Source organism: Peromyscus maniculatus, chromosome 11, assembly GCF_049852395.1.
Source record: "Peromyscus maniculatus bairdii isolate BWxNUB_F1_BW_parent chromosome 11, HU_Pman_BW_mat_3.1, whole genome shotgun sequence".
Taxonomy (NCBI): Eukaryota; Metazoa; Chordata; class Mammalia; order Rodentia; family Cricetidae; genus Peromyscus; species Peromyscus maniculatus.
The window spans coordinates 47,989,253-48,061,341 of NC_134862.1; the positions used below are offsets into that span (position 1 = coordinate 47,989,253).

Sequence of the window (72,089 nt, forward strand, 5' to 3'; positions counted from 1 at the left end):
CACACTTTTGCACTTCCTTTTTTTATGACAGGAAGCACTCTGTACCACTAACCTCAGTAGCCACACCCATGTGTCTCTGAGCTTCTGCTGGGCTCTGTATAGTTTTGCCTGTGTCCATTGGTGTCTTGTAGTGGGCATCAATATGTGTTGAGATACTGGGAAGAATGTTGGAAGTCAAGGAGCATTCCCTGTTGAGTAATTTCAGTGTCCATCTGCTTCTCTTTTCCATTTCAACTTTGTTTACAATAAAACACCTAGGAGAGAGACATTCATTCCCAGTTCTATTCTGGAGATATGGCTTGGTAAAACAGTAACAGGTGATTCCTTAACAAAACTTCAATATGTTTCTCCAAGTAATTGACCAATGTCACTCGTTATTCAGGTGTCGTATGGCAAAATGTTCCTGGGGAGATGCTATACACACACACATACAGACACAAATGTCTGTTCACCCCAGATAAGGAGTCTACAAACAGACTCAAGTATGAATACTACCAAAGTCCAACTTGGTGAATCAAGGAGTCTTACTGGAAGCAGAGTTCACAAAAGCTGGAAAATTGGAGTACACTACACAGCCTGCAGGCAGGTCAACAGGTTGGAGAGTGTCCTTTCCCACTGACTCATTTGTTTAAACCTCTTCCAGGCTGCTCTGCTAATTTCTGCCTCTTTTAGGCAACAATTTTGGCTGGTTTCATAGTCTTCTTTGCACCTTGGCTTTTCTGAGAGTGACTCTCAGCAGCTTGGCTTGTTCCATCTGGGAACAAAGGGCTTAGTGAATCTGATCAATTTCAGGAATTTCCTGAAGTTATTTTGAGTTGTTTACCTTCCTGCCTTAAGGTGCTTCCCTGCAGGATGGAATGTTTGTTCCAAATTTGGAGGAAACAGTTATAGAACATGAGGCAACTAGAAGTTTACCTTTTAAAGACCACCTTCACAAATCCATAAATTTTACACTCCTTCACAATTCTACTCTATATACACACAGTAGCACACAAAATTAGCAAATTTAGAAATAGTTACTAAATCCAAAGGATTACAATGTACACATCACTCAATCTCTTATGACCCACTTTTGATCCTCTTCACCTGTGCTTTCTAGATTTTGGGTTAGTTCTATTAGGAAAAAGTTATTCTACCAAGTCTCAGGGCATTTTTTCCTGTGGTTGTGTGCTGGTCCCTAGAAAGGGAAAATTGATTTCTTTGAGGTATAGATTCTAATTTGAGGTCCAGTTTGGATAGGATACACTTTAACTGGAGGGGACAGAATCTCTAATCCCAGCTCTGTTTATGCTGTGCTAAACTACCAACTCTGAATTACAAGGCTCCTTACATTCTTGCGTCTGAAAAATGCAGCTCACAGAAGTTTAAAAAGTATACAATGTATAGAAAACTAAGAGAGGATAAGATAGAAGGTACTTGTTAAGAAGTGTCAACATGAGCAATAGAAATTACTTTGGGTAAAAAAAAAAAAAAATGAAGTCAAATCCCTCCAGTGTGTGTGTGTGTGTGTGTGTGTGTGTGTGTGTGTGTGTGTGTGTGCGTGCGTTGTATTCTCATGTGTATGTGCAAGCATGTACACCATACGCACACATGGCAGAAGCCAGAAGATGTTCAACACCCCCTCTGTCACTCTCTACCTCATTCCTTTGATAGCCAAGATAGAGCTCACCATCTTGTTTAGACTGGCTGGTCAGCAGTGCACAACAATCCTCCTGCCTCTGTTCTCCACAGCACTGGGGTTTTAGGCATGCATATAGCCATTCCAGGCTCCTACACGGTTGCTGAGGCATCTGAACTCAGCACTGTAGCCTCTGAGCCATCTCCTCAACCCCTCCCCCTCCAGTAACACTTTTTTAAAAAGTACAATCTTTGAAAAATTAACACTGTTTTCCACTGAAAATGAGTTGTTGTGAAGGGTTTAAGGACTCCGAGTGGACACAGTTCCCAGGACAGTGGCTGGTAAGAACCAGGGAGAAGCTTCCTTCCCCTACGCCTTCCATGTGTGCATCTTCCACTTATTTCAGGTTATCCAAAGCATATCAGCAAACTATGTTCAAACAAGTCCCAAAGCAACCATTACTGAGGGAGAAATATGGTTCTGTCTTCTGAGAGTTCAGATAAGGGCTATCTTGGAATAATCACACTTTTTAGAATAACTTAAGACCATTATTTTATAATGGTGCTTTCTATAAATAAGTCCAACTGTGTTACATGGGTATCTTTTAGTAATGGGAAAGTGGGTTTCTCCAGAAGGCCATTCTGAGTAGCAGTGGGCTTTAGATTATTGTTATTCTAGATGCTGATATCTGGCCCTGTCTTTGTTGGGTGGGTGCTCTGTTGTTTGGTTTCCATTGGCTTCTCAAATTGTTAGGAAACTATGGTGGCTGTGTGTTGCCTGGTAGGGGATGCTTCTGTGATCCTGCCAGATGTGGGCCCTGGGGGTTCTGGGTAGAATGTGTTTCTAGGTTTTGGGAGCTGATGCTTAAGAATGGGCATGGGCTTGAATGGGGGACACTAAGGGAGTCCATGGGAGGAAGGAGAGCAGGGTGTTCTAACAGAATCTGTGTGGTTTCCTGGGAACTGAGTCAGAGAGGGAAGAGAATCCACAGCAGGTGATGTGATCCACCAAGCCTGAGGTGTGATTTGGAGGAGAGGGAAAGTGAAGATCACCTACCTGTTTCCACAGATGGAATGGCGGACAGGTTCCCAGGGAATGACTGTGGTAGTTAGAGACTGAGACTATTATATTCTTTTGGGGGGGAGGTAATGATTTTATAGATACATAATATATATTTTATACATAAGAAACTCCAACTTATATAGATTAAAATTATTTCCAATATGATTTTTTATTGATTATTTGGGAATTTCAGATAATACATCCCAATCACTATCACACTACTTCCCAGTCCTCCCTGGTCCACCCCCATGCTTGTGAGAGCCCCCCCCCACAAAAACAAGAAAACAAAAAGAAAATATATATACCAAGTTCAATTTGTATTGCCCATATACTTACTGGTGCATAGTCAAATTCCCAGTAGCCAGGCCCTTAGAGAAAATGGAGTCCTTCCCCAACCCCGCCCTTGCCAGAAGCCATCAGCTGTGAAGAGCTACACTTTGGCATTCCTGTCCCAATTTTTAAGAGTTCTCTTCAATGGCTTTCTGTCTAAATGGTTTCTTTTGGGGGTTAGGGGATGGGGAGAGGTTGTCACAGAAACTTTCTATGTCTCTCATTCACAACTGTGAGTCTGCCGTCATCAATACCACTGGAAAAGAAGCTTCCTTGCCCTTTATAATCAGCAGCAGCATGGATCACGGACTTCCACATGGTTTCTGGAGACAGCACAGACCACAGATTTCCACGTGGCCTCAGGCAGTAGCCTAGACCATGGACCTTAACAGTCTCTGGAATACTTGCTGAATGAATGAAAATAGTGCCTACACTGGAATCCATTTAGCTTAGTGGTTTTTTGAAAATTTATTACACTGAGTTTTAAAACTTGTTGTCACCCTATAGTATAGTATAGATACCACACCACCAATTTTACAGATAAGAAAAGTCATAAAAGTCATGCAACCTTCCTAAGCAAGAAACAGAATGATTTGATTCTGAAATCCCATAGCCCTGCACAATTGCCAGCTCCTGTTCCCAGTCTTAGAACTGGGGACTAGATTTGAAGGAAGTATTTGATCATGACCCTGGAAATAGCGAAATCCAACTGTGTTATGTTTATTCAGGCATTCATGCACCAAATTTATTATGCCTTTATTGTATAGATCAAGGACATTATCAGGTACTGGGATAATACAGGTAAAGAAGGCAGAAAAACATTCCTTAAAGAGTTAATGTCCCCAGATAAATTGACGATACAATACACAAGCCAGAGCATTATTTTAGAGACCTATGCATAAAACTGTGGACACATATGGAAAGACCTACAAATGATACAGATGAAGATGGTGTGAGGATGGAAGTATGGTGGTGGTTTCTCAGGCCAAGGTTAAAATGAGATCATGAGATAACAAGTTTATGTGATACTCATCACTTCAGTGTCATCTGTTATTACAATTTTCGTGAATTATCACTCAGTCCTCTTCCAGGTTAAAAACTGTGTGGTTCTGTTTCAGGTTAAAGTTTTGTTCTGAAGTCCCCTGTTCTGAACTATCAAATTCTCCAATCCTGTGATTGTCTTCATATTCATTGAGTCCGCCTAAAATTGTGAAGCGGGTCATTATAAGCCTTTCTAGTAAGCCTTGGAATAATGACAGCTGCCCCATTAAGAAGAAACCTTCCCACAAGTCTGCTCCTATCCATGCCCAACAATATGTGGATGGGTTTTCATTTCTACAAGTAATTCTTGAATCACACACAAATTTCTTTTTAAAATTATTTATTTACATATGTACATTTGTCTGTACAGGTGGCATGTATACCTCTCTCTGTCTCCCTCTTTCTGTCCTTCTCTGTCTCTGTTGTCTCTGTGGGGAGCAGGGCAGAGGCTGCAATGTCTGGCTTCTGTGTGGGTGCTGGGGACCTGACTCAGATTCCCATGATTGTTAACCAAGCATTTGCTGACTGTGCTATCTCCCCAGCTGACATAACATTCCCGATGCCTTAAATCAATAATATAAGCATGCTAAGCGTAATTTTTAAATCCTTTTTCTCTTTTTTTAATGACTGTCATTCACTTCTACAAATGGTTTTTCATTTTCCCCATCTTTATGTGAGTTAACAAGTTATAGGCTTTAAGTTCACTTCTCAGGTAATTAAAGGAAGTTTAGCAGAATAAATTAAAGAAAGAAAACACACACAAACAAGCTTCAGAGTCTAATTAATTAAGCTGTTCACATCCGTGTATTTTCTTATTTACAAGAAACAATCAGAGATGTACATCTGCTTAGACGGTGCCTGCCTACCTGCTGGGTCCTGAGTTGGGCTCCTTCTGTCACAAGTGTTATAAAGTAAAGATATTTCAAATGAACTCAAGTTCTAAATGACTGTGATGTTAGCTTGAAAATAATTGGAGTATTAATATTCCAAATGATCAGCAAACTACTTCACAAGCTTTTGGTACCTACAGGGGTTGGATTGTAATACAGAAAGACCCCTAGTTCACTCTGTATTTACTAACTACTTGTAATTGTAGATCATCAAAGTGTTTTTGCTAAAACAGAAAGGAATAAAAAAAAAACTCTTATGAAGATGCTGTGTGATAATCAGTGCTTTTCTGTGACACTTTGGTGCTCTCTAACATATTTGTCACAGCTATAGCTTGCACAGCTGTGAATAATTATTATGTGGATCATTAGATAAGTAGATGATATAGATAGATACATAGATAGATGTAGTTGGAAATTATCCTGTGTCCCAGCTGGCTGGCAGTTGGGATATCTCTCCCACTCACGTCCCCCAAGTAAACATATGGAGACTTATATTAATTTTAACTGCTTGGCCATTAGCTCAGGCTTATTACTGACTAGCTCTTACACTTAAACTCAGCCCATTTCTGTTAATCTATATGTTGCCACATGTTCTGTGGTTTTACCTGTGTGCCATTACATGTTCCTCCCTGGACAGTGGGCTGGCATCTCCTGATTCAGCCTTCCTCTTCCCAGAATTCTCCTTGTCTGGTTATCCCCCTATACTTCCTGCCTGGCTATCAGCATTTTATTAAACCAGTGTACAATAGCATTATCCCACAGCAGATAGATAGATAGATAGATAGATAGATAGATAGATAGATAGATAGATAGACAGACAAACAGATAGATAGGATAGATGATAACAACTAACTTTTCAATATCCATGATAATTTCTAGGTGCTTTTCATATGTCAAATTTCATCCCCACAATATGCTACTAGGTTTCAGTGAGAGGAATCATGGAAAAGTTAAACTTTGCCAAGGATGCATGGTAAAAAATAAATAAGAATTATGTTCAATGCTAATACTGTCCAATATAAAGATAATATAAGGCACATATATGTTTTAACCCATTAGGCACCAAATATTATTAAGCACCTACTTAACATATTAAGACCCAATGACATAGTCACACTCTGCAAAGAAGGCAGGACTTTTCTATCTTGAAAGAGTAAAGGACCACATATTAATTGACAATTACAATACAGAGGTCTGGGCATGATTTTAGAGTGCTGTATAGCTCTTGAAATAGCAGCTTCATTTGAAAAATAAAGAAAATATGGAGAGATGGCTCAGCAGTTTAGAGCACTTGTTGTTGGTTGTAAATGTGTGGTGCTCAATTCCCAGCACCCACATGATGTTTCACAACTATCTGTAACTCCAGTTCCATGAGCTCCAATGTCCTCTTCTGACCTCTGCAGGTACCAGCCACACACATGGTGTACATACATACATGCAGGCAAAACATTCATATACAAAACAATAAAATAAATCTAAAATAGTAAAAATACAAGATGAGTATTATTTCTAACTAACTGTATTTAACCCAATGTTGCCAAACACTCTTATTTTTATCATATAATAAATTTGAAGGGTTTATTTTGATTATTTGAAACCTCAGTGTGTATTTATATTGCTAGATCATTTTCCTTCACACTAGCGAGCCACATTCCAAAAGCTGCAGGTATGGCTACCAGCTACTGTATTATGTGTTGTGGCTTTCAAGGTGGTTTGGTTGGTTTGTTTTGCTTTTTGGTGTCTGATAATTAGCAATCTCAGGCTGTATAATGGTAACAACCTAGCTGATCAGATTTGTAAATTACAGGTTCTATGAGAATGCTTTGGGTTTAAACAATAACACGAGTATTCAATGTAAGAAAGAGAGAAGTGAATTGCCTGACTGTGGCTAGATTGTGAAGCCATTCATGAAGATGGACCCAGCCCTACATTATCTGCCCATTTTTCACTGTGAGCACCAGTTCTACATTGTACCATCGAGTTTCCCACTGCTTCCTTCCTCTACTACCACCTTTATCCAGCTGCATGGTCGGCAAGCTTCTTTTGATCTTAACTGTCCTTTTACTTATATTGCTTATTAGTCAACTTTTTATCACTGTGGCCAAATACTAGAGATAAGAACATAGGGAAAGGAAAGGGTTATTTTGGTCCTTGGTGGTCCTGTTACCTTTGAGTCTATACTCAAGCAGCATGGCATAGTGGGGAGTGTGTGATAGAGCAAAGCTGCTCATCTCATGGCAGCCAGGAAGAAAAGAGAGAGTAAGAACAGAGCCAGAGTTCCTGCACCCATTCAAACCATTCACCATGTCCTTGATGACCTTTGTCCAAATAGAACCCATTCTTGAAGGTTCCCCCATCTCCCCATAGTGCCACAGGTTAGTGAGAAAGCCTTTATATATGGGACTTTGTGGAACAGTTTACATCCAAACCACAGTACCAGGGAGGGAAGGAGAGAGAGAGAGAGAGAGAGAGAGAGAGAGAGAGAGAGAGAGAGAGAGAGGCAGACACAGAAACACAGACACAGAGACACAGACAGAGAAAGGAGAGACAGAGACAGACACAGAGAAAGAGACAGACAAAAAACAGAAAGATATAGAGGGACCTTTTTTTCTGAAAAATTCAAGGTCTCATGTAGCTCAGGCTGACCTCAAATTTCATCTGTGGTGGATGAGGACCTTCAACTTCTGATCCTTCTGTCATGTCATCTTTTTTACAAATGTGTGTCACCATGCTAGATTCATACATTGTTAAGGATCAAACTCAGGACTTCACAGATGCTGAACAAACACTCCACCAACTGGCCTACATCCCCAACCCACTCCCTAATATTTTTCAACACTCTTCTGGAATGTTCTTCCAACAACTATGGTAGGTGTTTTTTAGCCAAAAGGAGATGAGGACTCAGAAAATAGGAAGAGCACAGAGAGAGATAGGCAAAGGACACTGCCATCCTATTGTCAAGGTTTCCTGAGCATCCTCCAGGGTCATCAGTAGCTACACACACGTGGTGTTCTTCCTTCTCTCTCCCACATACCAATAAAAGGAACTCAATAAAGAGAGCAATTAGGACTACTTTATAAGATGGAGGGGTTTATAAAACAGTATTCTGGAGGGGGACATGGAAAGAAAGAGGAACATACCCTCGGTTTTCTTCCCCAAGAGTTTCTAGTGAGGTAAGTTATGGGAGGTTATGGGCCAATGGCATGTAAAGCAGTCTCAGTTCTCTTTAAAGACAAACTGGAAAACACCCATTGCTCCCCAAACTTGTGATGTCCTAAGTCACACAGGAACAACTGTTACCCCGAGCTGAGAACATGGTACTTCAAGAAACTGTCAAAATGAGTCCTTATCAGTACTTCCAGCAGTGAGAAGTCCCAATCCCAGTTAGCATGAAAGAATTCTTCTAGGGCTCTGAATTTTCAGATTCCATGTCAAGTGTGTTGCAGCTTTCTTCACTAAGATGGATGGAGAATGGCAGGAAGAGGGGACACCACTTGCTAATGATGCCAGATGCATACAAAAAAAATATAGGTACCTCTAACCACCATTCTGCAGAATAGGTGAGCTTTCTTTTTTATCTTTAATTTTTTATTGGAAAAAAAAAAGTTCTTCTAGATCAACAGCCAAACATTAGGCAGAGCTCAGTGACTTCTGAGGAAGAGGGGAGGAAGGATTGTAGGAGCCAGAGGGGTCAAGGACACCACAAGAAAACTCAAAAAATCAACTAACCTGGGCTCATAGGGGCTCACAGAGACTGAACTGACAACCAGGGAGCCTACATGGGACTGACCAAGGCCCTCTGTATAGTAATGTAGCTTGGCCTTCTTGTGGAACTCCTAACAGTGGGAGCAGGGGCCATCTCTGACTCTTTTGTAAAGTAATAATAATAATAATAATAATAATAATAATAATAATAATAAAAAATCATTTTAAAAAATAGAAAAACAAAGAATTAAAAAATGCTTTTCCTATGATATATTCCAGTCATGGTTTACTGTCTGCCATCTCCCTCCAAATCCTCCCCAACTTGCTACCCACCCACCCAACTCCAACCATCTTTTTCTCTCTCGTTAGTAAATTAACAGGGAAAAAAAAACAGAATTAAAAAAAAATTTCAAAAAAGAAAGCACAAGAAACACACATGCACACAGACACAGAAACACATACACACACACACACACACACACACACACACACACACACACACACTTTATAAAGACATAAAATTGAAAAACATATTATACTAGCAAAAGTAAGACCAAAAAAAAATGCCCAAAGAAAGCTATATGAGACCAAAAAGTCTACACCAATACCATTGACTTCATTATGTGTTTGCTGTCTGCTGCTGGGCACAGAACCTACCCTTAAGTGTAGTTACTACATACAGTGAGACTTCATTAGAGAACGCTAATTTTTCCTTCGCAAATATATGTCAGTTGGCAGTAGCTTCTTAGTTAGGAACAGGAGCTTGTGTACACTTTCCCCTCTCAAAACTGAGACCCTGCCTGACTTGAACCTGTGCAGGCCCTGTGTGTGCTGCCGCAGTCTCTGAGTTGATATGTGCATTGGTCCTGTTGTGTCTGGAAGACACTCTTTCCTTGGTGTCTTCCATCCTCTCTGGCTCTTACAATCTTTCTGCTTCCTCTTCCACATAGCTCCCTGAGCTCTCAGGGGAGGGGTTTGATGAAGACATCCCATTTAGGCCTGACTGTTCCAAAGTCTCTCACACTCTGCACATTGTCCACTTGTGAGTCTCTGTGTTAATTGCCATCTATGATAAGAGGAAGCTTCTCTGATTATGGCTGAGGAAGTCAGTGATCTATGGGTATAGAAGAATGCCATTACAATAATTTGATTGGAATGTTATTTTAGAAGAACACTAGTATTTGATTTTCCCCTAAGCACATGGTCTATCTAGTCTCAGGTTTTTGGCCTCCCAAGCAGTGTTAGGCAAAGATTCCTTCTAGTGGAGTGGGTCTTGAAGCCAATCAGAGATTGATTGGTTAACTCCCAAAATGTCTGTACCTGTATTGCACCAGCACATCATACAGGAAGGTCACTATTGTAGACTGACGGGTTTGTAGATAGGCTGGTGGTTAATTTTCTCCTGTGCTAGCATGCAGAATACCTTCTAGGATATGAACACTAGTCAGTAGAGGGAAAGGCTCTAATCAGGCACCAACTCAATTTCTCTGTGATTAATGAGATATGTAAGTGCTATCTTCAGCAAAAGGCCCTTACCATTAGTTTGTTGAAAGCGAACAATTGTATCCAGAAGTTTCTCCGGTCCCACCCAGCCCCTGTGATTCCACAGCTGCTTATAAAATAATCACTCAGAGGCTTAATATTAATTACAAACTGTATGGCTTATGGCTCAGGCTTCTTGCTAGCTAGCTTGTATAACTTAACTCAACCCATTACTATTAATCTACGTATCAACACGTGTTCCATGGCTTTACCTGTGTCCCATTATGTGTTGCTCCTTAGAGAGTGGGTTGGCGTCTCCCCCAACTCTCCTTTCTTCTATCACTATCTCTCTTGGATTTTCATGCCTTGCTGCATCCTGCCCTGCAATGGGCCGCTGCATCCTGCCCTGTCATAGGCCAATGCACCTTTATTTATTAGTCAATGGCAGCAACACATATTCACAGTATACAGAAAGACATGCCATTGCCTTGGCAATTTCCTGAGTAGTGTGGGGGCTCCCATGGGGCACCTTTGACTAATAACTCAAGTAGATTAACCCATTCTTGGCACTAGCAGTTCACTTGATGGTGGGAGATGTCTAGTTGGGGCATCATCTCTGTTGTTCTTGGTGACTTCATTTGTATTTCTTTCATATATGTATATATTTTAAGAAGCTTCTACAGTAGTAGGTTGCCATATGACCCCCTCAAATGGCACTCAGTTTTAGCTTTGCCTCCCTGTTTCCCCCTTACCTCTCCTTCCTTCTCTTTTCCATGTTTAACCCTCTCACTCCAGTCTCCCCCATGTTGTAAAGGCACCACATTTCCACTATCCATTCATTATTGATGAACATCTAGGCTGTTTCCAGTTTCTGACTATTATGAATAGAGGAACATTGAACATGCATGAGCAAGTGTCTCTGTGGGAAGATGTAGAGTCCTTTGGCTATAAGCACAGGAGTAGGATAGCTGGATTTAGAGATAGATCTATTCCCTAGCTGGATAGTCTTTATACCAATTCTCAAGTGTGTTTTCTTAAGCATCTTATGAAAACAACAGCATAGAAGAAAGAATAATCAGATTCCAAGTAAACACCAAATCCTGATTTTTAAGGACCCATGAAAGCCAAGGGACTCTAGCAAATTACCTATTTCCTTAGTCTGAATTTCTTCATGTATATATTTCTTCAGTGTTTCTTGATACCCAAACTGGATAATACATATATTAATGATTTGCAGGGTGCCAAATGCTTGACACCTTGCAGGACTGATGCATTGCGACTGCGCTAAGTACTGCTTGCTAATTTTGAGATTACGTGAGGACATGATTTCCATTGCTACTTCTGCCGTGCCGTTGCCAATACCATGTAACATTTATGAATACTCAGTTCGAATAATTTCTATCTCAAATAGTGATATGAGGAACAATGATTTTCTGGTACATTTTTCTAAGCTTCAAATTGACCTAAAAAATTGCAAATAAAAAAATACATTTCCTGTTATTTTCTCATGATGATATAGGAATCCCAAAGATAAAGGGTGAGCTCCAAACACAAGTCTGCCACATTAACTCCATCCTTTTGTTTAATCTTCAAAACAAATAAGTACATGTAATAACTTATGTCACTGCATTAGATGAATAACAAAACCCAGTGAGCCATGATCAGAAGAGATGGATTTCCCAGAATGTGCCCATAATTTTCCTGTTGCTCTTTCCTTTGGTCTATGTAACTCCCTCCAAACTTCAGGGTTCATAAAATTATTGGCCACAGAGGTGGTTGTTGCTCACAGACAACTTCATATATGTACATAGTGCAGTCTATCACTGACCCTGCCTCATCTCTCTCCCACCCTATCATCCCGCCATCCATGCCAAACCCTTTCCAAGGTTTGTGGTTTAGTTCTGTTTTGTGATGTATTTAGTTTAGCCTGGGACATCTGAATCATCATATTTTGAATAAGCAAATTCAAGACTACCAAAGTTTCTAAGGCTTCAAAGAGTACTCACTCATTCACATTACAACACAGACAAGTTATAGACTTTAAAACCTACAGCAATTCCATAAGCTGCAAGTCTACATCAGCCATCTCTGAGTGCTGAACTACCCCTTCATTTCTACAATTCCAACAATTGACAATCATAATCACTGCTTGTTCAGAATTCTCAACATAGTAGATATTGTAACAGGCATAATTTACCTATTACCCCTGATAATAACAAAAGATAAAAAACATGTCAGCCCTGCAGAGGAAGGAGAATTTCAGTCAATGTAAGCGTCACTAAGAACTAAATCCAATGTGGAGCCATTGTGTGTATGTTTGTGTGTGTGTGTGTGTGTGTGTGTGTGTGTGTGTGTGTGGTGCTTGTGGGATCTGTGTGTGTGAGAGAGGTGCATGTGTATACACACATGTGTACTTAACCATAGCCTAACAAAATAATCACTGAGCAATTATTCAAGAAAAATCTCTTGACAGACCTAGATGGGGATGATGACTATGTGGCTTTTCTTGGTTTTGTTTGTTTGCTGGTTGAAGAGACTGCTCTATGCACTGTACAAGAGCCAGAATGTAGAAGATTATACTATAACTGTATTGACTCTGCTTACAAAAAAGTTTAAAGCCTTTAATGAGGCTTCCTGACAAGCTCCTATAAGATTGGGCCAGGAAGTTCCATGTTCAGTAGAAACAAAGACTGTTTAATGTACACAGTCTCTCCTGACTCAGTGAGAATTTTCTTCTGTTTTACAAGACATAACATCAAACAAATTACATCAGACTGTGTGGTGTAGACCCAAGAGAAAAACTGCAAAGTTCAGATGTGTGAGAGTTGAGGTCACTGCAATAACTTATGCCATATCAAAGTTACATAACCCTCCAGTATCATATCTGCTCTTCCAATGACTAATAACAACAGTGAAGATTTATTGAGCTTGCTGTATATCAAACATTTTTCACATTTGACCCAATTTAATCTTCAAGATAGTCTTGTGAGTAGGACACTGTGCTATCTACAGCATTCACAGTTGAGACCATGTAACTTGCCCAAGATCATACAACTTACTAGTAAAAGGAGGATTGGAGCTGAATTTCATGGTCTTTGGGCCCTATTACTAATGACTAGGCTGTCTGGGACTCAGCCTTTTTGAAACAACGGTGGGTAAAACAAAGTGGATAAAAACAACTGCTCTGTTTGTCTTGAGCAAGGGAATGACTACTTAGGGATGCATGTTTGTGGTAAGTAAAAAGACATAACACATATCTTTAAATAAGAGCACACTACTGAAATCTGCCCTTTCCATTGGCGTGCTCTTTGAACATGGAAGACCACTCCCTTGGATCTCTTCTAATTACTCATGAAAGATTTTTCATTAGCCTGAGTTCTCTGCTAGTGAGATTCCTCTGTTGATAACAGAGCTTATTTATATATTTTAGCTCATGCAAACATTTTCCATAGTTGAAAATGTGTAAGAGATTTAATATCAGAACTAGGCCAAAGGGAAGAAGACTTTTGTGTTATGTTATGGTAAATCACAAACTAAAGTGTTTTTGCAAAGCACTACTATGCAGGAAATTCCTTTTTCTTGAAAAGAAAACTGTTACTGGAAATGATATATTTTGTTATAAAAATGTAAACTCTTGAAAAATGGTATCTTTAGAGAAGAGGGAAAATCATGAACATTTGAGTAATGGAGATAGCACAGCAGTGGACTAAATGTGAGTTTTACATAGACGTTCAATGATAACATTGTTACATCTATCTACTGTCTATCTATCAACTATCTATCTATCTATCTATCTATCTATCTATCTGTCTGTCTGTCTGTCTGTCTGTCTGTCTGTCTATCTATCTATCTATCTATCTATCTATCTATCTATCTATCTAATCTGTCTATCTATTTATCTATATAATCTGTCATCTACCTACCTATCTATCCATCTATCAATATCTATCATCTATCTATATGTATCATCTATCTACCTACCTATTATCTGTCTATCTATCTATCATCTATCTATCCATTCATCTGTCCATTTATCTTGTAGGTAGGTGTGTATATATCATGAAGTACATTTAAAAATCACACTTTTATAGGACTTAGTTCTCTCCTTCTGCCATGTAGGTCCCAGGGAAAGAAATGATATGAGAATGATGTTATTCCTACTCCATGACTTATCCAACAACATTGTAATAAGCTGTGTTATACTTTAGATACAGTTGAAAATTATTTCAAAGACTAAATTATGTATGGAAGTATTAAAAAATCATATCCCCTCTAGTTAGAGAAACTGTGACTGAAATAATTTATTAAAATGTCTCTTTCTTTGTTCTCTCTCTCTCTCTTTCTACTTCTGCTCTTTCCCCCCTTTCCCATCTCATTATGCTTTTAGGATGTACTTGATGACTAGGTTCAGGAAAGGGGAAAGAGCTAGCATGGTGGTACAAATGTTTAACTAGAAACCTGCATAGGTCTCTTGTACACAAATGCCTATATTTATTACCAAACCAATTGGCTGTGTGGTCAGTGTGTCTCCCTGGGTAGCATTATATACATTTGCTTATCCAATAATATTTTTTGAGTTCCTTTCATGTTTCTAGGCTGTGTACAAAATGTTGACAATAAATCAATGAATTAAATATACCCAAACTTTATACTTTCATGGAATGTAGTAGTCTATGAGAGGAGACAGAAGAAATAAATGCAATAGAATGTCAGGTAGTGATAATAGCTACAGAGTAAAATTAATAAAGAGTCAAAATTGTAACTGTTCAGGGTTGGGCACAATGAGAGGAAGAGCTTTGTATTCTTAAATGGAATGGTAGAAAAATCTCGTGAGTCAGGATCTGAGAGTAGAAAGAAAACAAGCCATGTGGACACCTTGGAAATGTGTTTGCATGCCCAATATAATGGAGACAGAGCCAGGAGCACATCTTAAGTGGAATGATCAGTGGGATCTTTGATGCCTTAGTAAGGAAATGTGTGACTGTCACATGGGCCAGATAGTCATTATTAGGCCTTAAGCAGAGGTGTGAGTTCATGCGAATAGTTTTAGTAGGTTTATTTTTACCACTTCACTGAAAACAGGACAAGAATGATAGTAGAGCCTTCTTAGGAGACTGTGGCATTCATCTAACGAGGCCATGCGGGTCCTGAGGGGAAACAGTGAGAAAAGTGAGAAGTCGGATTTGACCTAGTTTTAAAAGAAGGCTCAACAGGCTTGGGGTGTTGTTGTTTTGTTTTGTTTTTATTTCTGTTTGTTTGTTTCTGAAATTGAATGTAGGAAGCAAGAGTGACTCTAAGAAGTTTGGCCTGAACAAAAGTAAGAAATGAAACCCACCATTTTCTAAAACAAATGGACAGTGAACAGTCATGCTAATGTTCAGAGGTCATGTTGGTCACATAAGTTTGTGGTGCTGTTTAATGTCCAAGTGGATTCCAGCTCAACATAGAGGTATCAATCTCTGGAGTGGAGATTTACTTTTTAAGTTCACAGACATAGATGACATCTAAACACACAGGACCAGGAAAGTTAATTCATGGAATAAATACAGAAACAAAACAAAACAACCAAAATAAACAACAACAATATAGGATTACTCCAGATATCGACTCCAAGGCAGCTCTAAACTTCATAGAAAAAATAAAAAGGGGGAAGAGTCAGAAAAGTAGGCTGCCAAGAAGGCAATATAATCATGGTTTTAGAATCCTGAAATGCACGAGAGTGGAGTCTTTTAGATCATTCAGTTGGGAATGGATAGATTACAAACAGGGTGGGGTTTTTTGCCTACCTTGCAAGCACCTAGACTCTGTAAGATCATAACTTCCTTCCTCTTGCCTAAGCAGAAACCTTAGTAGAACTTAGGTAACATTAGAGCATAACCAGGATAAGGAAAGACTAGGAAATTATATAAAAATCCCTAAATAGAGCTGGGAGAGTAAATTGCCAAGATTTTCCATATACTCCACATCCTCAGGATCAAAAATGGAGCTTCAGTAGACATATAGGAGCTATTAAGCAAAAAGAGGTGCCTAATTGGGGCCAGAAATGAAGGCTTCTTGTCACTTTATGGAACAACAAGGAAATAGTCAGTTCAAGTGAATCTATTTATCAACTTGAATAACCCAGCAACTTAACTACATGTCAAATTCCTCTGGGAATCCCAGTGTTCTATTTTCTATGGCAGTCATTTCTATAAGAGCTGATGCTGAAGGAAGGAGCAGGAGCTTTGCAATTACTGGGTTGCAAATACAACAGAGGGCAAGTATCTAATACACTGAGGAGTAGAAGGTATCAATGAGTGCCATGCTTGATAAGCATGAGAGGAAAACAAAAAAAAAACAATGAATTCTTCTAGAAACCATATATATATATATATATATATATCATGTACGTGTATATACATATATTATGTATATATATATAATATATATATTCCAATTCTGAGAACTGATCATTCTGGGTCTAGTTAGGTGTTTGTGTAACTTCAACATATCTGGGGTACTTCCTGTAAGATCTGAGAATCTAATGAATTTTATTAAGCCTTTGATACATTTTTCTGTATTAATTGTTAAACTCATGCTGATCATTTCAATCTATACACAATGTCCTGTTTCACCAAAGGGCAGTTTGGCAGGAAGACCATTTAAGTGTGTAACTAAAAAATACAGTTCTTCGTAATTTTCACCTGAATGAAAGTATCAATGGAATTCTTTTAAATGGTGTGTCAAGAGTCCTTTCAGGAGCATTCTCAATCATTTCATCATCAAGCTCAAAGCTTGTGAGTGGAGGTTGAAATATGCCCTACAGTATCTAAATTGCTGTAATATCCATAGGATGAGCAAGGGACCAATTTGGATGAAGAGAAACTGGAAGCATCATTTTTTAAACTAGCCATCAAAACTGGGCTCTCAGTGATTTATCCTCAGGCAAATAAGAGCAAGGAAAATATTCAAGGTAGCAGGAAAATTCTGGGTAGAGATGAAGGAATGTCCACAGTTTGGTAGAGAAGTACAATGGAGAGGGTGGAGAAGAAAGTCAGAGCAGGAGACAGAAATGGTAACCATTATCTCCTCATCTAATTATAGGAATATGAAAATAGTAACTCATCAATATCTTATTTGCATATTTTCATCTATTACTACCCAAGTACAGTGAGCAAAGGAAGTGGGAGAAGGGTGCTGGGCTCTGAAGGAACACCACAGCGCGTCTTACAGTGTGTTTAAAGAGTGACGTTCACAGCGATGGAATACCTGGATGTCTCAGGCCTCTGGGAAACCAGAAATCAAGACAATTTTCACAGTTAATCCAACTCAAGGGTCAAACTGGTATAGCAGAAGGAAGGATCATATGACAAGCCGAAACATATGCGGAAGAGATAAGAAGAGGAAGTCTGATTAGAAATGAAACTTTAATGGAGAGAAACTAGATCTATACTGAGCACTTGCTAAATTTATGATTACAGTTATTCAGAAGATTCAAGGATAAGTTTCCAAGGCGAATGTGTGCCCAAATAAGAGGTATTTCACAACAAATTCTTCGAAATTCATTACTAACATATCCGAGCACTAGGGCACTGAGTTTTTCAAGAAGACTTTATCATTTTTTAGCACCACTTCTTGCATTCTGCATTAATGAGATAAAGTAAGAAAAGATTTAGAAAATGGATCAGTGAGCAAGGGGCTAAATGTACATTATACTGATACACTTCCTACAAAGTGGCTGTGACTGGCATGCCCGTTTTTCTTTCTATTGAAAACAGTCTCTCCTACTCCTTTGATGTGTTACAAAAATGCACTGCAAACACTTAAGTTTATCACTTCAGATAATGAAAAACTCAACACCACCAGAAAAGAGAATCAAATAACATTACTAAACAATGGATAATAACTTGTATTTTCAAAATATTCTAACACAGAGACCAACATTAACATTAATACAGAATCTATCCATAAATTATTTAATACCATGTTAGTTAAAGAAACTATTACTATTTAGTTCAATTTCTCTGCATAATAGAGGTAGATACAATATAGCCAGCATCAAGAGAAGAGCTGGTCAAATAGACAGGAAGAATTGTAGGTGCTTAAAGTATGACCCTTGAGGGGGAATAGTTAAGAATTGGGCAGTTACATGAAGCCAAATATAATTTTGTGTGATATTTTATTACCCATCACTCAAAACTGCCAATGATTCCATCTGGAATGTTCTGTAAAACTCTGGGTGTTAAAAGTTTGCTCTCCATCTTGGCACTGTTTTGACGCAGTAGAACATTAAGAGGTAGAGTCTATGAGGAGACCTCAGGAACTTCTGTACGACCTTGAAGGTGACAGCGGAGTTGACTCTCTCTTCCTTCCCTCTTCCCAGTCATGTGAAAAGCAGTTTTGCTACACCATGGTCTTCATTCTTGCCCTGCCATCAAAGGCCCAAAGCAATGGGCCAACTGACCACAGACAGAAACGTTTAAAGGTCGTTACCTAGTTCATAATGACAGAAGCTGCTAACACAGCCCATTGAATTTTAATTAATCTACACTTTAAGTAGTTTTATCCAAAGTAAAGTGCTTTTCAAGTTTCCTGTCAAGAAAAGAAAGTCACAGAAGAAAATCATTCGGAAGAAGTGAGGAGGCCACATGTAGTGATAAAATCATTCTCCACAAGACGGTTCTATCATTTAGGAGCTCCCTAGGTTTGGGTCTGTCACTCAGATTTTTCCATGACATAGATTCCACACCATTAATTATGCTTGTGTGTTTTATAAACTATTATGCTTTAAACATGAGTTTTTCCCCAAAGGCTATTATTGTGTTTCAACTTGGTCCCTAGCTGGTGGGGCTAAGAGGTTCTAGAACCTTTGAGAAGTGGGACCCGGATAAAGGAGTAGGCCACTGGGGTATAGGCCAGCCCTTCTGCCTGCCATAACTCCCTCTGATTTCCTTCTGCTACCACAATATGAGGATCACTAGCACCTGTCACCATAGTAAAGATGCTTTCTTTTCTATGATAGACAGTGGCCCCGGAACTGCTCGACAAAATACCATCTTTCCCTTAAGTTGTCAGGTAATCCATATAGAACTTTATGATAAAATCCATATGACAAATGCTAACCATCTATATTCCCAGCATCAAGTAAGATGTGTGAAGAAAGCCGGGCGGTGGTGGCACACGCCTTTAATCCCAGCACTCGGGAGGTAGAGCCAGGCGGATCTCTGTGAATTTGAGGCCAGCCTGGGCTACAGAGTGAGATCCAGGACAGGCTCCAAAGCTACACAGAGAAACCTTGTCTTGAAAAACAAAACAAAACAAAGAGATGGGTGAAGAAAATTGTGAGATTCAAATCTTAAGTATGGACACAATATGAACTGCAGAGGAATAGACTCAGCATTTGGTATATGGTTGGTATTTTATTAATAAGTAGAAAAGGAAATCTGTATTCACTGATTCTTTACAGATTCAGGATATTCAAATAACATAGTCAAACTTCAAGTCTGGGCAGCTAACACTTTTATGGTATTATTATTATGTAAATATTTGATTTTGCAAGTGACAAACACACCAAGAATAAGGGAAGTGTGGAACACAACTGTGCTCCCCAAAATTAGGAGGCTTTAGTAGGAAGTTCAGGAATTAAGTCTGACTACATAGTGAGTTTGAGGAGCCTGGACTACCTAAAATCCAGCCTTTAAAAAAAGGGTGTGGGGAGATAATAATCTCCTATTTCAAAAAAGAGGCAATGACTCAGCTGTAGTAACCTGTTGAATAGTGACGTATAATATTGTCCAAATTCCCTAGCCAGGCATCTGTCTCCACTACCGCTGCATCGTCCACCTCCCCTCAGTTGTCCACCTCTCCTCAATTTTAGTTTCTCATTTGCTTGTCAATTTGGATGAGTATGGTTTTATCTACAGAATATTCTGAAAGTATCACTTTAAACCCACATGGTACTAGCCCTGTGGTTTCTTCACACACACACACACCCTGACATCTGGTTGACATGCTAAGCCTGTTGGCCTTCTTCCTCTGTTCCTAAGTGGACTGTTCCACCCCCTCACGCTTTCTCTTTGATTGAGAGGGTCTGAGAGAGGGTCTGAGGGGAGGAAGCCCTCCCTAGCCTTCTATTTTGAATGGGTCCTTCCTTTTTCTGGCTTCCCACAGATTTCCCCTTTTACATCTTTCTGAACAAGGGATCATTCAGTGTTGTCTATACTTCCGGACTATAAGACTCTTCTAATAAATAAACAAGAGAAATGAACTTCTATCATAAAATTAAAATTGCTTATGAGACCTTAAAGAGGGCCCACTTAGGAATTTCCATCATTGGTGTGTTTCTCTTTAAATCTCAGGTGTTTTGAAAGGGCCTGATAATTGACTGTAAAATTCCTTCTCTCTAATTTAACAGGTAAGTTTCAAAAAATTGTTACTACTACTGCTACCAGAGCTTAAGTATAGAATGCTGATTGAGGTTTGACAATTTTGTCAGACCGGTATTTAATTATGGCAATGCTGAGTTCTCCTTGTTCAACTTTGCTTATGGTGTAATTAGTCCCAAAGTGAGTAACTCATGTTTGTGACCTTGTGTTAGTGATGGGAAGGGATCTTTCCTCGAGGGTACAGTGCAGCCACCAGATGAGGCCACTCCATGGGTGGAAAAGTTTATTTGGGAAAGTTCAAAGCTGCCATGGCTACCTCTCAGGGAAGACAGAAGAGCCAAAGACATTTCAGGGAGTCCAAAGCTGCCATGGCTACCTCTTAGGAGACAGGGAGGATAGCAAGAAGGGAGAGAAAGCCTGCCAGTTATAAAACAAACAGGCTCCGAAGGGATGGACACCTGTAAAATGGAACAGCCTGGAAGATTTTTGTGCGTTTGTGGGTGTGTGTGTGTGGGGGGGGGGTAGGATTTTATGGGCCAGAAGAGCCAGGGACTTCTTTGATATATGTTACAAGTATGTGCTAATAAGGAACTAGATGCCCTATTTACTGGAGGTGGTGGGAGATAAGAGAGCAGTGGCCCTTCCTGGGAGAAACTGTGTGCACAGGTTTCTGAGAAACACTGAGTGTAAGCATTTATCTACCTGCCAGCAATCCTGCTGATAACCCTGTTGGAGTCCATTCTTCTTCCAAACATTGTCACGGGCACTGATATTTTGAGGGTGTGAGGGTTGGGACCTAACACTTAAGTGTCTTGTATATGTCCATCATACACTTTCTTATATATGAAAGTATAAAATCCCTTCAGATGATTAAGATACCTGCCCACTTATGTGATATTTTATGCAGATTTATTTTAAAGAATAGAACAAAGCACCAAGCAAAGGGCCAGGGTTGAGCCAGCAATAACTTTATTGAGGACTAGGGAAGGCTTGAGGACACATAGCATTTTCTACACAACATGAAGAACATTTTCATGAAGTCTCCTCTGCTGACCCCTCTGACTCAATATCAATCCCTGTGAACTACCTTTTCTCTGTAAGGCTGCGATATTCAATAAAGTTGCCAGCAGAAGAGCAAAATGGCTTCCTCATAACAATCCCCACTTAACAGTTCACAGAATAATTAATGATTCCCAGCACTTCAGCTAATGACAAGTGGCACTAAGACCAACAGAAATTCAGTTGGAATGTGTATGACCAAGAATCATGATCATTTACAAATCTGTTGTCCCAGTTGTATTAGTTATTATATTAAGCAATAAAATTGAGCAGTGGAGAAGTTGATTCATTCGCGGGGCTATAGATGTGGCTGGGGTGTGGCAGAGTGCTTGCCTGGAATGCACAAAGCTCTGGCCTCAATCTCCAATAGGCATTAAGCAAGTGTAGCTGTACATGTATATTATCCAAGCACTCAGGAGCCAGAGAGATCAAGAGATCGAAACTTCAAAGTTAACCCTACATAGTGAGTCTTGGGTCAGTTTTGGCTACATGAGACCTGGTTGTTGTTGTTGTTGTTTCAAACGAACAAAGAGGAAGAAGGTGGGGAAGATAGGAAGAGGAGGCAAAATCAGGTGATTTAGTAGTGTATCTAAAAAAAGTGATCATGTGGGGGGAAAAGGTGATAACCTTGGAAAGATTAAGATTTGCCAAGGCTGATACACACACACACACACACACACACACACACACACACACACACACACACTGAAATGCCACTGGTATAGAGGAGACACTTGAAAAGATCAGGAAAAAACATAAGCTTTAAAACCTTAAAAGGGGCCAGCCTGGCCAGGCAGTAGTGGTGCATGCCTTTAATCCCAGCACTGGGTAGACAAAGGCAGGCGGATCTCTGTGAGTTTGAGGTCAGCCTAGGCTACAGAGTGAGTTCCAGGAAAGGCACCAAAGCTGCACAGAGAAACCCTGTCTCAAAATAAATAAATAAATAAATAAAAAATAAAGGGGGGGGCAGCCTGGGTCCTCACAGCCTGGGCTGGCTGAAGGCATCCACAGGTAGGTGCCATTATGATGAACAAATATATGGTGCACAAATGGGAGAGAAAGGGAAACAGAACGGGTTCATGTGCTGTGGAAAGAGGCAGAACTGAAAAAGTGAAGGCTGTGCATAAAAGGCTGATGTAGGTGGCCTGCTTGCCACCTGAAGCTGTGGTGATGTCTGGGTCCGGGCTGCTCCCAACGGCCATGTCTGGATCCATGGCCCTATAGCAGCCAGGGTCTGAGTGGATGTCTATGACTTCAGAAACCACTGAAGGATATACTGATATGTGGGATCTGGTCAGCCACCTGAGACCATGTTTATGTCCAAGGGACATGCTAACCCTGGGGCCATAGGGATCTGGATGCCCTGTGCTGCCACCAGGGCCATGGTGATGTCTGGCCCGAGCTGCTCCTAAGGGTCATGTCTGGATCCATGGTCCTCCTGCAGCTGGGGTCTGTGTTGATGTCCATAGTGTGTGTTACCACAGGGGGCCACGGGAAACAGGCTTGTTGAAATCGGAGGGTTCTGCTGAGCCTGCCCTGACCTTCACTGGCCCTGATAGCTGGCTCTGCCCCTCACTGGACACTGCAGCAGGAGAGCTGGCCCCACCCCTCATGGGAGAGTTGGACTCCTCAATTGGGAGATATGGCCCCACCCCTCACCACGCGCATGGGAGAGCTGGCCCCCATGTCATGGGCATTGGCGAGCTGGCTCAGGCCCTCACCTGATAGGGGTAGTCCCAGTGGCCTAAACTGATCAGCTTAGCTAAAACTCAGGCCCATATCCTGGGCCTTCGGTTGGTCCACCCTAACATCTACCCCATGTATGACCTGCTGGAGTGTGTGAAGGAACTGGTCCTACAGAAAGATAGCCACAGGATCTTCACGACTCAGGACCAAAACAGACTATATGAGATGAGTTTCAGTGAGGTCTCAGTGATGGTGGTGTGCCAGAGGCCTTGAACCAGACCAGTGATTCATGGTAATGAACATTTGCAGATAGGGATGATTGGGTGAAAGAATATACTGCATGATACACCACAGCTCCCAATGCCACTAGGACACAGGAAGAAATGTCAAAAAGGCAGGCAAAATGAGGAGTGAGGTGGTTTCCTTGTTTGTTTTGTTTGGTTTTAATTAATTTGGGGGGGTCTTTTGGGGAGGATGCTACAGGGGTGAGAGGTGGATATGAAAGGATCGGGAAGTAGGCGGGACTGGGGTGCATGTTGTTAAATTCCCAAAGAATCAATAAAGAATTAGGATATATATATATATATATTAACCTTTAAAAGGCATAGCTCTCAATTTTTTTTTAAATTTTTAAATCAAGGAGCCTATTGATAGAAATTAACCCTGACAGACCAGAAGTGTTACTTATGAAGCCAAAGGCCATGAAAAGCCAATCTGTACATCAGAGTCTGAGTTAAAAAGAGATTTACCCCTCCTTTCCAATCAAAGTGTGGGATATATATAAACATTACATTGCATTCTTTACTGTGAGTGGCTTTCTGATTCGTCGGTTACTGGACAGAATCAGATGAACTACGAGGGCATCATTGTTCATTGTAAATAGGTGTAATAGAAAAGGCGTGCTTAAATTAACCTCAAGTGCGTGGTACTCATTTCTCTTATTATTGATTTAGACACTGTAGTAAGATCATCTTGAACTTCAACAAAGCAGTACGAGAGAACGACACAATGTGTCCCATTTGGTCTTTATTTCCTATCACCTGAGGCCTAGGACAGGAAGAGAATAGACCCTCTCCAACAAAGCCAGAAAATACCCTTCCTCAAAGAAGGAAAATCAATTTTCCTCAAGCAGAGACAGATAAAGGCCTAAGATAAGTATTGCAGGGACAAGGAACAGGGGGAAATGTTGCAGCCTGAAAGGTAATTCAGTGACACGTCAGTATTTGGGGGTATATGATGGAAACAAGCATACCTAACAATGTCTTACCCTTTCCTCTGTAAGTAAATCCAGCAGCCCATTAGAGCTGACTTGTACACAGAGAGTTGAAGTCAGAGGCAAAGTGAATTTTCAACTTCTTGGAGTGACTACCTTGCTTTTCTGGATTCCTCCTTGAGCTCACCTTGGCACTTAGCTCTCTGGTCCCATCAGGCAAGCTGGGAACAAACAGCTATGGGTTCACTGTTGCCAAAACAAGCTGAGTTCTGTGGCTATCCAGTAGGGGATAAAAGGGCCTGTGTGTCCCAGCTTCCACAGAAGTCACCTTCCACGGAGCAAAGCACCATGACCAGCCAGTCTCAGGGGATCCAACAGCTCCTGCAGGCAGAGAAAAGGGCCAAGGACAAGCTAGAGGAAGCAAAGAAGAGTAAGTATCACCTGTGAGGGGTTGGTCAGAAACTACAGAGGGACAAAGGAGAGGACCCCAGGCCTCTTTTTCAGGCATTTAAAGTGTGACGTTATCACTTCTCTGTGAAAGCTTAAGTAGTTCTCAGGAACTAGCCAGCCATAGACTCTACACTGCCACAGCAGGGATGGGCTTTTGTTAATTGGGATGTTTGTGAGAGGCCATGTGCTAAATGGACAATTCCAGATTAATAAGGTTATGGATGTAGCCTTAAGCCTGTCTCCGCATCTCCCTTCACAAGCCCACGTCTCAGTTTGCACAATACTGTGAAGAGGTTAAGAGACAGGCAACTTTCAAACCAAGTCCATCACTGCGCAGCAACTAGAGCAGATTACTGATGTTTTGTAAACAGTCGTTTGTGGTTCCATTAATTGGGATAAAATTTCAATAGCTTTTTTTCCCTCTCTGGGTAGCTTTTATATCCTACCATTTTAAGTGTTTCTGTTGTATTCTCCTTCACTGCCTTCTTGTTTAATCATAGATCTATATGCTTGTGTGTGAGTGTCTTCAATAAACTCCAGTTTTCTTCCTACTCTCATTGGCATTCACAGTATGAATAAGGCGTCAATAGTATTCCTATTTCATGAAAGCAAAGCAAAAAATAAATGAGGTTTTATGATTTGCCAAAGGTAATACTTTAAAAATTGAAAATATGGTGTCAGCCGCCATGCTCAGTATTTACTTGGTTTACTCTTTCACAATGATCTTTGTAGAAAGAGAGGAAATGATGCTAAGAGGCATTTTAAAGCATGCTCAGGGTCACACAGAGAAGATATGGAACAGACAAGGGTTGGATCGGGTCTGAGTCTGCAGCCAACTCCTAAACAATACAGTATAGGAAGTTTACATAATTTTTATACAAGACCGATTTCTTGAATTCTGGTTCCCCAAGTCAAGATTTATGTTTTTCCCAGGATTCTAGCTAATATAATTTATTATGCAATTTATAACAATTTGAGGCGCCATTCTTCTTCATCATGATTTTTCCTGCTATATCTGCAAATTGATTCAAAATCCGAGAGGGAGGGAGCTGCTGTGTCTCTAAAATGTTGCTTATGTAACTTTCTGGTTGACAAAAAGGAAGCAGGTAGACAGTGTCCGTTGATCCTCTGATGTTTACAGTGACAAGAAAATCATTTCCCTTCCTCACGGTGAATTGGTTCCTGAACACTCAGCCGTGTGAGCACCAACAACAGAAGGGAAGACTCTAGGGGGGTTGACAGCAAAGGCAGGAAGGAGGAAGCTGTGTGAAACCATTACTGACATCTCTACATCCTTTTCTTATGACAAAACCATGCATGCAATCACAAGGCGGCATGAATGCAGTAATTTTGTAGAAAGCCAAATGGTCTAGAAGCTACCAACTTAAACAGTCTAGAAAATTCTAAAGTCTTGTATTCAAATTTCTCTACTCACATTCAAAACATCTGGAAAATCAAAATATTATAAGATACAATAGCGATGTTGTCTTTGCTTCAAGGGTGGTAATGTCTGATAGATTATTCTGTGATTCCAATAAAGAATGCCAGCTCTCTTTCTCTATTCAAAGTGTTCAAAGAAGAAATATTACTAATTATGCAAGTTGTTTATGGGTGAGCGCCACTGAGGGCATTGTGCCTCTGAGTTCTCAAAGAAGATAGATAAAAGCCCAACTTCTTTCTCTTTCCGAAGTGAATATGCTGGCTTTGGGTAGCCATTACTCAGAAATCATATTAAAATACATATTTTATTATCTGTGCTCCAAACAGTCATTTTATTAGCTGACAGCTTCATGCGTGGATGTATGTACACAAATTTATTTAATATACTATGTCTTTCTTAGCTCATGAATATCTGAGACAACAATTAGCTAACAGTTAATAACAATCAACTAATCAGCCTTTAATAGTATATAGATCAAATTTTAAAACATTTTGAAAAACATGTTGCCTCCCAGCACTGGTGAGCTAAGATCTGCAGAGCCTGTCAGTGGGTCTTCTTGTGTCACGAAGAGGCCTGGGGACAGGTCGCACCGAACGCGGTTGTTTTCCTCTTACTGTCAGCAGGTGGCGGTTTCATTACAGCAGCACCCGTCTTACTCAGTTTTTAAGGGATCTGTGGCAGAGAGAAATTCCACTCTATATACTCGGTGTGTTGACCCTCCTCTCATATTGCAGTAGTTTTTATTTCATTCATTCAGTTGGATGAGAAGGCTTGTCGCGCTTACTTGTTCTAAGCCCTGTTGATCTCGCTGCATGAGTGCACCTCCGTTCTTCCTTCCTGAAGAATACCCATTCAAATGAGACAGAGGAACGACAGGGGCACATATAGTCACTGTTTCAACAAACACAGCTACTTTATTTTCCATAAAAAAATTTCATCTGAAAATGTGATATATAGGAAGTTTAGAGATTTGGAGTAAGGGATATAATAGATCACCTTCTCTTTCTTAAATCCATCTATTAGAAAATTAGAATTTCAGGTGGTTGCTTCAGTGGGGTGGGTGAGCATACATTTACAAGAGAGGGAAACAGAGACATGTTTAAAAAAAGGAGATGGAGGCCTCCTACAGGAAAAAAAAATGGAATTAGGAGATGTAGGCCTCCTACAGAAAAAAAAAATGGAATTAGCATAGTTTGCTGTTTTAGGAAAATCCAAGAGCAAAGAGGTGGTGGTATGTACATGTTGATGCTAGAAAAAAAATGTATCTAGTCCGTTAAGGAGGGCTGCCTGAGATCCCAGCAAAGCTGTTACGTAATAGAACGGGTACACACTTGGAGGGATACGGATAAGGGACTGTAGAAGTAGCGCACCAGGAGGAATTCTCCCAAAGTTGGTGAGGCCTGTAGCAACCAACTCTGAAGATCCTCACTGGTGACTGACAGAGATGGTTTGAGGAGAGCAGATGGACCTGCAGACCAGGTGGGAAAGCCTGGTTATGAGACAACAGAGAAGAAAATCCATCCACTCAAGTGAAACATCTGTGTTTCTTCATACAAATTATTTTGCATCTCTGAACTTCAGTCATTAAAAAATAGACTTCACATGGCTATATTGGTCTCTACAATCTATAATGTGACTAGTAATCAAGATATTTGAAGAAGAAAACTGTGTGTGTATGACTGCCAACTGAATATATAGAATTATTTTGTTTATAATATCCATTCTTGACGTATATTGCTGTAAGTATAAATAATAGAAAAATTGTATAGAGTGGAGGGAAGCAGTCTGATCATTCTTGTTTAGTCTTGCTGCCAGGTCTACAGCTCCTATGCAGGGAAACCTTGACAGAGAAAGCTTAAACTGATTGTAAGGCTCTCACACATATTCTTACCTGCTAAGCAGCTGTGGTGCTTATAAAGGGACAACAGGCTTACTGTACTTTGTCATACCTGGAGTCAGCATTCTCTGTGTGCTGTTCATTAATCAAAACAGAAGCAATATTTCACTCCAAGACAAGCTACATTTTTACAAGGGGACATCATAGACTCGCTCTGGAGATCCAGATCTGGCATTGAGCTGAGGCTTCGCTCAGAATTAAATTAGAAATCCAAGGTATCAGCACCAACAGGAGGGCAGGAGACATGTCCTCCTCTGAAATACATGGTGGTTTTGTGAAGTGTGCTCTCTTGCAAATGAAAATACTCCAGAGCTCCATGTGAGAGTTGCTCTTTTGAAATGTCCTCAAGTGTGAAGTTCAACATCATATAAAGAGCCTGTATTTTTAAACCATCTTATAACATGTGCCATGACCTTTCATGAACACTTCAGTTATCTTCTCTTCAAGCTTTAGAGAATGGTTGATGTGCTCCATTAAAAGGTATAAACTGCATCATAGGATGTACACCAAAAGCTATGATAAGCACATAAATATTTGCATCTGGATATGAGAAAAACTAACAAGAATTTGAAGACTTCTCTGGAGCTACAGGTGATTAGAATGAGTAAAGGAACACCCCCTGGCTCTCTACTCACTCAGTCCCCTCTGCCTAGAGCTGTTCTGCCTGCTACAAATCCAACTTCTGCTTCTTAATGCCTGCATGGCCTCAGCAGGTCACCCCCTCACCTGACTGTGCCCACTTCCTCCATCTCAGAATAGTTCTGTGAACAATATCACCTCATAATGTGGTCTTGAGTAATTGTGCTAAGACAAAGGGTTTGATACTTCATTCTATATACCAAGAGCCCAGGCAATCTCATCTATTCATAGTCCTCCAAAGAATAAACAACAGAATTGCCTTTCAAATGTTGGTGTTCTGTCCTCTGAGTCTACCATTGAATCATTTTGATGCAAAATCTACTTAAGAAACATCTCTGCTTCCTATTTAACTAACATCAGCTCACACAGTCCTTCAGCCTTGTTTTTGTGAGTCTTATCACCTGCCAGTTCTTGTAAGGCAGCAGTTCACCCATTTGTTTCCAAATCTGAAGATAATCAGGTTATTTGAACAAGCTCCTTTATTTAATAAAAGCTTAACTCTACAACTAGATGTTTTGCTTCATGAGTACATGACTTTTAATAAACTAATAAAATAAAAGTCTTGTATAAAATTTCATGGCCCTGTCTTATATACTTTGCAGGCCTGTAAATATGTCCTCTTTCTTTATAATCCACGGACTAACAGTATTTCTTGAGTATACTGTGTTTTCACATCTTTGAGTAGGTCATATAAAAACTACAGAACATTTTTGTTTAGTAACAGCATTTGGTTATATTTAATCCAAGATTTATACAGTTTTCTTATAATTTTGAAAAGGAAAATGTAACGGAAAGAAAAGTACATTAAACATCAAGGAACACAGAGGTAAAGGGAAAGAATCAGATGTAGGCTTGGTAGCAATCATGGTCACCAGAGATGGCATTGCTGTTTGCTTTGTTTTGTTTCTCTTCCTGATGCCTTGTTTATTTTTCCATTGCTTTTTAACAATTGAGAAAAATAATAGCATTCTTTAAATCAAGAAGGCTTTATCATCATATTAACAAGCCCCCCCAAACCAAAAATGTTTTTCTAGGTAGAATAGGTCTTCTTTAGCACATCATACTTCCTACCTCAGGACCTTGTGCTCGGTGTCCCTTTTACCTGGGTGAGGTTTTCCCTTCAGGTCACTGCAGGGCCATTTGTCTTATTCCTGTGCTCACTTGCCATTGCATCCAAGAAACCTCACCTATATTAACCACAACCTGTCACAACTTATCTCTACGCCTAGACTCCTTTATTCTTCATGTGCTCAATATCCATGTCATAGTATGTACATGTTGTCCACTATCTGTCTCCTGGATTACATTCAGAATACAGACTGACAGCAAGGTTTGTGACCATACACTGCTATATCCAAAGATCTGGACTAATATGTGACATACACTAGATATTTAGCAATACTAATTGACTAGGTATCTCACTTCAGTTCTCTGTAGCATGTATACTGTTAGTTATGGCCTCTCTCTTTTGGTTTTCTTTACTTCTCTATCATATGCCTTTTTCTTTGAAGATTGACTGTTGGTATTTACCCACCTTAAAATCATAGCCCTCTTTGCATTCTGTATACTCTCCTTTGATTTCCCCCCAAACACCATTGCCACAATTAGCACATACAAAGACCTGTATGACTGACATGCAAATCTTCTTCCCTCCCAATCCATCCTCCTGAGTTGCAGACCTGGTTGTCCAACTGTACTCTGATTATCAGCCCTTGGATATTCTCAGGGGAGCCTTCAGGAGGCTCTAGTGACACACCAGGGCCTGTCTTCATGTGTCTTACCTAAAAGTATTCAAAATCATTAAACAACTCCTTTTTGCTCAGCACTTCCTTAATATCCGTGGCTAATCTTCAGGATGACTCTATGTAATAGATGATTACTCCTGTCTGGATGAGAACAGAGACTCAGCAATTCTAAGTAACTAGCTCATGGTTTTTGTCTTCTGTGTGATATCTACTGTGTAATTCTGATTCCCTTCGAAGCTAATAAAAAGAAAGCCCATTTTCCCTTTACAGAAAATAACAGTCCAAGCAACAGAGAGTCTTTCTTTGTGTCTTCAGGGCTTATTTGGATCTTAGGACACACAGTTCCTTGGCCTGCCCTAGGCATGCAGCTAAGAAGTCTGCATTTGAACATTGCCTCCCATCTCCTACACAAAACCACTTGTAGCTTGCCCCAGATAATTTTTTTTAATTCTTGCCCCACACATTAGAACATCACTTCAGTTACCTCAACCTCCCTTTTCTTTTCCAGAAAAAAAAAAATTACAGAATACCTCTAAGTGATGACTGGTTAAATGTAGAACAGGTTTGTCTGCCTAACAGGCCATACATGTAAAATCGACTGACTTTATTCAGGTGGAGTTAATTACAATGTCTGTCAAACTGGCTTAGAACAGACCTTTTGTCCTTTTTCAAATCCCAGATCGCCCTGTCCATCCTTACGACTGTCTGGGCTCCCTCCATATTTCTTCTGAAGCTCCCCCCAATAGTCTTCTTGGAGCCCATGACAAAGCTGTCTGTTTGGAACCCTGGCTTATAATGTTAGCATAAAGACAGAAGATGATGGAGAGAGGCTGAAGAGAAGCCCCTGTGTTCCATAAGTTTAAGGGTAGAAGTTTCTCTCTATAAATGTGATTTTCAGTGATTGCAGAGCATATAGAAGCAATATTTATGCATCATTGATTTCTTAGGAGCTTGTATATTCTTTAATATGGTGATATTTTATTTGTACTGAAATGTGATTTTATTTGTATGTTAATAAAGTTGTCTGGGGGTCAGAGCTAATAGCAAACCATAGCAGAGCCGGGTGTTGGTGGCACACGCCTTTAATCCCAGCTCTTGGGAGGCAGAGCTAGGCAGATCTCTGTGTGTTCAAGGATACAGCCAGCATGGAGACACACGTCTTTAATCTCAATAACAACCATAGAAGACCTGGAGGTCTGTACAGACATGCAGTGACGAGGAGGTCATGTGGTTCGGTTTACAACCAATGAGAAGGCAGAATAGAAAGTCAATAAAAAGCACAAACACACAGGAAGTAGGTCTTTTTCGGAGAGGAAGGACAATAGCGACAGTGAAGGGTAAGGTTTTTAGCTCTTAGTTATTGCTCTGACCTCTTGACTTTCATCTCTGTATTGGCTCTGTGTTTCTTATTTAATAAGACAGTTACATCTACACTTTAAGATTTTGTGTGTTTGATAATGCTCTTCTTGGAAGCTAGGGCAGGATGTACTTATTTCCAAACTATGTTGAATTAATAGCACCTTTTCCATGGCAAGGACTAAATGTGACAGGCACTTGTGCATTCTCTGTGTCCAGCTTTATGCTCAACACCAAACAAATAATGAGAGACTAAAGGAAACCCATCCCTCTGAAACCACTCTACAGCACCCTTCTCAACATTATTTAAAGTCATGGTGCATACAATGAAACATTTTCTGAATCAAAAATCAGAACTCTTGGCCTTATAAGTCTGTGTATCCTCATAAGTACTATGGGTGCATAAATTCAACTGCTATACAAAAATTCAGGTTGTTCCATATTATCACCTCTACGTTTGATACAGAATATATTGGGAATAAAAAAATATGAACTTCTTTTGGTTCATAGTAACTGTGTTTTAATACTTAAGAAATAGGTATACTTTCAAATTTTGGCACTCTTCCCATACACAGAGAGAAGCAAGCTAGAGGTTAATATGAGTGGATTTGATGAATGCATTTCACTTCACCTCTAACTAAACCATCGGCTTTAGGCTTCCATTTCTTCCACTGGGTTAAATCAGGTGTAGCATGTGCAGGCTCTCACACAGCGGCAGCTGCTGAGTCTATCCAGAAAATTGCTGCGCCAGCAGTGATTTCCTGTGGCTCTCCTCTGTAATTGAATGAGAACCAGCAGGTGACCGGTGCCATGACAGGGGAATCACAGACAGGCTCAGCCTGTCACTGTGTGGTGGAGCCTCTTAGGGCAGTGCTGGATTCTGCTCAAGGGTAGGGCACACCGAGCTTTTCTTTTTATTGCCTTTTTTGAAAAATGTACTAGAGTCTTAACTTTGAAACCAGCCATTGTACATATGGGATTAAGATGGGGAAAGGGGATGTTTTGCCCCATTCATTTTGTAAGGTAATTATGTATACAAGTCATTATCACTAAGAAAATACTAAGATATTTTGTATTTTTATCCTGATGTTAATGACAAGATGTGACAAGGGAATCTCTGTGAATAGGGTGTGTTTATTGCCATAAAATAGGTAGAGCCATAATGTCCTGAAGCATTCGGAGTATGCACTTGACAGCAGCATTAAGGAAGTAGGTAGAAGAGAAGCCTTACTGTTAGTGTTTCGATAAGCCTCGAAGCATCATGACAATACTAGTTTCCATCAGACTCTGTATTTAAAGTAAGTGTAAACAAGGCTGCTAATTACCTATTCTGAACAAGTGTTGCCTAGTTCCATCCAAGTGAATCTGTCTTTATTCTAAACACATTTTCAGTGACTACTAAAACAACTCGTGCCTAGCCAGGAGAGAAATTTAGAAGCAATCTGCACCCGGCACAAATGCTACAAAGTTGCAGGCGACAAATAAATGTTTATATTAAGACTGTTTCTTCTTGTTGTTCCAGTGAGGTGGCTCAAGAGTTTAGCCCTTACCTGGAAGGGCTAAATTTGAGTTTAATCCCACACAAAGGTGTATGGAAAGAACCCATTCTGCAGAGTGAGTTTTCTTCTGATGGCCATATACATCTTGGCATGAACACACACACTCTCTTATCCACCCACATAGATACACACAATAATGATAATTATAATATTACTATTATTATTATTATTATTATTATTATTATTATTATTAAATACAATTGAAAATGTTTTAAATCCCTTCTGGCTATTTAATAAGGATTACTTATCTAGTTCAAACTGTGTACGGTATTACAGTTAACAAAATTTGTAACCTAAACTTGAGACATGATCAGACAATAAACCATGTCAAATAAGCAAAGAATATGGTATCTTAATGACATTGGGAGGCAGTAGATTCCAAAAGAGAAAAAAAAATAAAGTCCAGAGTCCCTTTAAAGTTTTAATGCTACTGAGCATTCATGCCTATCCCCTAGAAAATGGAGGCCGGTGGGGACACAGCAGCCATTATGATCAGCCTGTTGTCAAAAGAATGCACCTCATGTGTGTGACTAATGATGCCTACTGTTGTGTTTGTTCAAGACTTTCATCTTACCTTGTCTTGTGGCTTAAGGCTTACACCTTCGCTCTTAATAAAAACAAAGGGGGTACTTAGCTAAATCTCCCAACCATTAAAAACAAATGGTTTTACAGCCTCTTTCAAGTCTCCCTCGGAGAAAGCTACCATAAGAAAAACTACTTTGATGTGTTGTGGGGCTTAATCAGACATTCTAGAGTAGCAAATGGGAAGAAAAAAATCCCAATAAAATGCCTTAAAAATTGAAAGTCATTTGATAGAGTCTGAGCTGCAGTCTGCAGTGATTTTGGAGGCCTGCCAGCGCTAAATAGGATCCAGTTGGTGTGGACTGAAGGATGCCTGGCAACCAGTCAGGACAGAAAAATCTGACCAAATAATGTCTTTTCTGAGTAAGTGACAGCTAAAAGCTGTTCTCTGGCTGTTACTGCTGTGAGTATATGGGTAGATAATTTATTTTAACATATAAGTGTGAAAGAAAGTTGCTACTCCATGCTCTAAAGGACCCAATTGAAGAAAAAAGAAAAAATTGAATATTATTTTAATAATGTTTGACATAGTAGGACGTGTGTGTGTGTGTGTGTGTGTGTGTGTGTGTGTGTGTGTGTGTGTTGGGATTCATCAATGTACTTTTAAAGAAAAGTCATTTGCTGGGAGCCAAACTTGTTTTCTCTAGAGGATAAATGAGCTACCTTTAATGGCTGAGCTAGCTCTCTGGCCCAAATATACATTTGTATTATTATTTTTAAAATGTGTTAATGTGTGTGCGCCTGTGCACATGATGTATGCTCTCACAGAGTTGCAGGCAGTTGTGAGCCCTAGAAATGGGAGCTGGGAGATCCTCTACAAGAGCAGTGCTAGTTCTTAACTGAATACTACAGGTGGGGTGATGCACATCTTTAATCCTAACACTCAGGTGGCAGAGGCAGACAGGTCTCTGTGAGTTTGAGGCCAGCCTGGTCTACAAAGCAAGTCCCAGGCCAGCTAGGGCTACATAGTGAGACCCTGTATCAGAAGAAAAAAAATTCCAATCATTTACACTGCTCTAAGGGGTAAAAAGAAATCTGTTGCTTCTCAGGAAAAGGGAAGCGACTGAAGCAAGCTAAGGAAGAAGCTGTGGCCGAGACTGACCAGTACCGAATGCAGAGGGAGAAGGAGTTCCATCTGAAGCAGTCCAAGGTGAGGGAGATGCCGGGCGCTGACTTCCAGGTGCTCGGATGAGGTGGTCCTGTGGGTAAGGACTGAGGCCGAATGCTAGAACCATCTGCTGGGCTTCAGCAGACACAGTCTGGCCAAGGCTGAACATCCAACCAAGTCTTAAATGAGTTCCTAGTTTCACTTTCATATAAAAAGACTGCTCAGTTGTTGTCTGATGTATAGTGGGAATTCACGTTCACATCATCAGACAGACAACTGAAAGGATTGGTTGAAGTATTCTTACCACAGAAATGAGTGTTTTGTGGATTGATGGTTAATAACAGAGTGGGCACTGATAGGCAAAGATGCAGAACTGAATTGGTTAGACCAACTCTCTTTCAGCAGATGCATGTAGATACCCATCCCCGCTCCCTAGTGCCACACACACATGTAATCCCAGACTCAGGAGATGGAGGAGGACCAGAGCTCAACGCATCCCAACCCTGTTTCAAAAGCTAAGAAACAAAGAAATCCCCTAGGATTTCCTTATGATTCCTTGGCAAGTGGATACATTAATTCAGTGAATTTTTCATTTAAATACGAAAAAAAGTCTGGCTTTTTTATACCATTTTTTAAGTGTATGAAGTGTGTAGTAAAAGGGAGGTGAGTGATGGGGCTGGAGAGAGGATCAGGATTCAAGAGTCTCCCTGCCCTTCCAGGGGACCTGGGTTCAATTCCCAGCACCTATATCTGGCAGCTCAAACAACCTGCTGCTTCAGCTCCAGGAGATCCAACACTTTTTTTCTGGTCTCTGCATGTACATACACATATAAAAAAATAACAAAATAAATAATAAATGCAAAATAAGAGCATGATGTTTTCAGAAAGAATACCATGCCATGTTGCAAAGAGGTCTGAAAGAAAGCATTAAGTTCTATATAGCAAAGCTAAGTTCATATAATACATTTTGCCCCATTAAAATATGAATATAATACTATTCAAAAGCCTGCCATTACAAAAAAAAGCACAGAGTTCAGAAATTCATTTACAAACCCTTTTAGTGGGAAATACATGAAGAACTCATGGAGATTGAAAAATTGGACCCAATTGTAAAAATTGAAAAAAAAAAAAAAACTTTTCTCAGTAAGTTCTTTGTTCAAAATAATTTTCCTTGTTAGGCTAAAACTATAGCTCAGTGGTAGGGTGCTTGCCAAGCAGGTGTTAGGCCCTGAGTTCAATTCTCAAAACACACACACACACACAATCTTAGCATAGAGTGGATCAGTTGGAAAAATAAATTCTTCCTATCAGTATTTAGAAACCCAAATTCTAAACTCTCTCTTATCCACGCATGTGAGTACAGCCCTCACGATTGGTTGTATTTCCTGCATATTTTTAAACTCTTCTATTCTAGTTGTACCGACGCTCCTCTTCCTAAGGGGACAAAGAATCCCCATCCACGGGGACTTTACTCTTACTAATCTCGGGCTTCCCATCCCTCTTCTGTCCAGACAGTCTCATCTTCCTTTATTCATGCTCAACGTTAGCCTCTTTTCCTGACCACCTTGTCTGAAATGACCTCTTCTAAAAATAAAGGAAAATAATGTTGTCTTTGATTTTTTTCTGTAGCTTTTATCACTATTTAACATATTGTACATTTGCATTTATTGTGATCATCCATCGTTCTTTCTAGACCATATGTCCAGAAATTGTGGCTTCTTTGTTGTGTTCTCTGTTGTTTCCCTAGATTTCCTATTACTGCTCCATGGTAGACGTCCAATAGACCCTCGTTGAACTAACAAAATAGTAAGCGTTCCTCTGTGTCTTTATCCTGGCTAGCAAAGCCTGACATGAGAATGACATACTAGAAAAGAGAGGACAGCCATCACCAACAGCAGCCAGCTTTCATTATCTTCTGTAGGTGCTTCTGAAATGACCACTGCATTTTATTTTTAAGTAAAAACAAAACTGACCAGAATTTTAGAAAGTGCTTGGTTTAAAGCTCATGAAATCTTTTTTTCCTGGGAAGGATGCAATCAGATGTAAATCTGACTGAAGATGTGCTCTCTGCTTTGGACAGTAATTAAACCTCATCACTCTAGAATGGGCTCCCACATCAATGTTACAGTTTAGTGATCAAAGGTATGAAAGTACCAGAGCCTGTGCTACATCAAGCATAGTTGTTGCAGGTCGTCCCTGGCATGGTCCCCTTCTTGGTGTCAGCACCTTGTTCTGTCCCTTCACCTGGAATATTTAAATTATAAAGGAAAGTGTCAAGTGTTGGAAATTCTTAACATCGGCATCAATATGAGGCTATAAGGTTACAGAAAGGGTCTCCAAAAGGTTTGAAAATGGGCACATAGAAGTTAAGTAACAACACTCTGAGCCTACATGTATCAAGGCATGCTATGGAGAGATTGACTTCCAATTTATAAAACCCCCCAAGTGTTCAGGCTTTGGATAATGTCAACTACAAAACACAAGAACTGAGTTATTTGTAACACCTAGGGAGCCTCTCACTTCAGCAATATGTGCTGAGCATAGGCAATAGTTTGACAAGTTTTTGCCTTTCAATTTTTTTTTAACCACATAAGACTTTTAACTGAATCTTTATTTCATTTTTATAGAAACCCACTATGACACTGGGTTTAGAATTTTTTTAAATGCATTTTGTGGAATTATTTTGTTAAGTAGTTCTCAACTATTTTTAAACATAAAATTGGCTCTATGCACATCTATAGGTTACATCTACTTCGTACACACTCAGTTATCATAATCCCTTTTACTTAAGGTTATTTTTCCTCTCAGGGACTGTAGCCTTGCAGAATCACATTCTTTGATTTGTTCTCCTGGTACCTGGAATATAAACAGAAAAGAACTTAGACCCAACAGCTGGGACTGTGTTTCGTTTCAAGGTTAAGAACCAGAAAGGTTCTCGTTTCTGGAGTTAAAGTAACCTACTCTGCAACAGAAGACAGTCAGTGCTGTATATCTGGGGTTGTAGTGAGTGTACAGCTACTAAAACAGAAAGGAAACGGAAACCCTCAGTAGTCCTTACTTCACAGAACCATGTTTAAGAAAGGTCAAATTGGCCAAGCGGTGGTGGCGCACGCCTTTAATCCCAGCACTCAGGAGGCAGAGCCAGGCGGATCTCTGTGAGTTCGAAGCCAGCCTGGACTACCAAGTGAGTCACAGGAAAGGCGCAAAGCTACACAGAGAAACCCTGTCTGGAAAAACCAAAAAAAAAAAAAAAAAAAAAAAAGAAAGAAAGGTCAAATTGGGGTGGTATCTCAGGTGGTAGAGTGTTTGCATCACGTGCATGAAGTCCTGGGTTCACTTTGTGGAACCCAGAGATGGGGCATAGTGACACAAATGCTCTAATCCCAGCACTAGAGAAGTAGAAGCAGGAACATGAAGAGTTCAAGGTCATTATCAGCTACATGGTGAGTTTGAGGCAAATATGGGCTGCATGAGATCCATTCTCCAAAAGAAGAGGAGAACGAGAAGGATGGGAGGCTGAGTTTGGAGACAGACGAATTCCGAGCAAACTTAACTTTTAGTAAAGGAGAACCTTCCAGTGTTTCACTGCAGCACTCCTTTAAATTGATACCTATCTCTGTTACATTATATTTTAAACCAAAAAAAATGACTTGATGAAGATGATAATAGGATGGGGAAAATGAAAAATAAAAGGAAGCACTGCTAAATAAAGAGCAATTGGAAAGATTTGACTGTGTCTAAAATTTAAAAGCGACTAAATGAACAAGCATATTTCAACCTGAAAGAAACCAGTTGAGGTGAAAACTTTCATTATGCTTGGTGTCCTACATCTTCTATAGATATCTCCATGTGAATTATCTCAGACAACATATTTTGTCTACATCTTCCTTAAAATTACATGTTTTGCTCTGTAAAATCAGGGAGCTTAATGCTGTCTTTCCGGAATTGGAATTCAGAAAGTAAACAAAAGGAAATTTGAGAATAGAATGAAAATTATTGCAAATGCTTTAAATGTGATATAAAAGCATGTGGAAGGCCTAAGAATTAGAAACCTGAGTGAAATCTATGGAACGAGTCCACTGAGTTTTTAGGGATGTTCATCCATCACAACCATGGTCTTCATAATCTTGTCTGTTCCAAGAAGAAAGCATTCTAACACCCGCGCGCAAACGCGCGTGTGCACACGCTCACACACACACACACACACACACACACACACACACACACACACACCATAGAACAACCATCAAAACTATGATGAAGTTTATAAAATAACTCAATTTGACCTGGCATATGTTCAAATAAATCTCATCTTTTGCTTTCATAGATGATGGGCTCTCATAGCCACCTCTCAGATGAAGTAGAAGAGCAAACACTAGAGAAGATAAAAGAACTGCACAAAAGCTATAACAAATGTATGGAAAGTGTGATCAAGCAGCTGCTAAGCATGGTGTGTGACATGAAAGCAGAAGTCCATGTGAACTACAGAGCCACCAACTGAATGCTCCTCGTAATTCCAAGGGGACGGAGTGGGGGATGAGTTCTGTTAATATTAAGGGATTGAAACTGTGCATCGGAAGTTTATTGGATACCTACAAACTTTCGTGTCACGCATTTCACGTATGGCCCTGAATTAAAAAATAAATAACACTGTATCATCTATCCTGGAAATAAGTATGGCTGGCATTTAATTTGAAGTAAGTTAAGAAAGGGAGGAACTTGATTTCTGACACTTGAACAGAAAACTATCACCAGAGCCTTCTAAGGTATATTTTCACACCTCTTTTTGTTGGCTTAGAAGGTGCTCTGTTAGGTATAATTTCTATATAATGATTTTAAGAAGGAGAACATGATTATGATCCTTATTTTATACACCTGAAGTGAATATGCCAAGACTTTAATTAACCAGTCAATGAGAAAAACCATAGGATTTCATTGTTAGTGAAATCTTTCTAAGAACAGAGATAGAGAGAAATAACATTACAGGTCACCTTAGAAGAAATGAATCCCATCCCTGTTATATTTACCTAACTGCAAGCAACATAATGTTATTCTCTCTTAAATACATGTTTTTAAGAAAAAAAGTGATAATATGACAGTGTAGAAGATACTTGGATAAATTTTGTAGTTTGTAAAGAGGTGAACCTCCAACATAGTGAATTAGTATACCCTTATCTTGGTCTTTGTATTGAATGAGCTAAATTCCTGTGCGCTGGGTACTTTGTTAGTTCAATGTATAAATTCCCTTAGTCCTAGTGTGGAGAAAGTGTTAGTTCCCTTCTCATACTGGCCATGAGAGTCTCTGAACTTTACCTAGAGTTGCCTGGGAAACAGTGGCAGCCCAGGCTTCACCCTGGAAGTATGACACCTGTGTTTGGCCTTTTCACTTATTGCAAAGTTGCATCCCAGGAAGGTTTAAATATGCACCATTGAGGATATTAGATACTAGCAGTACTGAAGTTGTTTTTTGTTTGTTTTTAGAAACAAGTCCCACTATGTAGTTCTGTCTATACTGGAACTCACTCTGTAGACCTGGCTTCAAACTCACAGAGATTTGCCTGCCTCTGCCTCCCAAGTGCTGGGGTTAAGTCATGTGCCATTACACCTTTTACTAGCAGTTGATTTTCAAATACCATATGTAGACAAATTATAATTCCTGTGAGATCAGAAGTTGATAGACATCATTATCATTTTTATATATTTTAGAATCTCAAAAATAGTCAACTTTATATTCAAGTTTGATGAGCAGGAGAAAATAGAAATTCCATTGGGCTCCTTAGTTTTCAAATTTTATGAATAAGAAAAACCAATCAGATTAGTTTCTGGGCTTTAGGTGATAGATTTCTCCATTACAGGAAAAACAGTGTATTTCTTACTAAACAGAAAAGTCCAAAACCTTCCAAACAAGCCTGTCTCTAATGTGTATGTTTTACTTTAAGGGGAACAGACATCTAGTGGAGCTGTCTCCATTGTCTCCCTGTTGAGGAATTTCAACTAAGATTTAGAGAACCCAGTTATGGAGAGGGGGAGGGAAGAGAGAGAGGGAGAGGGAGGGTCAAAGATATAAAGTGATGAGAGCTGCCCATTTGAAAAGCCATGGCGTGGACACTTCTGGGTACAGCTTGTGGTTTGCATTGCCTGGTGAGATTTAGTTTTCAGTCTCATCTCTTGAAAACCAAAAAGTCAGTTTTCTGCATATGGACACTTAAGCATATTATCTCAATCACAAGTTAACAAATTTCTGAACCTACACAAGATTATTTGGGGCACCTAAGCACTTTAGGAGCACATCAAAGTTAGCACATGGTTTTCTCACCAGTGAGCCAGTGCCACACAGGGAAGAAGTGAGTGTTGGGTACTGGCAAGCGGCATCTGTCCTGAGTGTGTCTGTTGCCCCACACACCCCACAGGCACACTGCTCACTGTCCCTATACCTCAGACTCTTTTCAGCCAAGAGAATTAGGGAGTCTCTGCTAAGCATTTTAATATTTGATTCCAATTATGAAATTGGACAGGTTTTAAAAAGCGGTATTAACTACTTACAGATTTTTCCCTTCACTACTTATGTTTGTTAATTTCTTGATGCCCCTTGTCAATCTGAGATGATCTACTGCCAGAAGTACTAACCCCATCACCCAGTAGCTCACATATTTTTACATTCAAAATGGTTTCATATCTCTGTTACTGAATGACTCATTTCCCAGAACTCTCACATTCTCACAGATGGTGCAGCTGCCAAGTTTTACTTTATTTACATATGAAAAGATTTCCTATATCTCAGAGATAACCCACTTTGCTGAAAGCCTTTCCAGTCACACCAAAAAGCCTCATTTGTGAGCATGTCCTTATCTTAAAAAGATTTTTCTGTTCACACAGTTCTTCATAGAGAAACGAACACTCCTAAGCATATTTTAATTGTCTATTCTTGTTGTGATGCTCTGTGCACACACTACAAAAAGGAAAAGGACCCTCCTGAGTTCTTACTCATCTTCACTATACCTGAAAACAAAACTGTGCTGTTTGCCAATTTGGAGATAAATATAAAGATCACAATATTTTCCTCCATAGTAGCAAGCATACACAAAGCCAAGAATTAGCCAGATGGTGATTCTTGTGTGTAATGTCAGATCAGGGGAGGGCTGGGAAGCTGACTTGCACCACATACTGAGACTGTGCCTCTGCAAAACAGAAGAGCCCAAACCTGTTATCGGTTAGGGTTAGTCACCACTACTGCTTTCTAGCTAGAAGTGGTAGAGTACTGTTGGTTGAATATGCAAAGCCAAAGTGTTACCTTATCCTAGGTCATTCTAGAACTAGCCCAGCCTAGTTCAGCAAAGCCACATATTAACTGCATTAAGCATCCAGAAGATCCATAAGCTCCTGATTGATAATCAATTTCTATTTATTGATTTTTACCAAATAGAACAGGGTGATTATTGTCTTGACTGCAGCTATTTAAGTAAAACACAATGTATCTATGACTCAGAACCATATACCCTCAACAAGAGAATGTGAGAGATGGGGAGGAGCAGTCATGGATAGCTATGAAAGTATAAAAATTATCAGGGAAATAGTATTGTCCTATGAGGGAAATATGGATGTGGTATGCCTGGGTTAGCTTAGGTTATGACCATCACAGGGATAGGAAATCTTAAATCATATTTATAAACTAGTTGAAATTCAAGGTCCTATTTGACATAAAGACTAGAGAGAGGCAACTTTATAGAAATGGAATCTTTTAGAGGGAAAGAGATATGGAATTCAGATCACAAGTGTCGTAGCCTCCCACACAGACAGGGACACTTGCACTAACAACAATCCACTGTGGGTACGGGCTGACGAACAAGGGGCTCAGTAGATTAGCAGGAAAAAGATGAGAATGTTCATACTGGATCTGGAGTTGTCAAATGCATCATGAGTGAAATGATATCTGAGAGTCAATGGAACCTTCAAAAGAGGCCAGGAAAGAGGTCATATTTAGAAATTAAGAAGATGATTATAGATTCATAACAGGATCACCAGCAGCATTGAGTACACAAAGGGACACTTTGTTCTTTAGCTTCTACTAATTGTCATCATGATTTGATTCTGCATCTGGAGTGGAACCATGTCATGCTTTTGAAGTGAGATTGGAGCTCTTGGGTGAAGGCTGGAAAAAGGCAGATAGTCTGCCTGCTTCCATTTCTAGACTCACCAACAAAGACCCCAGGTCAGCATCCTTCAGCACTAAAACAAAGCTAGACTCCTTCTCAGCAGGACAGCAAAATCATTATCCTAAAAGAAAAGAAAGCTGTATTATTAGAAGTAATGTGCTAAAAAAGAATACATATCAATGCACAGATCATCGAAAGGTAATGATTTTGCTTCATCAACTCCCACTGTCTCTGCACAGCTCTCCTAGTTCCTGTGCACAGCTCTCCTACTTCCTGTGCACAGCTCTCCTACTTCCTGTGCACAGCTCTCCTACTTCCTGTGCACAGCTCTCCTACTTCCTGTGCACAGCTCTCCTACTTCCTGTGCCCAGCTCTCCCACTTCTTGTTCTCAGATTCACACTCTTTTGAGGTCACCTAGCATTGCCAGAGCAAGGAGGGACTGGTATAAAGCATTTCCTTTCTTTGGGAAGTAACAAGAAGTATTTACTAATGACTTAAAATAGTTCAGAGATCTTGCAACATGAGCATATTAATCACTCATTGATCCTCAGTTATTTAACTAAGCTTGTTGAATTCTGCCCTGTCATAAATCTGCTCTGTCATGTGTCTTGCACTCTTCACCCCACTGCTCCAGTGAATGGAGTTTTCCAGTTTAAAATCAGGTAGAATCTGAATGCACTAGGTTCCTAGTATCCTCAGTTCAACTAAATTCCTGCATTGCTGTTGTAAGCAGAAGTAGTATTTATTATGATTGTTGCTGAAGAGGAAGATTGACAGAAACTGGACCATAATGTCTGAATTCATGTATGTGTAGTTATAGCGGCTCTATGTAGTCAGAATGGAAATTGTTAAAGAAAACAAACAAACAGGCTGGTCTGAATATGTCTATTGAAGAAGGCTGTAAAATAGAGAGAGCTAAAGAAACTCACTATAATATTCCATAGTCAATATACCTGAAGCACTATGAATCTCTGTGTGTGTGCATTTGTGTGTGCCTGTGTATGTGCACATGCGTGAATGCATGTATACATGCACGTGTATGTGCTCATGACTGTGGGTGCATGTGTGTGTGTGCCTGTTTATGTGTGTTCATGCACATGTGTGCAGGTATGCATGTGTGTGCATGCACATGTGCGTACATTCTCAGGTGTATGTGAGTCTTTGTGAATGTGTGTGTCTGTGTGTGTGTGAACATGCATGCACCCATACCTGTAATTTGTTTGTTTGCTCATTTGAGACAGAGTGTTGTTATGTAGTCCAGGCTGGCCTTGAACTGGTCCTTCTGCCTCTGTCTCCTAAGTGCTAGGATGATAGAAAGAGTGTCTCATTTTAAAAGTCAACTCTTTTATTTCTTCATCTTCAGTTAAGTAGAATCCAGAGTAACAGAAGTTTAGGGGATCCTGTTTTATCATGCTAGCACTTCCATTGAAAAAGCGTTAGAACTGTTAACTTGTTATTTTTATTAATGTGCAATCAATTAATAAGAACATATGTGTCCTGCAAGACAGGCCCCACAGATATTTAAATAGAGATTCCAGCGAACATGAGAACCTTGCCAATATTCTGAAGCCCTGTTTCCTGGTGGAATTCACAGTTTGCTGTCACAGTTCAGAAAGATGCTTTCCTAAGCACAAATGTAAATATGTCCAAACACCCCAAATAAACCCATCAACACTGAATGCGATGTGAATTCAAGTTGACACAGGAGTTTCAGATGGTAATAGCGCTGGAATCAGCAAGGCTTTAAAGAGCTCTGATTGTGCTGCTTAAAAGGTTCATAGACCGCTGCTTTCAAAACGACTTTCAAAGTCTGTGATCAGGCGGTGAATGCGAATCAACCTGAAAACACCCCCACCCCCACTGTGGACTGAGTAATCCTGTCTAATACTCATTAACCGTTCTCATTAACTCAAGTCTTTGCTAGAGGTGGAAAACTCAAAACCACAGTACTCTCTGAAGCAGTAGGAAGTGAAATATTAGCACCAAGGCCGGTTGATATAACGATAAGCTAATGCCCTCTCCTGGAATTTGTCTTCATCCCTCCTCTGCCTGACAAATCCCATTGGCCTTTTAATATTTCTCTAATCTGTACATTTCCTCTGGCCCCTAGGAAAGATGGAGGCAGCCACCTGGGGGGCTTTGCACTTCTTTCGTGGCTCTTTCCATTGTGCATGTTCTTAGTTCTGTTTGTCATACCTCTCCCGTGCGTGACTTCCATCCTGACAGAATAGCTTCTGTTCATCTTTTTCTCCTAGGACCTAACTTGATGCTTAGAGCATGATATTGGTAAATGATTAATGAATGAATTTAATGTTACTCATATCCAGTAGTTACTGTTACGATATGAAGATGTCAGAGATTATAAAATGTCAAACAAGAATCTCACATAGTTAAAACTTACATCATTCTTAGAGTCTCCCATTGTTTTGCTAGAAAACCTAGGGAGGACCTTGACAGATGGCTCATTGAGGAACAGCACTTGCAGTTCTTCCAGAGGACCCAGGTTCAGTTCCCAGCACCCACATCAGCACCAGACAGCTCACAACCACTTGTAATTTCAGTTCTAGGACATGCAGTCTTCTGAACTCTGTAGTTACCTGCCACCACATGGTGCTCATACACTCAGGGATATACACATATACACATAAAATAAAAATAAATAAATCTTTTTTTTTTAAAAAAAAGCTAAGGGACCTGAAAAAAACTGAGTGTGAGTAGGGGGTTAGCCTGGCATTTGGAAGGGAAAGAGGGGTATCATGCCAGAGAGAAGATTAGAAATGACCAGATAGAGAATATGATGCAGATGGAACTAAAGAATCCTATTTAGAGAGAAAGCTCACATTGTTGAAAAGCTCAGAGGTGATTATAAAGGGGCTTTTATGCCATTGTAAGAAGTGTGTTCTTCATCTCTAATGCACAGGGCTCTGGTGAGGAGCTTTGAGGAGCACAGTAGTGCAGTGTCAGATACCAAATGCAGCCCTCAGACAGCTTGCAAGAAAGGGCAAACCTGGAGACAAGGGTTTCGCATAGGAGGCCACTACAGTAAGCCAGGTGGGTGCTAAGTGGGTCCTTATCTACAGCTAGAACGCACATAAGAGCTGGGTTGAGAGATGACAAGAGGTAGAACTGGCCTCATTAATGGGGCTGGCTGAGCATGCAGCGTGCTCAAGAACAGTACATTTTAAACAAGATGAAAGGACCGCAGTCAGCAGGAAGTAACTGCCTGCCCACGAGAATTAAGGGCAGAGGCTGAAGTCGGCAGGCCTACACCTCCATCCTCCTTTGCTCACTCGGGCATAGATCCACATTGCACCCATGTGACTGGAGCAACCATTGCTAGTTTCCTCATTCACAACCAGGGGTGTCACCCTATACAGAAGCCAAGACTAAACTGTCTCTAATTTCACGTGAATGAACTTATAACGCATTCAACTTTGTTTCTGCCTCTTCTCTTCTCTGCCTGGAATATGGATGATAGTCTCAACTTTCTGTCCAGTTCAGTCCATTCCGATTCCTTCCTGCTTTCTAACAAAGGCCATTATCTTCTTATCCCATCCCACTCACCCGCCCCCAAAAGCAATGCAAAAACAATATAAACAACTAGGAAACCTGGAAGGTGAGGCAGGGCTGTGAAATGCACTTGTGACTCTGAGTTCACAGGGTACACAGATGCCACCTCACACATGCAAGTGGTCTCTGTCCCATCCTAAAGGCAACCAGTTATGACATCACAGGCTCCTGTGAAAGCTTATCTCTCCAAGCATATATATATATATATATATATATATATATATATATATATATATATTAGGTTTTATCTTTTCCTTGGATGTCCCTGGTGCTCTGCAGTGTTTAAACTGGAAAATCTTTAGAGACTTGCCTCTCCCAAGTCTTTCCAGTCACTCCTTCAAAGACTCCTGCTCTGACATCCTCAATAAGATAGCTGTTAGACACCTGGTTTTCTCCTGGAGACTCTCTTCTTATGCTCTCTTCATCATCCACATGCTGTCCCTGTGTGTACCCCTAAAAAGCAGAATTTTGTATAGTGTCAGCTTCTGTCCCTGAAAGTAATATGGCCCTGTAATTGGTTTGTACACCAAACACACTTATCTTGCTATAGCAGTGGTTCTCAACCTTCTTAATGCTGCGACCCTTTCATACAGTTCCTCAGGTTGTAGTGACCCCCAACCATAAAATTATTTCATTGCTACTTCCTTTTTTCTTTTTCTTTATTTTTCTTTTTTTTTTGTTTTTTTTTTGTTTGTTTGTTTTTTTGTTTTTTCAAGACAGGGTTTCTCTGTGTAGCTTTGTGCCTTTCCTGGAGCTCACTTGGTAGCCCAGGCTGGCCTCGAACTCAGAGATCCACCTGGCTCTGCCTCCCGAGTGCTGGGATTAAAGGCATGCGCCACCGCCGCCCAGCTTCATTGCTACTTCATAACTATAATTCTGCTACTGTTATGAATCATAATGTAAATATCTGTGTTTTCCAATTGTCTTAGGTGACTCCCCAAAGGGGTTGTGACCCACAGGTTGAGAACCCCTGTGTTATAGGATTGCAACCCCTCTCAAGGGGAGTTGTAAGTAACAAGACTCCCAGTCTTAAATTATTTATATACACAACTTCTCAGGATAAATAACCTACAAAACTTCACCTGTGTTGAAGTTATTTTAAAATTCCAAGAAGAATGGAAACCCTGAGTTCATACCTCCTTAAAGATGTGGATTTTAGACTTACCACCATAGCAGTTTTAATTCCATGACTCTGAGGTGAGGCTGTGGTTGCCATCAAGAGTAGGCTGAGGATGGCTGTGAGACTCCAGAATGTAACCACCATGGGAGTGAACATGTTGAGTTCAAACATCAGATGCCACAAACAATCTCAACACACTCAGCCTCAGAGGTGTGGCAATGAGGCTTCCTTTGTTTCTGCATTTGGCCAGAGACGTGGTAGCAGGAGTTATGGGCATGGGAGACAGAATAGAGGGAAATGAAAGATCATTTTCTAACTTCACCAGAGGTAGGTCAGGGCTAGGGGCATGGAACACTAGAAAGGGCCAATACAGAAGAAACAAACACCTCTCTACTGAAGAGAGGGAAGGCAGTTCCCATGTGCGGGGTTCCCAGAGACAAGCAAACAGTCAGTTCTTTGAGATCATGGATCACATCAGACTTGGTCAAAGTTGAGAAAATGTAACACATGTAGACCTGATTGTAGCTATGACACTAGCAGAATTTGAAGGTTGTTGGCTTAAGACATGTGTTTGTTGGCAGTGAACTCCAGGCAAATTGGTTCACACAGGGCACATTTTGGACTGTACAACTGAAACAATGGTTCAGTTAGGGGGAGCCTCACCTAGCGATGACATGAAGGCTGCATTAACAGTCGTGTCACCAAGACAATCGCTCATTTTCTTCTGCTCTTCCAGTTGTGGTTCTGTCTTTCCTCATGCCCTGAGAGAAAGAATGCTTTACACTGCAACCTAACAACTTCCAGAACCTTACGCTAGACTGACTTAGATTGTGAGTGTATGGCAACTAGTCAACGATATAGGATCTGTTGATTAGCACAGCCAGTTAGGTGAGTTTTTGTTGTGGAATATTAGTTTAAGATGTGTTACATTTGTTTATGCTGTGGAATATTTGTTTAATGATGCAAAGATGTATTGCATTATTTTATCTTGCATTTGTTTAACTCTGTGAAGCTGTGTTACTTTGTCTGCCTAAAATATCTGATTGGTCTAACAAAGAGATGAACAGCCAATAGCTAGGCAGGAGAAGGATAAGCAGGGCTGGCATGCAGAGAGAATAAATTGGAGGAGAAATCTAGAGAAGAGAGGAGGAACAAGAAAAGGAGGAGAGGAGGATACCAGAGGCCAGCCACCCAGCCACCCAGCCAGCCATGGAGTAAGAAAGAAAAATATATAGAATAAAGAAAGGTAAAAAGCCCAGAGGCAAAATGTAGTTAAAGAGAAACAGGATAATTTAAGTTAGAAAAGCTGGCTAGAAATAAGCCAAGCTAAGGTGGGGTATTCATAGGTAGGAATAAGTCTCTGTATTTATTTGGGAGCTAGATAGCAGGCCCCCAAAGTGTTTAAAACCAACCAACAAACAAACAAGCAACTACAAGTTTTCAAACCAGGTGGGAATTTGGAATGATGGACAGTGAGAGAGGAGGTATCAGAAAAGCAGCAAGAAAATACCCATAGTGAAGATCAGGGCTTATAGATGGATGCTCAAACATGCCATTTTGATTTTAACATAATTTCTAACTCACCATCTTCTTGTAATAACACACACACACACACACACACACACACACACACACAACCTACCTTCTATGTATGTTGTAAAGAATAAATAACCAATGAAGGACATCTAGCAAAGCGCCTCAGAAACAATAACCTGCTGTAAAAATGAGCCCCCACAGCTGAGTCACCAGTGCCTCTTGGAGCAATGCTCAGCATAGGAAGACACTCATCAAATATTTGTTAGAAGGATGAAGGACTGAATAAGTGAACAAGTATGTGACTTGCTTAACCAGATAATGGGAAATCCAAAGAGGCTAATGAAATATTCAAGGACTGCTATTTGTGTGCCGAGCTCAGGCATTTCATAAACACAACCTGTGAGGCTTTCCAGGTCACTGCTTTCCCAAAAAGGCATAAGAAGGCCAAAATTAAGCTAAAGGTGTCAGAAAAGTGAACTTCACGTTCAAATATGATGCAAAGGTTTTTGGTTTTTTGTTTGTTTGGTTTGGTTTCGTTTTTCGAGACAGGGTTTCTCTGTGTAGCTTTGTGCCTTTCCTGGATCTCGCTCTGTAGACCAGGCTGGCCTCGAACTCACGGAGATCCACCTGGCTCTGCCTCCCGAGTGCTGGGATTAAAGGTGTGTGCCACCACCACCCAGCTGATGCAAAGGTTTTAAATTTAACTATTGCTACAAAAAAAAAAAAAAAAAAAAAAAAAAAAAAAAAAAAGGAGTCTCTTGTCCTTGATGAATTAGTAATGGCAAAGAGAGAGTATTTAAGCTACCTGAGCACTCGAGTCTCCATTTTTATGTACTGTGTCTCGGTTAGTCTTTCCTTGGATGTGATAAAACACCATAACTAAAGGTAATTTATAGAGGGAAGGGTTTATTTATTTTACACTTCCACATCACAGTCCATCATTAAAGGAAGCCAGGGAAGGAACCCAAGCAAGGCTGGAAACTGGAGGCAGGAGCTGATACAGGGGCCATGGAGGAATGCCACTGACTGGCTTGCTCCTTATGGCTTGTTCAGTCAGTTTTCTTATAGTACCCAGGACCAGAAGCCCAGTGGTGGCACCACCCACAGTGAGCTAGGTCCTCCCACATCAGTCATCAATCAAGAAAATACGCCACAGGCTTGGCCACAGGCTGATCTGGTGAGGCATTTTCTCAATTGAGGTTTGCTCTTCCAAAATGACTCCAGCTAGTGCTGAGATGACGGAAAACTAGTCAGCATGTCCCGGTTTGAGTCCTGGAACCCAGCATTGTAAGGAAGTTCTTATGATACATCTGGTTCACACTTGAGGACAAAGTAACACCCCAAAGCCTTAACACCCTGCCTCTGGCATTTACAGGGCAGTAAAGCTTGCATGATCAAGATTTATTTCATAAGATTTACACTTCTTCTGTCTCTGGAAGGTTGAGACAAGAGGAATCCCATCTGGAGGCCATCCTGGTCTACATAGGGTATTTTTAACCAGCCTGGAATACATACTGAGATCTTATCTAAAAAGGAAAACAAAAAAAACCACTACCCACATAATGGAAGCTTCTAGAAAACTAGTAGTACAATCAGGAAGACTTGCAGCATGGTATGGGCAGAAGTGCATGCTCCGTTGACCAGGCTGGAGGCAAAGATGGACAAGTTAGAAAGAAGGTATCTGGTGTCTCACTTGAAGAGAGTTGGGCTATGGTTTTCTTGTGGGCCATATCCCCATATCCCGACACATGAAATATACACTTGAGCCATGGACAGGGGGTACCCCTGCTAACGGGTATGGTGCCGTAGCCCTGGGGCACCTTGCTGCTGGGATGCTGGGGCTTGCTGATAGGTGGTGCTAGCAAGGTCCTTAGGGAAAAGCCTGCTCTCCTGTGGCACTTGAAGCTTGTCATCTGTGATGAATAAAAACTGGATTCTCTTACCAAGGTGACCACAGCTTGAGTGGCGTCATCCCTCACAACCACAAATTTCTGATATAAATAAGGGATAGAAAAAAAACCTGTTTCTTTATAATGATAACAGAGATAATTATGTAGTATAGGGAGTACTGCTTTAAACAGCTGGAAAAACATAAGCGAATTCTGTAGATGTAGTAAAAGAAACAAATATGCTCTCAGATTCAAAATCTAATAAAGTACTTTTTCCGGTGGTAATGGTTCACAAGCAAGATTTGCCCGTATGTTTTAGAATAGGAACACTGCTATATCATTGTAACCATCCTGCCTTTTGAACACAGGGCAATACAACAAAATTATACTTAACTTAGGTGTAAGAGAATCTTTTGATGCCGTTTTTAGGCTGTTGATATAATTAAACGGTCAGTGCCCAAAGTTCCATACATCTCTTTTGAAGCACAGTTGTGTGGCAATCTCGACCTGCACTATTTGCTGCATTGCCTTTTTTAGAGAGATATGAGGAACTGTCTTAACAACCCAAAGAGAGCTAGGACAGAGCAGAGAAAGAGTTCCATCCAAGTCCGGGTTGGTGAACAAGTTAGTTTATTGAGGTTACTTATAGGGACATGGGGGACTCAAAAGCAGCTATAGCAGAGAAATCCTCCACAGCAGCACGGAGCATAACTCACCAAAAGCTGTACCACTGAAAGCCCAGCCCCAGGCAAACTTACACTGCCTATGTGCCCTAGCACCACCCCCACGCAGACATCTGCAGGACAGGAAGGAGCTGTGGCTGAAGTCTCACCAACCTCCTGTTATAAGAGTGTTAACAGCCCTGTTGTCATCACCACAGAACTTCCTAACATATTATTTTTGCTTATTTCATGGCCATGACTTCAAGGTCCTGATAGTCTGATACCATGGTAAACTCTGCTCCATGATGTCAGGAGGTAGTGATGTCTGACCCAGAGGAAGTACCTGCCCTAGAACACTTCTTCTCCTCTTCCTTTCCCTGTTGATCAGCCTTGAGGCCCATGATTAATATACTAAATGGAAGAAAACTGAAAATGGTTTTGGCAAAGGTCAGGAGCAATATAAAGAGACTTATCTGATCACTGACACCCCTCCCCAGAGTTGGAGACTGAACCCAGAGCCCTTCACTTGATAAGCAAGTGATTTCCCACTGAGCTAAATCCCCAACCCCTCATCCTGACACTTTTATTCAACACAGGATTGTACAAACTGACAATATGACCACTCTATGAAATGGTTAAGGAGAAGGTCTTTATTGTAGATATGACAGAGAAAGAGCAGCTAGAGGCATTGGGAAGAGTCCAGAGCAGAGAGCGAGAAAGTAGTAGACTAAACATGGCCAGCAGACTGGACCTGGCCGTGACAGAAGCAGGAGCAGGGAGATAAAGAGAGGAGTGTAGAGAGAAGGAGCACACAGGGGAGCAGAGAGACGGGGACGATAGAGACAGAGAGGAAGACAAAGAAAGAGAGCAGCTGAAAGAGAGGGAACATAGCCAAAATAGCAGGGTTATAAGGAGAATTAGTATGGAGTGGGGGTGAGCCAGTGAGCTAACAAATTTAGGGTAAGGAGGGAAGTGAGAAGAGCAAGGATGCTAGCATGGACTTTGAAATGTGTAATACTACTTGTGACCCTCCTGAGGGATCCAGGAGGCCACCATGCACTTTGATATGCTAATAGACACCACAGATAGCCATTTGTCCCTTCAGTGTTTTGAAGTTGGGGAAATAGAATTCCCCTTGGACCTGACAAGTATCAATAGTCCCAGTCACCATAATTAGCCAAGGAAAAGAAATAAAAGGCTTTCAAATCATAAAGTAAAAAATATATACTCTTATACCTGTGCATGATGCCTTTTGTGAACTCTGAAGAGCCACAGAACTAATAAGCAAAATCAAAATTTGTAAAATACACAAAATAATGTATATCCATGTAATAACAAATAATTTTAAAACACATTAAGAAACAATCCCATATATAAAAATACAAAAGAGAACAAAATAATTAATCAATGTTGTAAATGATATATACGGAAAGCTACACAATAAGCCAGGTATGGCAGCACACACCTGGAATCCCAACAGGATTAGGGCAAACACACACACACACACACACACACACACACACACACACACACACACACACACAAATAAATGGAAATAGACTCCTTATTCATAGGTTGGAAGAGTTAATATTAAAATGTCCCTACTACTCAAAGTGATCTGCAGATTCAATGCCATCCTCAAATTCCAATGGCATTTTTATACCTCTTCCTACTTATTCTTTAAGAATTTCATACTTTTACAGTGTATTTTTATCATACCCACCTCTCACTATCCCTCTCTTTATGGACTTCAGTCCTCATACATCCCCTTCCAAACTACGTGTTCTCTTCATTTTTAAAAAGAACTCACTGAGTTCAATTAGTATTGACTGGAGCATTGGCAATCTAAAAGTAGCCATGTATCCAAAGAAAAAATGATTCTCTCTCCCCTAGTATCCACCAGCTGTCAACAGAACCTAAGCTGGGGTGGCAGGATGCAGGCTTAACAAACCCTTTTCCCAATGCAGGTGTTGTGCAGATAACAAAAGGTATTGTTAGTTGAGATTGTTAGGTCCACATAACATCCAGAAGTTGGCACTACACAGCACTCTTCCCCCATCCTCCAGCTCTTCCATCTTTTCTGACTCCTGAGGTGTTTGTCCCCTTAGCCTTAGGGTGGTGATGGTGTTCCATCTAGGAGAGAACACTCACAGCTCTTTACACATTGATCAATTATGAGTCCTCATGAACTATTTCCCACTGCATAAGAAGCTTCTCTAATCAAGGTTGTGAGCATCAAAAAAATCAATGGGTATAAGCATGAATATTTAGAAGACAATTTGACAACGTAACCACTTATCAAAACAACAATAGTAGTTTCCCCACAGGGTCTCTGATCTCCTCTGTTACGTCCTTTTAGCAAAGATTATAGGACACACATGAATTCTTTCCAATGCAGCAGGTCTCAAACCCTATCAGAAAATAGTTTATTATCCACACAACAGTCATGCCACGATTGCAGCAGTGAGCTCATCTTGACTGGCATGTTTGGTATTGTAGCATGCAAAGACCGACGCTGCATGTCTTAGAGTTTCTGTTGCTGTGATAAAGCATCATAACTACAAACAACATGGGGAGGAAAGGGTTTGTATCAGCTTACAACTCTTAGGTCACTCTCCATTACTGAGAGAAGTCAGGGCAGAAACTCAAAGAGGGTAGGAACCTAGAGGCTGGAGCTGATACAGTGACCAAGAAGGAGTGCCACTCACTAGACTGGCCCTCTTACCTTGCTCAGCCTGCTTTCTTATAGCACCCATGACCACCAATCCAGAGGTGGGATTACCCACAGCGATCTGGGCCATGCCACAACAATCATCAATCAAGACAGTGTACCACAGCTTGCTCATAGGCCAATCTGGCGGGGGCATTTTCTCAGTTGAGGTTCTCTCTTCTAAAATGACTCTTGCTTGTGTGGCGTTGGCATAAATCTAGCCAGCACAGTGGGTAAAACCACTGATGTCTTTCCTCCTCCAGGGGTCTGCAAAGCACTTTCCAGTACTATGAAATTTAGCCAATAGGGAAGAAATTTCCTAGTTGGTGTGAGATGGAGTTCTCTATGTCCTACAACTGAAGTGTGTGAGTTCATCAGCAATAGGGTCAAATATAATTGGTGAGGTCAATAAACACATGTGATAAGTAAGAAGAGGAAAAATCTGGGAGTTAAAGGTTTAAGTGGGGATGAGGACAGAGGAATTGAGTAGAGGAGAGTTTAGAGAGTAAGCTAACCAAAATGAAAGACCTATGCAAAAACTTTATGGAAACTCACCAGTTTGTAAACTAATTTTTAAAATATTTAAGAGAAATGTGAACAGAGGTATCCTGACTGGGGAACCATTCTACTCATAGATGATAGGAGTTGTTAAATGAAAATTTCAGTGTCAGGCACGAGATGCTTCCCTGTGAGCACTTGTCAGGGTGGTGGCCAAGAGCCTTGTAAACTACACAGGCTACAGCAATTGCTCTCGGCTGCCCTCCAATGGCACTTTTAAGAAGTACAACATAGAGGCAAAGAGGAGCTGATGGCTCCATGGGTAAAGCATTCACTGCACTCACTCAGGTAGGTGACTGATGCCCAGGATCTATGTAGAGATAATTGTAATGACATATGTCCGGGCCCTTAGCACTGTGTAGTGGGTGTAAAACAGTGGGTCCTAAGAGCCTGCTGGCCAGTGATCTAAAGGTTCTCTCTCTCTCTCTCTCTCTCTCTCTCTCTCTCTCTCTCTCTCTCTCTCTCTCTCTCTTTCTCTCTCTTTCTCTCTCTCTCACACACACTAATAATAATAATAAAGTAAAGAAGTGATTGAGGAAGCTATCTCAACATCAACCTCTGGCCTCCACAGGTGCCTTCACAGATGAGCAGAGCAGTTCAACACACACACACACACACACACACACACACACACACACACGCACGCAGACCATGTACACTCATGCACTCTCATCACCAAAGAAAAGAAATAGAAGAACTGTAGTGGGTGGCTGTTTGAGCCATTCCCTGAAGAACCACCTCTAGTGAGGTAGCAGATAACTGTTATATCTGCCTATGACCTTGAGGTACATGACCCTGGCGCGTGGCCGCTGGGAGACCCTTGAGATCAGGGATACATGTACACACTCTCTCTTCGCTACCTCATGGTTTTGGATGCTGGAACAGACCAGGGCAGAGCTCGCCAGAGAACAGCATCAGACTGTGCCTCATCCTTCCAAGATCCTGCAGCAAATTCCTTTATTCTGTCCTGTGAGTTAATCGCCAAATAAATTTCTTTACTCATTAAATAGACTCCATGGATTGCTAGAGATATAATCCCAATTAAGAACCAATGCTAAAATTCATATAAAATCACAAGAACACAAAAAAATGGCCAAAATAATTATGAGAAACAAAATAAGCCTAGTAGATATCCAAGTCATAGATATTTGCAAAAACTCATGCATATGTGGTCAAATCATCTTCAATAAAGATACTGAGGCTATTTCATGGAAAGGGAGTAGTCTTTTCAACTAATGATGTTGGTAGAACATCATGCTAACAAGTATGGATATTCTTAGACCACACACAAAAATTCAACCATGCTGGACACGGTGGCATGTACCTGCAGCCCCAATTACTTAGGAAGCTGAGGCAGTACTGGTCACTTGAACCCAGGACTCGAATGCTAGCCTGGGAAGCATAGTGACGACACCTTGTCTCTTGAAACAACTCAACTTAAAATAATCAAAACCTTAAATGTAAGGCTACCACTATAAAGTTCTTATAAGAACATAGGGCGCATACTTCACAACATGACTCTTCAAATGATAGCCTAGCTCTGACATCCAAAACTCAAACAAAATTATTGCTAATCATGTCACAAACCAATATGCTTCTTTAGAATAAATGAAACCATCAATAGAGTGACTAGCTAGCCCACAGAGTAGGAGAACATATTTTAAAATCATATATCTAATAAAGGATTAATAGTCAAAATTTTAATCAAAATATTAATATTAATCAATATTAATAAAAATCAGGCCTATACCACAGTGATAAATATTTTTGACGGGCAAAGGGTTTAAACAGGCATTTCTCCAAAAAAGATCTACAAATACCTGAGGGGAAATTGCCATGAAACTTGATATTGACAATCATCTGGGAAATACAAATTAAAGCCTCGGTATATTTACTCATGTCTGTAAAATAAAAAAGTTTTGGTGTGGGCATGGAGAAATGGGAGCATTTGTGCATTGTTATTGCTTCATCCATGCACAAAAGCACTGTGTGGTGATATTTTATCTGTGTATCCCAACAGTTTTTCTTATATTAGTTATGACTTATTTTTTTATTTTTTATATTAGACAAAAAAGGGAAAATGTGGTGATATTTTATCTGTGTACCCCAATAAAGTTTATCTGAGGATTAGAGGAAGAGGCCAGCCACTATAGTAAACACAGAGGTCAGGCAATGGTAGCACATGCCTTTAATTCTATCATGCCTAGCAGGCAGGGTTCTGTGTGGATCTCTGTGAGTTCAAGGCCACCCTGGGGAACAGAGCCAAACGTGGTGGTACATACCTTTAATCCCAGCACTAACCATAAAGGTCTGGAGAGCTGTACAGACAAATAGGAAGTAACAGAGCTGGGCAGGAAGAGGGAGTGATGTAGCTTGGTGGAGAGAGGAAATGAGATGGCAGAAAAGAAAGACCTTTAGGCTCGGGTAGACAGGAAGTAGGTCTCTTTGACTGAGGATCTCCAAGTAGTGAGAATATGGCCGGCTTTTTCCTCTGATACTCTGATAAACTTCATTGGAATACACAGACAAAATGTCACCACAGCAACTGAGTTAACCAGGACTTACCACTGACCCCTATGACTCACCTTCCCCTCCCCAACCCACCTACTGTACAGCTGCAAAGATACCACAACCATAGAAGCTCCAGGTCCACCTTGGTTGTTCTTCAGTTACAAACATCTAAATCCACAGATCACCTTTTGGTTACTTAGGATTTCTCCTGATACCATGTATGTATGTATACATGTGTGTACATGTGTATACAGTTACATATATGTACATGTGTATATGTGTGCATGTATGTATATGTGCAAATATGTGTTTCTGGTTGTATATGTGTGTGTTCCTGCATGTATAGGTGTGTATATGTATGTGCATGATTGTATGTGTGGCTGTGTGTGTGTACGGGTGTGTGGTACATATGTGTGTATGCTTGTATACATTTGTTCATATGTATACAAGTTCTAGGTGAAATATCTTCCCATGTCATTCAAAAAATCAACCTCTCACAGTTTTACTTTAGGGTCTGATGGTCTCTGCTCTTTCCCATCACTTTCATGAACATCCTTTCAAGCAGGTGTCATATTTAGCTACACAGTTTGGTAGAAAGGGTCTCAAGCAGGAGTCTGGGGTTCCCCCCGCCTGGCCTAACACCACACTTGACAGTTTTCACAAAGTGACATAGACTGCACTGTGCTATCTCTGGACACCAAACCAAGGTCTTCAGGTGCATGGCCGTTTTCAGTCTCCATAAAAATCAAACGGAGAGTGTGTCCTGTTGTGGGTCTCACTGAAAAACTAAAACCCAGAGGTTAAATCATCTGCTCAAAGTGCCAGTGACAGTAGCTGCTACAGCCAGGACTCAGACGGTGTCTAAATCCTGGAGACCATCGGGTGCGTTGCTGCAGTATGGCCTTGCCATTTCTCCTTCTTTGGAAAACCAGCAACCACCAGCCTGCCCCGTTCAGTCTGAGGTGGGTTCCAGGAAGGATATTACATTCGCTCTGTCACCCTTCAGCGCCTCGTGTTTGCACACTTTGAAAACCTTCGTTTTGATGGTAATCCTGCCCAGCAAGCACCTTTTTCTTTTGGTCACTCTAAAATATGTCTTCCTCTTCCTATGTAGCTGCTTGAGTCCTGTTCAGTGCGGGCCGTGTTGTTCTGCCTTCCGAGTTTCAGGGTCTCATGCCAGCGGTGGCGTGCGTGCGTGCGTGCGTGCGTGTGTGTGTGTGTGTGTGTGTGTGTGTGTGTGTGTGTGTGTGGCGTGTGTGTGTGTGTGGGGGGGTGCTTTCTCCTACTCTGAGCTGTAGTGGCTCCATGTCTGTCAGCTCTCGGGCTTGATTCTCTGAAGCATCCTTTCCTTTGCGCTTTCTTAGGTGTGATGCTTTTCCCCAGGCTGGGGCTTAGACGCCCTCCCCTTCTCTGTCGCAGGGCTGGGTCCCATCTGGTGAAACCTATTATACTCATTTCCCTTTACTTTCTCCTCTGTTCAGGTCTGTGATGTTTCCCTCCTCCGGGCTCTTCATGTGGAACTCAGACAAAGCTCTCCCTCTCTTGAAGTGCTCTCTACCTCCGTGGGCCATCTCTCCCCACTGCTCCTTTGGCTCATCCTCTTATTTACCCTCTGCCATTGTCTCCATTTTCCTTTGTTGTCCCACCACAACCAGAATCCTATGTTCTTTATCCCCACACACCCACAGCACTTCAAAACCTACCCTCTTCCTGCATTCTCTTTCTCCCCTCCAGGCCCCAGGGCTTCCCTGCTCTCGGGTGAGATGATAGGGCTTGCTACAGTATTTTTTATCGGTCTCTTTCATTCCAGGACCTAAAGAGGGTATAGCTACTTCTGAGCACCTTTTATTAAAAGCTGTGGGGAAATTTGTCCCTTTTCACCATAAAGGTTACAAATAGTATCATATTGACAAAGGACTCTACTGTATCCTTGCTGTCTAGACCCAAATAATAATAATCTCACTCCCAGCTGGAGGAGCAGATTCACTCATCCCTGTGAAAGGCAGAACACTTCTATTTTCTCAAGTGGAAAGTTACTTGTAATTAGTTTCTCAGTGTCTACAATATCCGTCCTTTGATTATTGCTATTTCCTTCTTCTTTTTAAGCCTTTATTCAATTTGAAGTTATAGTCTCCAATAAACCAAGCATCTTACTTAGTCCAAGAATATTTTCCTTATTCTTACACTTCTGCAATCCTCCTGTAGAATTTTCCTCTATCACCCTAGGTCACACTTGAAAATGACACTTGATTTACATTAATTGTACATAATCAATCTTGGGGCTTTTGGAGTTTAAAGGAAGAACTGGTTGCCCAAACTGCCTGGGAATGTGAACTGGAGTACCTGATTTCTGTCTTTGGGCTGGAGTGTTTCTACTGGAGCCTCGAGTCTCTGCACATACTCTGTAAAGAGATGGTCCTGCATGATCCATGGGCTCTCTTTATCCTTTTATCATCTCTCCTCTCTCCTCCAGGATGTGAAAATAAGAAGAACCTGAAATAAGAGTCATGATACATAGACATGGAGAAAGTAGTAGTCTCATTGTAGTGGAAGAAAAAGAGGAGGAAGCTAAGAGCCTATCCACCCATCATCTTTTCAGGTTTGGGTAGGCCAATGAGATGGCTCTGCAGGTAGAGGCACTTGCTACAAAGCCTGACAACCTAAGTTTGATTCCTTGGACCCACGTGATAGGAGAGAAGCAGCTTGGGTGAACTGTCATCTGACTCCCATCCCTGCTTCATGGCACACATGTGTGTGCACACGAATTAATTCATTAAATAAGGAAAGGCTGGTTATTTCTGAGAGACATTTTCTGATCATCAGTCCTTCAAGTAGAAGCCTCTGGGCTTTGTCTTATCTTGATACTATACCAGTTTGCAAAGACGTGACCCCCAAACTAATTGAGCATGAAACTAGTCTAGTATCACCATCTGATAATAGTTCCCTGGAACTTGGCAGCACCTACTAACTAAAAGTTATACAAAACGTCGCCACAAAATTTTGAAGAGATAAGTATTGCATCAAACTTAATCTAGCCTCTAAATGTGTGCTTTCATATCAGCAATAATATGTTTGGGGATTATATTTCAAAATATAAAGCATTTATTCAATGTTTAAGGCGGGTTTCTAGAAGTTGATCATTTTGGAACAGTCCTGCTCACAGAATTGCTCAACAAATGTCGAGATCCAGCCAATGAAGGGCAATCATGTCATGGAATGCAATGTGTGATCTAGGAGTGGGCTTTTATCTGAGGGAGCCAGTGTTTAGCTAGTGGTGGTTTCGTCATAGTCTCATTCTAAAACTCTCATCATCGCATATCTTGAAAACATACTCGCTAGCAATTTGATATAAGAATGGTTTCGGTCCTGCAAGCATTCCTGAAGTGAAATGAATGGCACATGTTGTTTGAGTTCTCTGGCATGTAAGTACTAACATTTTGGCACTAATCAGTTTTTCGGGCATGATGTAGTGTAGACAGCCTTTATGTTCAGAATTCCTATCTGCCTCTCACTAGTACTCCTCTGTTTTCCCAGTACCTACTATCTGATGTATGAGGCTAGAGGAAGCCCTTCTAGATACAATCCAGGCATAGAGAAATCAACCCGAGTCAACCAAGCAGTGCTTTTCATCTTGGGCACAGACATTGGTGTGAGGTGATCAAGAGGCCTAGACCCTTGCCATCAGAATGAACTTGGAACTTTCCGAAAATGCATCTTGCAGTGAACAGAAAGTCTAAATTCTCTGCAAGCATTTTGTTTCTGCCACACAGCAAGCTCCTGAGAACAGAACCTGATAACAAAGCAAAGAACACATTAGAAACCCTTAGAGAGGCACACCAAAGCTATGAAGACTCTCTCTAGCTCTGCATTTATATTTACATACACCAGTAGTTCTCAACCTTCTTGATACTGTGACCCTTCAATATAGTTCTTCACGTTGTGGTGACCCACCAACCATAAAATCATTCTGTTGCTACTTCATAACTCTAATTTTGCTACTGTTATGAATTGTGATGTAAACATCTAATATGTGCTCAGTGATCCACAGGTTGAGAACCATTGACATAGACCAATTTAATGCCCTACTTTAAAATACTGAGTTGAATTTGGGCTCTCTCATGTACAACCTAAAAATGTCTACCTGAGACAGCTCTGGTGGAGCTTCCCTAGGGTGACACAGAGCTATCTAGTACAGGATCTGGGCAGTTTGTATTGTCCTCCAAGGGCTGTGATTTATAACATGGTAGCTTTTATTCTTCAGAGCTAAATCATTTAATACTGAAAAAAAGCACAGAGATGTTCAACTGAAAAGGTATCAAGGATGGCTATCATTTTCTCATTAAAACAGATGAAATACGTTGGCAGGTGTGGGCCTTGAGAGGTGGGTGGAATTGGGGTACAAGGAAGACCATATGTCTAAAGCAGGATGGACGAAGTACAGCAGAGATGGCCATGGGGTTTCTGGACAGGTCCAGCTTTAACTCAAGAATGAGATTTTGGAATAGAGTAGGGAGAATGTCATCTAGGTTAGAATAGTAATAATCTTTTTTAATGCTTTTTATTTTTTCTAGAAAATAAAATTTTATACAATATACTTTGATTACAATCTCTTCCCCTTCAACTCCTCCCAGATCTTCCCCCACCTCCTTACCCCTCCACCCAAATCTACTCCCTTTCTTGATTTCTCATTAAAAAACAAAAACATCTAAAACAAAAAAAAAGAAAGAAAGAAAAATAAGAAGATAAAATAAAAACAAACATGAACAGGACAAAACAAAGAGGGGAAAAGGAAGCCACAGAAAGGGCACAAGAACACATACAGATGCAGAAACTTGTGTCCATTTCCCAGCTCAGCTTTGGGACCCCATCTATCTTTGCCTGCGTGGGCCCTGCGCATGCTGCCACAGTCTCTGTGAGTTCATTTATGCATCAGCCCTGTTGTGTCTAGAAGGCCTTGTTTCCTTGGTGTCCTCCATCCTCATTGGCTCTTACAATCTTTCTGCCTCATGTTCCCCAGAGTTCCCTAAGCCCTGAAGAGAGAGAGATTTGATGAAGACATGCCACTTAGGACTGGGTGTTCCAAGATCTTTCATTCCCTGCATGTTGTCTGGTTCTGGGTCTTTGCATTTGTTTCCACCTGCTGCAAGCAGAAACTTCTCTGACGATAGCTGAGAAAGACACTGATCTATGAATATAACAGAATGTCTTTAGGAATCATTTTACTGTTGTACTTCTTCAGCAGTACAGTAGTATTTGGTTTTCCTATAGGCCTCTGGCCTGTCTAATCCCAGGTTCTTAACCACCCAAGCAGTAACAGGGGTAGGTCCCACTCACAGATTGGGCCTTAAATCCAGTCAGATTTTGGTTGGTTACTTCCACAAGCTTTATGCCACTATTGGCACCAGTGTGTCTTACAGGCAGGTCACCATTGCAGACCGGTTGGTAACTGAGCTGGTGTTTGCCTTTCTTCTTTGGTAGCAAGCAGAGGGTTTTTCAGTACCATGAACACTATTCAGTAGGGGTAAAGGCTCTGGGTAGCATGAGTTCAACTTCTCCGTGTTCAATGAACTGTGTATGTGTTACCTTCAGCAATGGGGCCTTACCATCAGAGTGTAGAAGAAAACACGAGATATTGCCAAAGCAATCCCTAGCACTGGAAGTTTCATTTGGTGGAGAGAAATGTCTACTTGTAGCTTTGTCTCTTCTTTCGTCTGGTGATTCCATTTATAATTCTTTCACACACACACACACACACACACACACACACACACACACACACACACATTTTTAAGAAGCTTCCACTATCGTAGGTTTCAATATGACCCCTCAAATGGCCCTTATTTTTAGCTGCTCCTTCCAATATCTATCTCCTCCCATACTCCCTCCTTCCCTTCCTCTCCCTGCTTGATTATTCCATTCTGCCCCACTCCCTTCCACCCACCCATAACTATCGAGTCTATATCTCCTTCCTAGGGAGATACTTCTCTCCCCTCTATTCCCTCAAGCTATAGCTATCCTCTGTAGTAATATGGGTTGTAGCCTGCTTATCAAAGACAAAACAGCTAACATCCACATATAAACAAATACATACCATATTTGTCTTTTCGGGTCTGGGTTACCTCATTAAGAATGATTTTTTTTCTAGTTCTATCCATTTACCTGCAAATTTCATGATTTCATTTTTAACTGCTGAGTAATAGTCCATTGTGCAAATATATAACATTATCTTTAACCATTCATCCATTGATGAATATCTAGGCTGTTTCCAATCTGGTCACTGTAAGTACAGCAGAAATGAACGTGGACGGACAAGTATCTCTGTGGTAGGATGTAGGGTATTTTGGGTATATGCCCAAGAGTGGCATAGCTGGATCTTAAGGTAGATCTCAGAATCAGGATAGGCTTAACAGCCAGCCATGACAATCTAGTTTTTATCAACCAGCATGAAAACCACCAGAATCTTGTTTTAAATTTATAACTTATTTTCTTTAATTATAAAAGATTCACACAGTCATTATTTTAAAATCAGAAAAATGACAACATAAAAAGAAAATTAGATCAGTTATGACATAAATCTTAGAGGTAATAGTTGTTTCTATTTGAACAGATTTCCTATTTCCATATAAGTATTTATCCTAACAAAATTGACAACATATTGCTGGAAAAACTTTATACCCCATGCTATTAGTGCACTCACACGTCGTTAATTACTTTGAATATTCTACTGTGTAAATATTGGTTTAATTATTTTTTAATTTATTATTCTTAGATAAGTGAGACTAATTTCAGTAGGGAAATAGTAAGAAACATTTAAAACTGTCTTCAGAATCTGAATTCTAAATAAAGCATGGAAAAGGATTTCTCATTCAATTAAATATTTATCTCAATAAGCTTGATAAGAAAGATTATGAATCAAAACTAAACTGAATAACATGAGAAGGAAATGACATAGATGAATTTTGAATAGTGTAATTACTAGTCATGACATAAATGGGTTAATGATGATGAATACTGGAGCCCGGGTAAATAAAAAAGAAAATGTAGTTGTCAGAGGAAGAAGGCTTTTGAAGACTACAAATAAATTTTTTTCTTTTAAACATACTAAAGATGAAACCATTTCAAAATAACCAATGGGAATTTTTAGTAAGCAATGAAATATTGAGCTAACAATATTTGGGGATATACAACTTAAAAAAATATAATAGACCTGTCTCTGAGTAGACAGTTCCCACCCAGTACAATTTGAGTCAAGGTCATAGTTGATAGAAAAGAAATGCTCCGCACAGAAGCGTCCCTGACAGTCCATGTCTGATTGTACTGCATCTGTACAAGTGTTTCTGCTAGTGCCTTCATGTGTTACACAGAAAATGGCATGTGTGTGTGTGTGTGTGTGTGTGTGTGTGTGTGTGTGTGTTTTCTTTTCCAATGAAGCGATAAGATTCCTCCAAAGATAACCTCTATCCTAGGATGTAGCATAGAGCCTTTGCCTGTAAAACAGAGCTGATAGACATTGTGAGCCACTGTCCACTTAATCTATTGAGTTACCAAATTTGGGCATGCTTATCATGGGGTGTGTTTTGATTTCAAGAGACAGTTCTCTGCCTAGTGTTTATAATGTCGCTGGTCTTTGATGTTGTTTTCATCATTCTCAAAATCCATAGGCCTACAAGTACATGTTCTTGGACATGGAGTACCCACAGACATACTACTCTAAACCTTCTTGTTTTAATTGAATTTTAATGATAAGTTTTTAGTGTTTTGATTTTATCATTAGAAAAAATGCATTATGAATTCAACTCTAAGACTATATGGGTCATATTTATGGTCGAAGCTAATTAATGTCACAAAATTGTCTAATTTTATGTCTTTTCAATTTATATATAAAATTTGCCTTACATTTCCTAAATTATGAGCTTGCTCTTATCTACTTATTCATGTTGTTATATGGTTGACTTCAGTTTCTCATGTTATTCCGGACCAGTTCAATGATTTCTGTGAAAAAAAAAATCACTTAATTTCCTTTACACCATATACCACCTCCATTGTTTCATCTAGTCATGGCAGCTTTTACTTTATTCCTGGAGTTTATCATTCATTTTATAACAGTAAAGGCAATTCAAAGGAAGAGAAAATTCTTGGTTGGTAACATTAGCTAAGGATACATGGCCCAAGCTTTGTCATTGTAAAATCCTAGCAAATATTGTTTTAGAACATTAACATTAATTCAAATGGCACTAATTGGAGGACAGTGATGCTCAGTATTCCAGGACAACTTGACAGTGTGCTGGGTTTAGCTCTCATTGTTTCTTGTCAATGATGTCTGGCACTCACTTATAAGAACTGTGCTGACTTTTGCTCATGGTGAACACACTACCATGTGTGACTTTCATTATGATGTGGGTGTTATTTATCTTCTATTTTCCTCTTTATTCAGCCGCACAATCTTTTAGACTTCATTAACATGCCCTGGAGATGAGAAGTTTGGATGTATTCCTTGTCTGTAACTACTTTGCTTTGTTCTTCTCAAGTGCCTTGCTTGCTTAAAGTCATCTTTGCCACTCCTTTGCTTACTCATTATCTGTGTGAACTCCCACTGTTAAGTTACCATTACTTTCAATGTCTAGAACTATGCCAGACGCATAGTCCATCTCAATAAATGATTTGTAAATAAGGTACTAGATAACTACATCCAAACTCTTCCATGTTAATAAAATCAAGCTAAGTGTAGAAAGCTAAATTGTTCCTTAGCAAATATAGGAACAATGAAAGGGCCAGGAAAGGCTTAAAGAGAATCTCAAATTACACCAAGCTTCAATTCTGTTTCTGGGACTTACTTCTGCAGCTCCAAAACTTCACTAGAATTTTTGAACTATTTGTCATTTTTAAAAGACAACAGTGCAAATTCTAATACTTCAGGAGAATGTCTTTCCCCTAAAATCACACAGATGGCACATGCATAGTTTGTTGCAAGCAAAATCACACTTTCACTTCAGATTTCTTGTGAGAATATTCAATGTTTATGTTTAGTAAGAATCAGTTTTAAATGTGTCCTCTAACCTGACCCCAATCTCTGCCATCAAATGAGCAGCCCCCTCATCTGCTTCTAGCTCTTTTGCCAAACCACTTGTTGATGCCTGACAAACACAGATGAAATGCATTACCAGTCTTATTGTTGTTATTGCTACAACGGCAGCAGAGAGGTAGACTGCGCTCTCAAATGTTCTAGTCACTTGGTGATGGGGTGGGACGGGACTGTGTTTGTCTTGTTTAGTTGTGATTGCTTAACTGTCAGCCCAACCTCCCATGCACACAAGTTTCTCTTTCTAAAACAGTTACCAGTTATGTGATATGTTCAGGCCCTGGGTTTGACTCCAGAGTAGCAGAGGTGTATAAGAAACTGAGCTGTATGCTCAGGATGAATGCAGCGGAGAAAACAGTTATGCAAGACAACACAGAAGATGTAACAACAGAAACACTCCCATTGTGATAGAACAGATGAAAACCATTTAACATGGCCCAGTCTCGATATGAATGAAAGAAATGTTTAGAATGTTCCATGTGCTGGAACTCCATCTATTATTTAAAAATACATATCATTGCCGGGCGGTGGTGGTGCATGCCTTTAATCCCAGCACTTGGGAGGCAGAGGCATGTGAATCTCCGAGAGTCCGAGGCCAGCCTGGTCTACAAAGTGAGTTCCAGGATAGGCTCCAAAAGCTACACAGATCATTATCCATGCTAGTGAACTTCAGATGTCACTTACACTTCTTAAGTTGCAACCAGGATCTATCCAGTTTATACAGTTAGGAATGGTATTTTGCCCCATTTGCTTCTCAGTAACTGAATATTGTTCTCTTATCCTCTGAAACCTGTTTCTGTCTTTGGTTTACTCCACTAGTGATTTTTTTTTTTTCTGAGGATGATGGATGCTGAATGTCAATAATTTCCAATAATTTCTTGCTGCCATGTTACGGCTGTAGGCCAGGTTTCAGTTTCATCTACCCCTTTAAGAAATGTTTTGAACCCCTACTCTGTGTAGGTGTGTGAAGAGCTAAAATGGGTCCTGCCCTGACACTGCAGGTGACTGGATTCCTGGTTTCCTGTCATCTTTGTTCTCCTGGAGATCAGAACAGGAGCCAGAAGAAAGATAAAGGATCATTTCAGCTAGTATACATGAAGAGTTAGGAGGAATTCCTTCTTGTTGGGATGAAAAACAACAACAAGAAAACTCTGTAGCTAGAGTTTTCCTGCCTTGCCCACAGTCAGGACAAATCTTTGTCACCTGCCAGTCCCACGGCCACTCAGACCCAACCAAGTAAACACAGAAACTTATATTGCTTACAAACTGTATGGCCATGGCAGGCTTCTTGCTAACTGTTCTTATACCTTAAATTAATCCATCTCCACAAATCTATACCCTGCCACGCGGCTCATGGCTTACCGGCATCTTTTCATGCTGCTTGTCAGGGTGACGGCTGGCAGTGACTCCTGCCTTCCTCTTCTTTTATTTCTCCTCTCTGTTAGTCCCGCCTATACTTCCTGCCTAGCCACGGGCCAATCAGTGTTTTATTTATTGACCAATCAGAGCAACTTGACATACAGACCATCCCCCAGCACAGCCAAGTGCAGACCAACTCAGACACCTGCACTCAGGCCCATGGTCCTAATCATCCTCTATGCGGACCTGCTGGGTAAAGCCACGAGGAACCCAAGAATGGGCTCCCACAGAACATACAGAACATCCCACAGCAAAACTCCCCCTGAAAAGGTAAATTTAGATCCATAGCCTGAACGGTTGAGTGTTCCAGCAGATGAGGACCTAGGGGAGAGCAAGCACAGCGCCCCCTGTGTCCTGAATGACACAGTGCACATGGTTATGACTGAGAGGGAAGAGTGGATGGACTGCAGAACATAGGGTGGTAATGAAAAGATCCAGAAATGAGATCCCTTTCTATCCCAAATCCAGCAAGGCATTCTAGACAGTGATGCTTCCAGCTTTGATGTCCAGTACCTGGTCTAATACTCAGTGTCACAGCAATGGAAGGATAGAGAGGACCTTGACAGGTAATGAACACACTTCAGAGTGTCAGTGTTACCTGTTTTCTGCTTCTTGCTGCTCTGAGAAGTGAGTGAGTGGGCTTCCCGCCAACCCCCACCCCCCAACCCCTGCCATACTTCCCAGCCATGCTGGCCCCTGACCCCTGAACTGTGAGCCAAAATACAACCTCCTTTCCCTTTAGTTGATTCTCCTCAGGTATTTGGTCACCACAATAGAGACAATGACTACATAAATAGTTAGGACCAAGTAGTGGGGTACTGCTGTGACTTCTGAGTCTATGCCTTTTAGGCGTTTGGAATTGGTTTCTGGGAGAAATGTATGAGAATTTAGAGGTGTGGGCTAAAGAAGTACTGTAACATCAGAAATACCTGACCCAAGCTAATGGCAGCTCATGGACTCAGGACTGACAGCTGGGGAGCATGCACGGAACCAAACTAGGCCCTCTGAATGTAGGTGAAAGTTGTATAGCTTGATGTGTTTGTGGGTCCCCTGGCAATGGGACCAGGACTTATTCTGTGTACACGAACTGGCTTTTTAGACCCCATTCCCTATGGTATGATGCCTTACTGAGCCTTGATGCAGGTGGTGGGAGGGGCTAGGTCCAGCACCAACATGGTATGACAGGCTGTATTGACTACCCAAGGGAGGCCTTACCCTCAATGAGGAGGGGATGGGGATGGGATGGGGATAAATGGGGCAGAGAGGGAGAGGAGAGAGAGGGCGCAGGGGTTGGTATCTAAAAGGAAAGAAATTTTTTCTAAATAAAAAATTACATATATATGTAATATATATGTGTATAATATATATAATATATGTGATATATATATATTGCTATAATGTTCTAAACATAGTGGGTTATTCTGGTGGGGGTTTGGGAGACCATGAGGCCAACACAAACATGGACAATAAAGGCATCTGCACTCTAATGCATGTATCCACACACAAAACACAATCTTTTAAATAATAAAAATAAATCTTTTGAAATATAAATGAGGCAGAATTCTAAGTAATGGATATAATGGTTAATACTGTCAATATGGCAAGATCTAGTTACTTTTATCATTACTATTACAAGATACCTGAAAAAAATCAATTCAAGGAAAAAAGTTTATTTTGGCTTAGCATTCAATCTGTCACAGTTGGGAAGTTATAGAGGAAGAAGTTTGGAGCAACTGGCCAGTTCACTTTTTCCTTATATGGTCTAGGATCCCAGCATATAGAATTATGTTGCTCACAGTTAAGATGAGTCTTTCCAACTCAATCAATTTAATTTGGATGATCTACCACATGCATGTTCAGAGGCTTGTCTCCTGGGGACCCAGAGAATAAGACTCACCAAAGGCTCCAACTTGTGAAAATGCAAATTTATTTAAAAAGAGAGATCCTGGACTGAGAATCCTATTAAAGAAGTTCCTGTAGAAAAGTGTTTCCCCAAGGTCAGCATGCAGAGGTAGCTGCAACTTTGGTCCAAGGGGTTCAGATTCCTTCACGGGTTGACAGCAGAACCTTAGAGCATCACCCACATAGCACTGTTTCTGGAGACAGGAGAGATAAAACTGGGGAAGGTCTTGAGTCTTGTACCATATTTCTGAGTGATCACTGAGGCAAGGCAATGTGTGGCAGAATCAAAGCCTAAAAGGCCTCTGTGTGAAGCCGTGAACATGAAGCCTGTTACAGTGGAAACCCCAGGATGTTGGAGATCCCAGAACTGTGTGTGTGGGATATCTAACAAGAAAAGCTGAAGGTGGGTATTGGAGTCAACTCAAGAGCGACAACTTGTATGCTGGCGGCAAAGATGGAGGGTCAGGGCTACCCAGCCCTTTGGAGCGAAGATCTCTTGCAGGGTGCTGCAAGACTTGGTGTTTGCCCTGATAGGTTAAGATCTGGGTTTGATCTAATGACTCCTAGCGATGCCCTTGTTTTTCCCCTTTGGAAGCTGCAAGACTTGGTGTTTGCCCTGATAGGTTAAGATCTGGGCTTAATCTAATGACTCCTAGCGATGCCCTTGTTTTTCCCTTTTGGAAGGCAGCTATGCTGACCACTATAACACCCCCCTCTATCTCCCTCTTTTCCTCTTTCTCTCTCCCCTCTCTCTTCCCCCCACCAAATAAAACTCTTCACTGAGCGCTGTCTGCCTGGCATCTCTGTCTCTCACTCGCCATTGGGCACATTGGATCTACCTGCCTGTAGATGTAACCAACCGTCTTATTAAATAAGAAACACAGAACCAATGTAAAAGAGAAAGCCGAGAGGTCAGAGCTCAGAGCTAAAATCTCATCCTTCCTCCTGCGGTGTCCCAGCTTCCCGAAAGAGAGCTATATCCTGTCTGTCCGTCTTTTCATAGTATTTTGTTCTGCCTTCTCATTGGTTGTAAACCCAAACACGTGACTGCCTCATCACTGTCTGTATGTACAGCCCCCCCAGGTCTTAAAGGCATATGTCTCCAATGCTGGCTGTATCCCTGAACACACAGAGATCTATGGGATTAAAGGTGTGTGCCACCACCGCCACACTCTTGCTATGGCTCTAATAGCTCTTTCCCCCGGGCAGCTTTATTTATTAACATACAATCAAAATCACATTTCAGTACAATTAGAATACCACCACACCTGCCAGAACCTTCCACCCAGCAGCATGTGTAAGATTGTAACACCCACCCTTCAGGAACTTCCACTGTAAATATTAAAAGCATTTGAAGGGGGAGAGAGGGAGCTCAAAATGCCAGTGCCATAGGTCCCTGTTTGGAAACCAACCTCCTGAGAAAGGGTGTTTCCAAGCCCGGGGACCTTGACACTCAGAGGTCACTACAGCGGTGCTAGGAGGAGCCAGGTGGCATATGAAGGTGGCCGCCAGACTCATCTATGTGGCCGCAATGTCATCTATGTGCTGCTGGTTTTGTAAGCATTCAACACACAAGAAGGAAGGGTGTCATGGAGGTTTGTGTCAGGCAGGAAGTTTGTGGCAGAGTCAGATTTCCCATAAGAAGATGAAGACACTGTGGGAAGCTGTGAAAGAGAAGCCTGAGGTGCAGACCTCAGGACACTGGAAATACTTTTCATGTGAGGAAAGCTGTGGGCATGAAGTGAAGTGAGG

The 72,089-nt window shown here is 40.7% G+C and overlaps 1 protein-coding gene across 1 annotated transcript; it reads left to right on the plus strand.

Annotated features, from left to right (window-relative positions):
* The first annotated feature begins 24,738 nt into the window (after positions 1-24,738).
* Atp6v1g3 (ATPase H+ transporting V1 subunit G3) lies at positions 24,739-46,050 on the plus strand. The gene is made up of 3 exons (XM_076547518.1): positions 24,739-24,880; positions 35,169-35,269; positions 39,555-46,050. The coding sequence occupies exons 1-3, from the start codon at positions 24,799-24,801 to the stop codon at positions 39,726-39,728; spliced, it is 357 nt and encodes a 118-aa protein (XP_076403633.1). The 5' UTR covers positions 24,739-24,798; the 3' UTR covers positions 39,729-46,050.
* The last annotated feature ends 26,039 nt before the right edge of the window (positions 46,051-72,089 follow it).

Coding starts and splice junctions, on each gene's coding strand:
- Atp6v1g3 (XM_076547518.1), top strand. CDS start 24,799: ATGACCAGCCAGTCTCAGGGGATCCAACAGCTCCTGCAGGCAGAGAAA. Junction 24,881..35,168: donor GCTAGAGGAAGCAAAGAAGA/GTAAGTATCACC, acceptor GTTGCTTCTCAG/GAAAAGGGAAGCGACTGAAG. Junction 35,270..39,554: donor TCCATCTGAAGCAGTCCAAG/GTGAGGGAGATG, acceptor TTGCTTTCATAG/ATGATGGGCTCTCATAGCCA.